The 72,089-nt window shown below is 26.3% G+C and overlaps 2 protein-coding genes across 2 annotated transcripts; one reads left to right on the top strand and one right to left on the bottom strand.

Annotated features, from left to right (window-relative positions):
- Nucleotides 1–23,200: 23,200 nt before the first annotated feature.
- On the top strand, nt 23,201–33,026 carry LOC145836507 (uncharacterized). The gene is made up of 4 exons (XM_082944303.1): nt 23,201–23,693; nt 28,461–28,567; nt 32,343–32,533; nt 32,891–33,026. The coding sequence occupies exons 1-4, from the start codon at nt 23,201–23,203 to the stop codon at nt 33,024–33,026; spliced, it is 927 nt and encodes a 308-aa protein (XP_082800429.1).
- Nucleotides 33,027–39,936: 6,910 nt separating this feature from the next.
- On the bottom strand, nt 39,937–59,420 carry LOC145836506 (ras GTPase-activating protein-binding protein 1-like). The gene is made up of 8 exons (XM_082944302.1): nt 59,293–59,420; nt 44,009–44,125; nt 43,763–43,824; nt 42,965–43,338; nt 42,419–42,799; nt 42,019–42,315; nt 41,706–41,840; nt 39,937–40,080 (listed from the first exon to the last, which is right to left on the bottom strand). The coding sequence occupies exons 1-8, from the start codon at nt 59,418–59,420 to the stop codon at nt 39,937–39,939; spliced, it is 1,638 nt and encodes a 545-aa protein (XP_082800428.1).
- Between the last annotated feature and the right edge of the window lie 12,669 nt (nt 59,421–72,089).

The raw sequence follows: 72,089 nt of genomic DNA, 5'->3' as shown, positions 1-72,089 counted from the left end.
ATTTTATTAGTTTTCTAGTTTTGTACCCAGATTCTTTTACAAATTAGTAAGCCAGTGATTTAGCTTTCATTTTATACACTATAATGATTTTTTCAAGCTACATAAATCAGAGAGGAGTTTAACTTAAGTTTGTTTAATTCAATCTTAAACTTAACTATTTTAAACTGTTACTTATTAAAATACAAGTAAGTTAAAAAAAAAAAATTGAGATTTTTTATTGATTTTTAATACCTTCAAAAATCTATTAATTCCAGCTGATTATAAATAGTAAAGCTTTTTATCTTTGCATTACAAAAAAGTAATTAAACTAACTGTAATCAGATTGCTCGTGACTCGCTTCCCCTCTCACCGTTCCATTTTGCAGCACCGCCAAATGAAAAGAGTTTCCTGATTTGCTGTAAATTCTCCTGATCTTCGTACCGACATCTCCCAAAGATGGCGGCACCTTATTCTGTTTCTTACTTTTCTTCTTCTTCTTCTTATTTTTCCTGCGGCTCTTGCACCTCTTCTTCTTACACCTTTTCCTCTTGTTACCCTTCGTTTTGCGTTTTCGAACCTTCCTTGGCTTCAACGACTTTCTCTTCTTGTGTCTCCTCGGTTGATTTACGGATTTTCTTCTTTTTCTTTTTATTACCCTCGTAACTCGACGTTGCGGCAAAGCTTGTAACCCGAATGGCTTTTTGTTGCTCAAAGAGTGGTTTCCATGGTTACCAGTTGTGAGGGATGAATTAGTAGTTTCTAGGGAACGAAGAGAGGTCTTCGCACCCACAGTCGGTACACAGCAAGAGAATGCGATTAAAAATAACAACCAAATAGTTGCTAACTTAAACAAGTTGTTATTAAATTGGAAAAGTGGTTTATGAGATTTTTGTTTGGGGATAACACCCGAGGAGGTTTTAACACATTTGGGGCATTTTTGATACCTGGAAAAGGCACACGTCAGAAACTTAAGCTTTCCTATCTGCAGCATGGTTGTTGTCAAAATGATTTAAACTTCTCTAGTTTTCAAGCTTCAAACAAAAAGCTTCGTCTTTTACTGAGTGATTTGTTTTTTATATGCTATTAAAATGTAGAAAGTTTTAGTCTTTTTAGTTAGAACAAACCTAAAAAAGAATTAATAACTCTAACAAACTTAGAAAAAACTACTTAGTGTATTTTAGCCGAGGCCACCTCTGACTGCAACATCGAGCTTCTATCTCACTAACAGCTCGCAACTTCCAACTTCATGGTGACCTTTTTCCTCCCCCGGGCTGTTTTCTCGCCTCGGGCATTTTTTTCACCTCTCTCGAAACAAGCCACCGGCGTGTTGCGTGAAAAATTGTAGCCGCAAGTTACAAGTTTAAATAAAGTAGTAAATGCTATAAAACTACATAAAAGTTGTTATAAAAAGTAATGTGATCAAATAGTGTGTCTAAAATTCGATACAAACAATTTTTAAACCGGTTCTGCATACATTACCAAACAAAACTAAACACATATGACTTATTACCGCATCGTATTTAGACAAAAAAAAATTAAAGTTGTACTTCAATTTTTCAAAAACTTTTCACTAAGCTAAAACTTAAACATTAATTTAAATTGTTTTCAAGTTTAGAAACATATATTTTCTAATTGATAATAAAAATACGTGAAAAACTTTAATACTTTACTTTATTAAATTAAGTTAATTTAAGACTAATAAAGTTTTTGCTACGTATAAAAAATCAAAAAAACTGTTCAATACACAAAAATTTAAACATAATAATAATGGAAACTTTTCTTGTGTACTTGAATTAATTGTAGCGTACCTCGGTAAAGTTTAAAACAAAAACTAAAGTTGTTTAGTATCATACATAACAAATTAAAGATAAAGCTCAGTTGATACGTCGAAATTATTAAATACAGTGTATACTTACCCTTTAGTATTATTGTTAAAGAAAATCTGCACAAATAACTACTTATATGCATGCATATTGTCCAGGACAAGACGTTAAAAGGTATCCAAGTGGTGTGAGATTCGATAACCGAAAGGTTTTTTGTACACCAGGTCTTATGACCAAGTATTTTGAGCACTTTTTTTGTCGTTTGATAAACAATATTGTTTATACTATTTTCAGCAAAAATTGAAAATAGTACTTAATTTTCTAAAGCTAAATATACTGCATACTTTATTAACTTTAAAGTATTTTATCAGTATATGAACAAAAAGATGTAAAATCTTTCATGTAAGCATGTTGTTAGTACTCTATTCAGTATAAATAAATAAAAATACTTAATTATCTTTTAAAAAGTTAAAAGTACTGCAATTTTTATTAACTTTGAAATATTTTATTAGTATACAAAAAACATGAACAAAAATATAATAACAGTTTGTCGTCTTAGAAACAATATATTTATAATGATAAGTTAATACTAGCTAAGCTTTTTATTTGAATGGTATAAAAAAAAATTAATACTCATTCTAATTCAAACTAAGACAATTTATGTAAAAATTTTATGGTTACTCTTTTCATTTTACTGCTAATTTTTATCATAAAAAACAACTTGAAGTCTCATTTGAATAAAAACCATCTTATTAAAAAAATACTTCGTCAAAAACAGGAAAAAATTGTTTATAATTAAATGTGATAACAAAAAGAAAATTATTACCACAATCATTTGTAGTTTTTGAAAATCAGAATCCCATTTAAAGCGCTAAACAATACAGAGATCTAACATATGACATCACATAGGGTTAAAAAGTTCTTTGTAATCGATGACAGTTGCAGCTTAAATGGTAGAGGCCACCTTTTCGAAGACAGTTGCTGAGAAAGAGTCACTGTAATACCTAATTGTCAGACGCAGGAAGCAGTTGTCTTGACAACGAGTTGTTTGCCACTTTTTCGTTTTCACCTCAACACTTATACATCATTTTAGTTAGAATTGGTGTTTTATGAAACTGAGTAATAAACGAACAAAATTGAAATATCATTAAAAACTAAGTTTAGATTAACTCAAGTGTTTTGAAAATAAATGTCATTAAGTTTTACAACTAAGGTATAGCTTATTTAATTTATTCAGTTAAAGCTTGCATACGCTGAAAATGAATTGCATGTTTTTTGTTTATAATTTTTTTTTTGTGAATAGAAAGTTTGTAAATCGTTTGTTTAAAAAGACATAGCTTAGAATAGTTACATGTACTTCAAAAATTTAAACAAAAGTCAATGATTTTGTTACACATATTATGATGTAAAAATTATTACTACTATGTTTTCAAGAATCACGATTGTAAACATGTATCAGAAATGGAGAAAAATATAAAAAACGTTAGTTTTATGTATCTAGTAAATAATTAAATTAAAAATTAGTCAAATTAATTGTGTTAAGATTAGAAACTAATGATTAGTTTTCATGCCTACCATAGTCATAAAGTAGTTGTTGTTTGAATTTCGAAGAAAGTTAAGCAACTCTAAAATACGGCTTGTAGTTTTAAAATTGTTATATTTTACATCAACTCGTTGTTTTAAAAATGTATGCAAAGCTTAGGTCTTCTCTTTAAATGTAGTGTTAACGTTTTCAAAATACTTTTACCAAAGTTTATTTAAAATATAAAAATATGAGTTACTCGACCACAAGTGCAGCGTAAGTTTGCTTTAGCAACGTTGAATGTTTATTTGTTTCGTGCAAACATTTGTGTTGCTGGCATATTTTTACGTTAAATACAAACTTAGGTGTTGATCGTCACATATAAGTTAAGCTGGTGATTTCTGTTTGCATTATTCTTTTGTAACTTTAAATCGCACAAAACAGTTTGTAGAAGTATTTGAACAAATAAAAATTTGTTTTATTTTATGCTTATTATTGTTTCGAACTTTAAAATTGCAGTTAGGGAATGCACACTTTAAATGAATTTTTGTTTATTACATTTTATTAAAAAAACAAACCAAAGAAAAGTTTATAAACTTTTAGTTCTTTATAGGTTTTTATTTTATAAAGTTTCCTTTGTTTAGTTAATACGTTTATTATTACCTTTAGAAAAATACTTTCAAGATAAAAACCATAAAAGAAAAAATGTTAACTTAGTAGTTAAATCTATCAACTATCTTACAGAAGTCAGTGGAGTATATGAACCAAAATGTAAAGTGAGTATTTATCGCCATGTAAAGCTGCCTGCATAAATTGAATTTGTCGTTCAGTCATTTTTTTTGCTGCAATAGCCACTTCGGTCGGCAATGTGAATTTGATACTTTATTCAAAATTAAATTTTTATTACAACCCGAATATATTGTATCTATTTCCTCAATAGTTTATAAGTTTAAAACTATAATACTGAGCTTTATATAGAAAAACAGCACAATATCTTTACAACTTCTCAAATTGTTTTAAGATACAACGAAAAACTTCTAAAACATATTTTGTTCAAATAACAAACTTTACTGACAAATAGAATTTAGTACCAAATCAAAGTTAATACTTAAAAAGTAGTTTAAAATATTTGTCTATCCTGTTCAGTTAAAAAAGATATTTTTTACTTAACTCATCATTTAAGCGACCTTGTAAATAATTTGTTAATATAAAATGTTACAATAAACAAACAAAACTTCAGTTTGTATTAATTTTATGGTTTTTTAACAGCATAACAGGTTAAATGTGGTTTATATGAAAATAAACAGGAGAATAGACTATTTACTTTTTGGTTAAATTTCAATATTTTACTCAAACAAATAAAAAAATTAAATATTTTGTGGTAATGTTACCGAAAGTTGGTTTATTATGAACATTTAGTCAAAACTTACGTTTATTTATTAAAAAAAAAAAAAACTGGAACACTGTAAATTAAGTGAACAGCCATCCACAACAGACAACTTTATTTAATTTAAATGTTTGAATTAATTTATACTTAATAAAATCTAAAAAAAATTATTATACACACTTAAAAAATTTATTAAACTAAGGTGTTTTTTTCACTGAAAAAAAAAAAACATATTATTACTGTGTAATTAAAATAAAAAAAACTACTGAAGAACTTCTCAACGCAATTGAATTTTATTAAAATCAAAGTAATAGAAAAAGTTTTACTAACCATATTTTTCTCGTTTTAAAAATATCAAACTGTTATAGAAAAAATACGCTAACGAAGTTGGGAAAAAACTTCTTATTCAATATATTCGCCTGACACTTATTTCTGTGTATTTAGATTCACTCTAACTCTAATGTAATATCATTGCTTTTTTCATTTACTAAATCACATAAAAATCAAAAATTTCTCGTATCAAAAAGTTTTCGTGATAAGCTACTAGAGTAAACATATTATGTAATATTATATGTGTATGCTCAGAAGACTTAATAAACTATTTATTTTTAGTTTTACGTAGTTTAGGATTAGAATTTCGTACATTTTACCAAAGCTGAAAATTATATTTTGAAAAAATGCTTTAGTTTAAAAACGTAAATTTTTAATTTTTATATAACCTTTGAAAAACATCTAGGCTTATTTAAAATTATTACTTGTTTTTTCGTTATTCTATTTATTTACTTCTAATTTAAATCAATCAGGAAATAATATTAACTGTTTTGTTTAAAACACATTATTTTCTTAACGGTAAAACTAAAATTTAGTTGATTTTGTTAAATATTAACGGTAGTATAGTCTTAATTTTCATGTATATATTAGACTTTCATTCAAATGCTTTTTTACCTTTACTACGTATTGTTTACGATTTCCATTAAAACTAAACTTTTTTTTTAATCTCCTAGTTGTTGTAAAACATAAAAGTAGGAACTCTACTTAGTTTTTTTATACTAGAAATAGTAAGAAAACACTGCAAATCACAAAATAAAACCAGAAAAAATAGTATGAACAGTTATTCAAATGATAAGAAAGTTATTATCTTACAGTTTACATTTTAATATCTATTTTCTTTATGAGACCAATAAATTGCCAGAAACAACAAAATAGCTGAAAGAAATAGCAACAAGTTATGGTAACTTTTACGACAGTAAAGAATAGCTGAACATGAAAGATGCTAGTTAATATTGTGTAAACGTTTCTGTGAGCAAATAAAAATTACCATTGCTGCTTTGTTTGTGGCTTATATTTACTAGAAATCACAACTGCCACTCGCAAAATAAATACAGTCTTATTTCACCTTGAAAGTTTGTTAATAACTTTCCATATTCATTCATATTTTGTTAAAAATTTTTTTATTATTAATATGATCTAGTTAGTAGTTGTTAGTATTAAAGTTATCTTAAAAAGTTATTTTTATACATTTTAGTAAACGCCTTTAAAGCATCAATGTGTTGGTTGCGAAGTATGCAGCGTAAAAAGGTCAGTTCGGATTTTTTTATTAATATAAATTAATAAGTAGAACGCTTCGGATTGTTAGCTAGTCCAAAAACACCTATTTTATAGTGTTACCGTTAAGTATTAAAAAAAAATTGTATTATAAAGTAATTAGTAATAATACTTCAGATTAAAACTATTACTAGCTTATGTATCTTCTTGTTTTAAAACTACATTATATGGACCCTAGAAAATATTTGGTATTTTGTGTAAAGAGTGATTATTTTTAATCCATATTAAACTTAATAAATTAAATAATAACTTCAAACATTTATAACTATAAACATAATAATAAAATGAAAATTTATACTCACTTGCTTTTTTTTTTTGTTAAGTTTTGACATATAACGACGTATAAATGTTTTTTATTTTTACAGAAATCAATCCACGATTGAGCTTTTGTATTTCAATATTTCTTCTTTTTACTAATTGCTTTTTAAATTAGAATAAAACGTACAATTCATTTTAGTTATTGATAGTTTGGCTTATAATAATTAGAAGCTGCAGTTTAGTACGAAACTGGCAAATTAAAAGTACAACTTATTTTAAGTTCTTATAAAAAACAAAATTAAAGTGCTCCTATTTACTATAGCTTATTATATTCAGTTCTGTGAAACCATTTATTTAGTTATTTTTTCCAGATATTATTTAATACTAAAAGTTTTATATATTAATTAAAGTTGTCTAAAAGGTTTTACACTAAGTAGTTGAATATAATAAGCTATAGTAAATAGGAACACTTTAATTTTATTAAATAAAAAAACTATCTTATACATCTGTTTACAACACACTAAAATTTTTACTGAATCTTAGTAAATATTCTCTATTTTTTATTTAAAGCTAGTTTTACAACAAACAAAAATAAATATTTAAATACTAGTTTGAGAAGTTATTAAATATTAAACCCTAAATATTCACTGCAAAATATTTTTTATAATTTAATACACTTTTAAATTGTCAAAAAAAAACTTTTCTAATTAAACACAACTACATCTTTTGTAAAAAAAGCCAATATTAAACATTTGCTTGTTTCTATAAAAAAATATTTTACAAAAATTACAAACTAGTATTTAAAAGTTAGTATAATAAAATATAACATCTGCTTTACAACAAAGCGCACACCTCGTTTTGCAGTGAAAAATCCGTATATTCAATAAAAAAATTTAAAAATCATATAAAAACTTACAAACACCTGTATATCTTTTATTGCAAAAACTTTCATTAACTACTTTAATATAAAGGTCTATATGTCAGCAGACGTGATAAACATTTTCTATGGTGTCAATAATTAGACGTTTGCCCTTTAGAGTTCTAAGAAAATCGGAAAGTATGTTTAGCTTAGGATTATATTTTCAAACTTCCCGCAAGTTTTAAAAGCCACAACTTATTGCAAATTATCATTTTTGCTACAAACTAGCTCGTGTGACTTTACTACAAACAACTTTTTTCAATTGTGCACCGTGTCATTTTATTAATAAAGTATGTATAAAAAAAATATTTGAAAATACTTTTTATTTTAAAACAAACTAAATGTCAAATAAATAAAAAATATTTAACTTGTTTAGAAAACTCAACCAGTATTTTTTTGGCCACCGTCAACAGAGTTGAGATGCTCGCGTCATCAATAATAAATAATAAACTTCACCACACGACCAACAACAACAGCATCCGATACAACCTACGACCGGTTTCTTCCTTATTAGAACTCATCAGGCAGGTCTAACCAAGCGGGCTAAAGTACCTACGTACTTGAAAGGTAAAATAACTGCGTTGTGTTAAATAAATGTAAGATATTTTTTTTTTCAAAGCTGTACAACACATGTTTTAAAGACATTTATGGTTTTTATTATTTTTAATAAACGTTTTAAAGTTTGACATACGTAGAGTTCGTAAATAGCTTTGAAACTAATAAATTAATGTTTTAAATTTAAATTTTTATTTATTCAAACAAACAAAACCACCTTTTAGTTATTTTTTGTATTTTTATTTCATTAATCAAATAATTTTAGAAATATTACAGTTAAGGTTACTAAAAAAGAGACAGGGAAAAGTTTTTTATGTTTTTGTGTTTATAAACATAATAAGTTTTATTTTCTACAATGGATAAAATAAAACAAAGTTACAACATCGTTACCATAACAAATATTTAGTGTTTAAAACGCGTTACAATGTTTATCAACTTAAAATGGAAATTTTAACGAGCAATAAATTGGTAATACTTAGTTATACGTATAAAATTTCCAGTTTTTAACAGTAAACATTTGTTTTGCTAAAAATACATTATTAAATAAAAATATAAATAAATGAGTCTCCTGTATTAACCACAGGTAAATCATCATGTTTGTTAATAGTCATAAAATTTACACAAACTAAAATTATGAGAGGTACTAAACATTAACAATATTTACAAGGTTACAAGGTATACGTAAAAAGTTTTAAGAAAAACTTTAAATATAACTAAACATATGAGTAATTTTTATTACAGTTTATAGGCCTCTTGTTTTAGTTCTTACTTAAAATTCATTAAACAAAATTTGAACTAAAACCTCTTTTTTTGTAAGAAAAAAAAAACACATTTTTGTTTACTTTTCCAGCGATAACGTTGCAAATATGCTTAAAAAAACTGAAAGCATTAAATTTTAATTTTATATGTTTTGATAGTTAGTTTTTGACATTAGTTAAAAATAAGCAAATCATGTTTTTTTACCTCCAAAAGTTCTTTTGAATATTAGTGTAAGTAATGTTAATGTTTACAACTATCAGTTACAACGTTCTTCCAGTTAAGTACTTTTGAAAACATTATCATTGTTGAAAAAAGTTAAGTATTTTATGATAAAAAATTGTAAAAAGTTATACATTAGTAGGCAGACGAAACTGAACAATAACATTTATTATTTTGTCTAAAATCCATTTTAACGGTTTATAAGACTTATAGTTTCGTTTTTTCACTACGCTTAATTTTAACAAACAGTTTTTTTACGTTCATTAGATATTTTTTTTAATGATCTAAAGTTCTGGTTTTTAGATATTTTTTCAATAATAAAAAATAATCAGGTCACGCTTGAGAAGTCTGGATTGGCAGGACGGCTTGCAACAACAAAACAGGAGTCTTCAAACCGTAGTCATGACAACGAGACAATACGATGTTTTTATTAACTTGTTGTCACAGCCGCTGTCGAATGTAAACATCATACTTCAAAGTACCAAGATAAACTTGAATTTATTTTTCATTCAAATAGAATAACTTTTAAATTGAAAAATGCCGCTTTTTGAATAGAAACTAAAAACATATTCATTATTAGGCTCATTGTTTTGTTTAAAGTCACCTGGTAGACTTTTTCGATGAATAAATAGATTATTGATTATTATCGTTGGATCGCGTCTATATTTTATTATTATTATCATTATGTTCAGGGTGAGTCGTTTTTTATCTAAACCAGGGCTTCCTAAGTGAGCAACATCGTCCCTTTGGGGCGATTTTAGTAAGTCGAGGGTGATGACTAGTAAAATAAGAACACATAACCCACTCAAGATGTATAGGAGTATTGGATGAAGATAAAAAAGGTCTGAGGTATAACAACCTTGAAATTTTCACTAGAATTAAAGGGGTTTTTAATAAAAAGATAAAATTATATATATACTTTTTTAACGGGGATTTTATGATAATGAGTTTGGGTAACCCTGTTTTAAACAAATCGGCAATAAAGGGTTTATCAAAATGTTACCTGCTGATTTATTTAAACGTTGTTTAATCTTATTATGTTTTAGGTTAGTGAAACAGTAAATACAAAATGCCAAGGCATCCTTATTAAGTTTTTCCAATAAAACAAATAACTAAAATCTTGCACATCAAAGTTTTTGAGATTGCAGAAAAATAATGTTGAAACATAAAGTATGCTTATTTTCTTTAAAACAAAAATTAAATTGTTTTTACACTTCATAATGCATTTACAATAAATTTTCTAATTTCTTTATATGTTTTAACGGTTTTTCTTTACAACACAACAACACCAAAATCAATAACATGAACCAAAAACTACGTGTTAGTTAAGAAATTGCTTTGATTTACGATTACAAAAGGAACGCAAATAACCAAGTCTGTTTTTATTTGCTCTGTGCGACACGCAACGCTAACATGTATATTTCATCAGTTTCATACTCACTAATTCAATTGTGTTCACAGAACGTATAAACATCCAAGTCTTTAAACAAAGTTACGCCCTAGTATTTTATGTTTGTACCTTTTTTGTATGGTTTGGTTTAGTGTTTATAAAGTTTAAATGTGAATTGTTTTTGTCAATAACAATATTTATTTGAAAGATTTAAAAAAATAGTTTTCAGTTAAATTAAGTTAATTGGTGTCAGAACCGTGTCTGAGTTTAAACGTTATCAGTGGAAGTAAAATTTTAACAAAATGCCGTAATATAAGTCAAAACTGACAATCAAAAAAATAATATTAACTTATTTTACTTTATATATAAAAATTTTCAAATATCATATATTTCTAGCTACTAAAAAATTGAATAAAGTAAAAGAAAACCGCTCTATATAACATTAACATAGCCCTTTATTCAAACAAAACGAAATTATGTTGAAAACCTTGTATCATTAAGTACATATTATAACAGTTTACTTTCACATAAAATCAAAGCTAAAACTGTCACAACATTATCAGTAGAATACAAAGAGCGATTGTTAAACTAATAGAAAAAATTATTTGTACGTACCGCTGTATATAAGTGTAGAAAAAATTTAATTTACAGATTGCTTTTATACTTAATAGCCACTTTTTTGAGTGATCTGACCCCATCACGTTTTACCAGCCTGCAAGTTATCTGTTAGCGTGTTTGGACAGTAATAATAACAAAAGACGCGCAAACACTCGATTCATGCCGAACAATTGGACCCATTTGATTGTGTTAGTTTACCGTCAAGTTCTTTCTTAAGCATACGCTTAACACGATTCCGATTCCCATGCGCTGTATGTTTGAACGGAAATAGATTGCATCTGAATATCAGGCGCATTTCAGACAATAGAACTCTGCATTTTTTCCCATGGTCGCTTGTTTTTGATCGATTATTGTTATCTCAGTTGGTAAACATGTTTTAGTTTGTCCAAGATGCAACGAGGGTTTCGTCAACTTTTGTTTCAACTCACACAAAGGTCAACCGCTATTTTATATACTTATTTTAATTATCATTCGTCATTGATTTATCCTTTTATTTTGTTGGATCGTATAAAAAATAGTTATAAAACAAACAAAAGAATTTAAAACTTATATTCAAACTATTCAATTTAAATATTTCTAACTTAAATTCAATTAAATATACATAAATTGAACGATTTTGCAGATTATTGCTCAGATAAATAAATTTAACAACTGCAAAATCAGCCAGTTATTTTACTAAACAAAACAAGACGAATATAAGACTCATTTTCTACAAAAAACAAACGTAAATAATCAGAACTTCAAACTTTACTTTAGCATGCAGTGGAAACAGCACAAATTGTTTTCTGGTGCTTTTTACAAAAAACGCAATTATACTGAAAACGGTGCAAGATTCAATTAAAAATTTACAATAGTTATTTAAATAGATTTCAGATTGAGAGATTGAGAGATTGAGGCATATCGGTGTTTCATGCAAACGCAATGATCACGATAAAAAAAAATCTATAAGGTAAAATAGACAAAGCCATATATACTACTATTAGATGCTACTAATCAACACTAATTATATTCCTATTACAACTGATTAAATTAAATGAGCTTGCTAAATTTACAAAAAGATTCAAAAATGCTTAACGGCCAATTAAGTAAAAATCCTCTTGGATAAGTACAAAATAGATAAATAAATAAATAAGTAACTAGAAACACAAATACAACAATAGTACAATAAAAATAAAAATATTTATAAAAATAAAATAAAACACAAGCATGAATGTAATATACTTATAAAATTTGTAAATACGGACATGGCAATGTTATGATTTTAAATAAAATTTAGCTAAGTGTCTGCATTTGCCAATTAACACAGTTCTGGATTTAAGGAATGATTTTTTTTTTTGGCAAATGCTATTTCCAGTCTTTCTACATTGCACAGGGAGCAAGTTTTGCTCGGTTTGCGTTGATTAATTTTATGCATTATCTTCCACTTGACGTTTTTCTTGGTTATTTCTTTGTTGAACTTGCGGCCTGAATGAAAGAGCTCAGTTTTGTCGATTCTCTCAGACTTTTGTTTCTGAAGCTATGCATATGCCAGTTGTATCTTATTTTAAAGTTTCTTGCGGTTAATCCAATGTAATGGTGTTTCTTTTTATTGTGTGTTACCGTGACTTTGTATATAAAACTTCTGGAAAGGCATTTACATTCCACTGGGCATGATTTTTTAACTCATTAGTTATTTATTAGGACGACATTATTTTATGCTTATTTTATCATAAATTATAATTTTAAAAAATGGTAGTACATGTTCGCTTCTGTAACATAGTTTTTAAGCATAAACAAACTGAAAAATAGTCTTTAAGAATATTAATTTACAGTTATAAAACTCAATGTAGAAAAAAGTAAGTATAGAGCTCCATATTCGAGACAATCTGTCAGTTGATGCTAATTTATTTATGTTACTATCTAAAAAAGTATCTCAAAACTTTCAAGCTCACTCTAAGTTGAAATCTTCAACTGCAGGAAAATAACTACAATAAGCTAACACGAATTTACAACTATTTATGTTTTAGTATTAAAGATAAAACAAAGAGTTTTGTAAGATTATCAATATTAGATCAACTTATTTATCTGAAACACAATAACATACACTTTATAATTTTTAAAAATTTAACAAAAGTAAACTATGTAGCATTAATGGATGTACTCTACACCAGTGGTCTTCACGATAATTAAAACTTGTGTACACTAAGCTGAAATGAAGAACTCTGTGCACCAAAAATTCAAAACGCCCAAAAGATATGCAAAAGTTCTTTTCATCATTTACTCCAGAACCTTATTGTAAATTTTAAAGCTTTCCGGGAATATCTAGTAGTGTACATTTAAAACTTATAATAAATATGCAGATGATCATTTATTTTTGTTTTTCATCGTAAACAGCGGAATGTCTAGTGAAAGTTTCTCAATTAAATTTGTGAATTTAAATTAATTGGTCTATACGATAAAACTATTGCAACATATTGAAATTGTTCGAAAGATTTAACATTTAGAATGTAGCTTTTTTAAAAAACAACTTTCAGTGTGTTTTTAAACATAAATTTCATCAAATTTTACTTTAGCTTCTACCAATTTTTTTTTTCGAACTGCGTTTATAAATTAGATAAAACACTAAATTACAACAACACAAAACGTTAACTTTTAACTTCAAGTTTATTTTTTGGAGCTTAACTTTTAAGCTAAAAAGTTTAATATAACGCAAACAAAATACAAAAGTTTGTTTAAGTAGCTTTAGAAAAGAGAAAATTAAATTTACGAGTTATAAGTAAAACCTAAACTTTTTTTAATCAATTAAACTTTCACCTGAACTAAAAAAAATTGTACATTTTGTAATACTTTTGTTAATAGCAGTATTGTTTGTCAAATAGTTTTACAGAATTACTACAATAACATTTATTTTCTCTAATCTGTCCTTGATTGTAATTTTTAGCATTGTTGCTTTTGTAGTTCTTCTGCGGAGAAACGTTATAAACAAATAAAGTTTTAGTAAAATTGTTTTTAATGCATTTATTTATTTTTTTCACTTAGGAGTGAGTTTAAAGAGAATACTTTTTAAAATACTTTCAAAAAGTTTTCACTTTGAAAAAAAGCTTTTGTTTGTTATGAAAACTATGTTAAAAGCAATGTATTAACTTTTGGTCCAATCTGTACTACATTTAGTTATTCGGTAGAAGAAAGACAATTTAAAGATAATTTTCGAAGTATATCTAACTAATATATTTTTGTATCTAGAACATTAACCTCTTTAAAAATGTTTGCTTCTTTTATTTGCATGAGCACTTTACTTGGTTCAAACTTTTATCAAACATTTTTTGATGTATTTATTAAATAAAGCTGTTCTAGAGATATTATTGAACTAGTTGTTTATATAAAAAAAAAAACACTAAGTAAACTTAGAGAAAATATTTTCCTGGAAAACTGTCCAAAAGCTTAAACTAATCTCTGTTTACTTAAAAAGGAGACAGTAAATTTTGATAGAGGTCTTTGCGCGAAACATAAAACAAAAACGAAACTAGCCAATTCACGCTGCATTTGTTGCGAAAGTAAAGTAGTATTAAAAAAGATGGTTAAAGACGTGGTGAAACTTTTTGTAAAGAAGTGACATTTCAGAGATCAAAACAGGGATTAAAGTTGTGGTAATATATAACTTACATAAATCTGCGTCAATCTTCCAAGTCCGGTAGCAAAGTTTGGTATGTTACTTAATTTACAAGCATTTAGACTTTTCAAAGTCAGTTAAGTACAACTGCGAGTAAAGTTTTTTAATGTGAAGTCAATAATAAATTCGTTTGCAATTCAGTTCTTTTACCTTATTAGACTTCAGCCGTTTGCAAAAGTTTTTTTTTCATTTTTCTAGTTTTCTTTTTCTATTGTATTTTTTTTTTCACCAAAGTAAAAATTAAATTGAAATATATTTTAACTAAATTATGTTTAAATAAATTAATTTTAGCAAGCTTTACTTATTTTATTGTTTTTAATTATTTCTTGTCTTAAAAATACTTTTAGTAATATAAAAAATAGAAAGACTTTTAAAATAAAACAATTAAGATGTTATTATATTTAAGAAATGTTTTAAGTGCTTAAATTAAAGCACTTTTCACAATTAAAGAACTTAAGTTTTTAGAAAAAAAAAGTTAATGTCAAAGAAAATTTATGAAAATACTCTAAAACATAATGCATTTTAAAACTTTTAACACTGACTAAATACATTTTTTATATTCATTATTAAAAAAATATTTAACTATAACTTACAAATAAATCACTCACTTACACTAAAACGGGCAAGCCTTAAAAAATATAAAAACATTAAACACAAGTTTAAAGAAAAACACAGATTTACATACAAAAAGCATGAGAATGTTTGACTTCCGAGGCGTGTGTATTCCATAGTTAATGGAACCTTGTGCAAAAAACAACAATATTTTTTTGACACAAGCTACATACGAGAGGCGAAGCGTTGTAAAGGCAATGTTTTTTATTTAAGATGGATTAGTACCAAATTAGTTTTCGTTAGTGAGATTAATGAACTGATGACATGGTAAAAAACATAAAAAGAATGTTTTGAAACTCGTGCGAATTTTACGACAATAAATAGTGGATGAACACAAACGGTTGTAGCTAACACTTTAATAAGAGTATTTGTATGTAGAAACAATATGACTATTGCTGCAATATAAACTGCTTATGTTTTTATATTTTTTACCAGACACAAACAGTGATTAAACGTAAAAATATTATTATAAAATCCATTTAAAGCTATGTTCTATTAGATCATATGTAATATTTTTTTATAAAGTCTTATTTACGTTGGTTTGATAAGTTTTGAAAACTTATACATACATATTTTTGCTTTATAAAATGAAAATCTTTTTAATATATATGACTTTTTATTGTTATTAAAGACTTGTAACTAATTTCGTGATATGCAATTTTAGCGTTGCTATTAAGTTAATTAGAAAACAGTGGAAATTGTGTAAAAAACATCTATAATTCAACTTCACACGGATTTAAAGTCATGTCACTATATCGAACAAAAAACATACTTTACAGATATTTTTTAAGTGTTTAATACATTAATGTTTTACATTCTCTTTAAAAGCTATTCAATAATTTATTAAGAATATTGTAAATGTAATTATATGATAATTCTAGCGAGCTTATTACACGTGTTTGTTGAAAAATTTTACGATGCTGTAAATTTGCCCGGCTTATACGGTTAAGTTTAAAATACTAATAAATTTTTCAAATCATAGTTTACCAATTTCATAAAAATAAATTACTTAACACTATAAAACAATTCAAAAAGCTTTTATTAATGTTAACTAACTAAATAAATGTGGTCATTTAAGTAGTCTGCTGTTTGTATTTAATTGACTCATATATTCATATTCAGTATTTTGTATTATTTTCTAGTAAAATTAAATGAAGTTTTTAGATATATAAAACTGAACTTAATGTAAGTTGTTAAATCAAATTTACAAATTTTATCAATGCAACAACCGCTGCATACTACAGACTCAAAATACTTTTTAAAGGCTTAAAATATGCTTAACTAATACAACAACTTTTGCAAATTTTAACTGAATTTTAAAGTAACATTTTACAATAATGTTGAACTTACCATGGGCGTAGAATTGGAAGATATACTGGCGTATGCGTGCCCCCTAAACAGAAGTATAGATTGTATTTTCTTTTGCTTTTAAGCATTTAATTTCACTGCTTGATTATTTTAAATTATGCATATGTAGTATTTGAAAAGTTAAACGAATATTTTGAATACCGAATATACATAGCCGGTGCGTAAAAATCTTTGTGTACGGGCTTTGATGTATACCTCCATAAAAAATTTAATTCATAAACTTCATAAAGATTCAAAAGTGCTCAGATATGGTAGTGCATCGTGGTAAAATAACAGTTATAACTTTTTTTTTTGTTTAAAAAGTGTGTATTTAAATAAAGGAAAATTAAAGTTGAGTAATAATTAAATTTTAAACGATTTGTAGGAAACAGATTTTTAATGTTTTATCAAGTAGTCTTTATATCTGCTTTTTTTCAAAAAATTAATGGTTTAGATTTTAGATGATTTATTTCAATTTAAGTCAAAAACTTCAAAAGTGTTATTCATAAAAGCTTACTTTCTAAAAACTGTTGCTTAAAAGTTAAATAGTTTTATTTTAAAATAAAGGAAAAACTAGGTTTTTCTGTACATTTTAAAAAAATTTGAAAAAAAGACCTTTAAAAATTTGCTTTTTTACATTTTTTTTGTATCAGAAACTTTTTTAAAACTGATTATATCTCTGGATTGGCTTTACACTTCAGGACACTCAGGATACATTTAAGTTTTTCGAAAATGTCAGTATGACTCTGTACAGCTCAGGATAACTTAGGATATCTTAAAGTTTTTTTAAACTCAGGCTGACTCAGGATAATTATTTCATAGAAAAAAACTCAGGATATTTTCAAAATGTGTTTTAATTCCTGACAGTTTTTCTTATGGATTTTGAATGAGATTTAGTTGCAATTTCTGTTAATTTATGACCAATTCTGTTAAAGAACTCAGTTTTTTAGTTTTGAAAAATAAAAATGTTTTTTAAGGATTTGTAAAATCTCATGGTGACTTAGGACTGTTTAAGGTCACTTAGGAGTAAGAACAGTTTTATTTTTAATTATTTTATTATTACGTTTTAATTTTTATAGGCTTTTGAGAATTTAGTTTTGTAAGCTTACAAATAGTGAATAATTATACATCTTTTGGTTAACTTGTTTATCCTGTGTATTGAAAGCTAAATCTGACTAATTTTTTTTTGTCATTTTAAAAGTTTATATATATTTTATTATAGATATTTTTTTAGAAAAATAAAAATTAAACTTTTAAAATAACTAAATCTTACTTAAAGTTTTTTCTTTCACTTTTTTTTCTTAGTTTTCAATTAGTAAACTATTAAAATGATTTTGCTATATTTGTTAACTCTGTTATTCGAAGCAAAGTCTGACTAAACTCTGTCTTTTGTTTTTTTTTTGAGAATCGTTTTGATCTCTTGGAAAATATTAAATGTTTTAGATAGATATTTTTTGTTATTAGGTATAATTACATGTAAATTGTTTTATAATTTTTTTGCTAAGCCTGACTACACTTTATTTTTTATTTGCTATTTATCTTTAAAGATTTTGAGCTGTTTTATATAAAAAAATTGTATAAGATTTAAAAACTTTGGTAATCTTTTCCTAGTTACTTGCAAAATATTTTTTCTTATATAAAAGTTTTGTTTATCAATAATTAGTAAAGTGTTAATTTTATGTTAGTTTGCTCATATTTGTACAAGTTAAAAAAAACTATAATTGAATTTTATTTAAAAAAAATTAGCTATAGTTGTTTAAAAAATGCTAATTTTTTAAATAAATAAGTATTTTTTTGAACAGTAATTTAGACTTCTTTATAAGGTAAAAATATTTTAGTTCTAGTATGCACTTAAATTAAGATTTTTATATAGCTTAAAACAAAAGTTTTAAGCTAAGGGATATTTTTGAAATTAGCAAGCTTTGCACACCCTCTAACAAAAATACCACGCTACGCCACTGGTACTTACCACTAAATATTTTTCCTAAAAGTAAACTTAATAGAAACATGTGAGAAGCGAATGTAAAATATTCAAAACTAATCGCAAATATTGAACGAGTTGCAAAATCTGCATGCTTTTTTGACAACGTATATTGTGTACATATATTTATATTTATACGTCACACAAGAGAAATCTGTAAAAACAACAAAACAATTTTTATTGTTTGCTATTTACATTAAAAAAATATTAATTTCCAAAGTAAACATTTTTCATTACAAATAGGCAGACTTTATGTATGATTCTATTCAGTTAGTTTGAACTGTTTGATAATTTAACAAAAAATTCTCAAACTAGAAGCAAGTATCTAACAATTTGTTAGCACTAGAACAGTTTACTAGATATATCAACTCAAAAGAATTTAACTCTTTTAAAACATCAACTTGAAAATTTTTAATTCAAGTATTGTTTTTTAGGTCCCTATAATTTGTTTAAGACTATTTTTTTCCAGTTTAACTCCATCATTGGTTTGAAAATTTTAGTTTAGAAAATTACAAATTACCAAGTTAGTTTTTATTTTTTCGACCAAAACAGTAGCATGCTTTCATTATTGAGAATTTTTATTTATTTTATAAAAACATATATGACTTCTACTTTTCAGCCATCCATTAGAATACAGTTAGTTATTAATTATAATTGACTATTTGTAAAGGCTATTAAATATGTTTTTTTATCCAGCTAAGTAGAAAAAATTAAAATTTAAATAGTTATAATGTATTACTATTGATATAAAAATACTCTTGGTTTTGAAAAACTATTTGGTTGTAAAAACAATAAAACCTTAAGTTTGATGACAATAAAAATTGGTAGAGTTAGTTTAGAAACTTTTTTAGCAGTTGTTCGTATCAATTTAGTTTTTACAAGACAGCTTAGTTAGGTAATATACTTTTGTGAAATTTTGTAAAGGTTGATAAAACTTCGACTTCATAGTAAAATTTAGGTAACATAAGCGACAAGTTTTTTTTTATTTTTAAACTTATGCAGTAACCACAAAATAAAATTACAGCTAAAATTGTTGAGTCGATTGCAAGTTAAATGTTTTTAAACTGTTAAAAAGTTTATAGAATAAACTTTTTTTAGAAGTTTTCATTTGTTTGATTATACAAACAGTATATTATTTATAGTTATTACACAATGTTAGTTTTTCTTTTGATTTTTTTAGATTAATTTTAAAATATACTAACTAATATAAACTACTTTTTGTTCGAAAATTATTTATCAAAATTAAAAACAAAAAAAAACTCTATAGTTTCTAGTTTTTATTTACACAACTTTCATAATACATTTGAAACTAAAAAGTAAACATACACTTGTAGTTTGATCCTAAATTGTTCAAATACTTTAACTAAAACTGTACTAGCTTTTTTTAGCTAATTTATGCTGTGCAAAAAAATAAAGCGTTTTATAGTTTACTTTTATAAAGTTTTATAAAGTATAGCTTTGCTAAACCTAAAATAAAAGTAATGCAAACTTTAAACATATTTTATTTACGGTAAGTTTACTATATTTAAAGACAACAAACATGTTTATTACAAAAATAACGTTCAATATACCAGTAGTCTTCACTGTGTGCACCTGTGCACATTAGGTTGCATAGAAGATATTTCATGTGCACAGGAAGTTTAGGAAGGGGGAACAACTTAATGACGTTTATTATGTTTTTTTCTTATATAAAAACTAAACTTAACATAAAATAACGGATTTTAACTTGTTATTAAGACATTGGAACACGTTTTATTAGTAATAACTTATACTTTTAATAGTCTAGTGTGAAAAAAAATTTCTACTAATTTACGGTGCATAGATTTTTAAAAGTGGTTGAAGACAAAAATACATTATATTAATTATTTAAGAGCTGATTCATACATATACTTTTTTATTATATTTAAAAACTATGCTTTACAACTTGTTTGTTCATTATAAAAAAATCAAGCTAAAAAGTATTTAGTGGTTTGATATATAAAATAACTAAAAAACTTGTAAATTGGCTAATTCTAAAAATTAACCGAATTTTAGTACTAACGACACAAGTATTATCTACTAAGCCAAGTAACTTGACTAGCTGAAAAAAAAACCTTTTGTAATTTCAAAAGAGAAATGCGAAATGCAAAAGTAAACTTGTTTTCTATTTGCTTTGTGAGACGGGCACAAGCACGGTATTTGCACAACACCAAAAATACCTTTAATTCCATTGTGACAAAAATAATAAACATTTAAGGTTGCTAAAACAAAGTTACGCCCTCTGTGTGCCCTGGTGGTTGCTGTTTGCACGCTTTTTTGCCTTCTTTTGAAAATGGCCCGACTATTTGTATTTGCAATGTTTAAGTTAACAATTGCAAATTCTGCCTTACATAAGTGAGTTCGTTGACCCTGAATGAAGCTTTGTTTATTTTGTGTGACCAGCTAAAAATACTTGTGTTTCGAAATCACAAATATTTGAAATATTTTGATTTTCATTATCTTTAATTTTTTTTAAACTACCTCACAGTTCTTAAACAGTTAGTACATCTGATAATTTTTAGTTAAGAAAAATATCGGAAAAAGTCTGCATTGCAGGAGGACTTACATATGCCGTGAGACAAGTTTAACAAAAGGGTTGATCATACCTATTCGATCCTCAGACGACAAGCCTTCGGTAGACAGTGATTTATTTTTTGATGATCGAATTGTTATGATCAACCATTTTGATAGTTTTTAAAGCATTAAAATAGTTTATTTCAGATAATTACAAAAATTAGTATTTGCTAATCTGAAAAATAAAACTAGCATAAAGAATAATGTATATTTATTAAAAATACCAATTTAAATTGAAATATTTACAATTAAACAATATAAATTACGTTTGAACCAAGCCAATGAAAAGTAAACAAAGTGTTCGATCGTAACTGGAAGTTTTTTTATTGTTAAAGAAACAAACATATAAGTTTTTTAACTAAAGTTTTGATTGCAATACTCATCAAACACATTTAAAAAATTATTAGGACTTTAAAAAGTAATATAATGATCATGTATAAAAATCATAACTCAGCTAAATTAAAGTGTATGTTAAATAAATAAAAAATATTAAACTAATTTTATTGAAAAATACTAATTATTCATTACACAATTTTAAATTTCATTTTTTTAAATAAAAATACCCAAAAATATATGTGATACACAACATTTCATAAAGCAAGGGTACATACTTCACTGTTTATAATTTTGAAATTCGCTTCAACTAACAAACTTTGAAAAAACTTTAAAAACTGACTCAGCTAGTTTTATTCGTTTTTGTCATAACCTTTTGCTGTTTTTTTAATGTATACTTTCTTTTTTGCATGTAAAAGTTTTTGACTTTTTTAGTATTTTAAGAGTTTGTAATATGCAAGGTAAATTTTTTTTTAACAAAATAAACTGTAATGTTTTAAAAGTTGTATTTTAGCTTGGCCCCTGTCATGAATGATTTTATTTCTTTCAATGCGTATTGCTTAAAGTAGTTAAATGCTCAATTGATGTCAGATGTAAAAAGTCTCTACATGAAAGCGAGTTAAAAATAAATATAAAATAGAACTAGTAGCTTGGTTGAATTATTCTAATAAGACAAGCATTTCTCTTGACAAACTGTAATGGCTATTGTATGTTTGATTTTGAGCATTTATCAATATCAATATGAAAATTTGCTTTCTTAACAAATTAGTAACTATTCAAGTAGATTAAATGGCCTTAAATTTAAAAGTTTCAAGCAATTTTTTTTATGATATGAAATCTATAATCACATGCTGATGCTATTTCTCAAATAAAAAATTAAAGTTTTAAAGTGACATCAACTTTTCTAAAACTCTTTATATTATTTTTAAACAAATTTCAAAATTATTTGAAAGGTGATTTATCGAATATTCATGAAGTTGTGAAACCTTAAAAACATTTTTAGAACAACTTTATTAACCAAAATTTTGGAACTTTCTGGGCTACCTAAATATTTAATGAATAGTTTTTTTTAAATGAAACTTCAGTTTTTAAATGAGAATTAATAGCAAATTGCTAAGAGCATGACAGTTTTAGTAAAAAAAGTAAATGCCGTAGGCGAGAGAATAGCCTTAGGAAAAAAAGTACAAAAAGGGTAAAATTGTAAATTTTATAAAAAAAACTATTAGACTACTGGTAGCTTAATGTAAATTAAAGCATTTATTGGTTTTTATTAATTAGTGTGTTTAATTACAGTAAATAAATAGTTAAGTAAAAAAGAATGTTTTAATTATATATTGCAGTCATTCTAGATCTTATTAATCTATACAACTTTAGAACTACTGCAGTTTGTATTTTATGGATCTACATTTACTCAACCAGAGACGAAGCTTTTTATTTTAAGCTTGAAAAATATAATTTATTTGACGACATTCATGTTGCAGCAACAAAAATTAAAAGTCCTGACTTGCGCTAATTTCAGGTGTCGAACTAAAAACAACCAATTAAAATGTTTTCTAACTGCCACATCCCCTAAATATGCTGTTCAATTAGAACTTCGACATTTGGAAATTTATATTTGTCTGTTGTTCTTTTTAATTGTCTTTTCCTGCTGTATGTCGACTGCGAGTGCGAAGAGTATCGCTTCTACTAAATTCCTTACAACAACTAACTCCACCCTAACAGCTGGTCTCCGTGAAAACGACTCATTGCTTATTGAAAAGCTTTCTGAATTAAAATCTATTCAACCCCGACAACGTGTCCCTAGGGCACTGCAAAACAAGGACAAAAAGGCTGGACGTCCTGCCAAAAAGAAAAATAAAACCAAGTCGACGAAGCCGAGTAAATCTAAAAAACGTAAACCAAAAGGAAAAGGTAAGAAGCGGAAAAGGTGTAAGAAGAAAAATAAAAGTTGCAAAAAACACAAGAAAAAGAAAAACAAGAAGAAGAATCGTAAAAAGAAGGACAAGAAGAAGGATTCATCATCTTTTAAAGATCTTGGTTCGACGACTAACAGAATTTACAGTAAATCGGGCAACTCTTTTCATTTGGCAGTGCTTCAGAACGGAACTGTTAAAGGTGAACCAAGTAACAAGGAATCTGATTCCAGTAAGTTAAACGTTTTGATTTAAACTTAAGATTTTAATAAAATAAGTATTCATAAACAAGTTTTATCGAAATTAAAACTTAATTCCATTTTTGTTATCAGATTCAAAACTTAATCTTTACTTAACATTTTACTATAAAAGTTATTCAGTTCATTTTATTTTAGTTATTGTAAAAACTAAATTATGCTATATAAAGTACAATAACTGTTAGCGAACAAAATTACAATTTAACATAGTAGTTGAAATAATACAATTTGTTTAGAGTTAGATTAAAATACTTTTTAGAAATTTTTATACTAATTAAATATTTAAGCTTAAAAGATATATTTAAAAAAAACCGTACAGGTTTATTGTATATCTATTAGTATATTTTATATTTGACAAAAGTAAACTCTGTACATTTAGAATATATACCTTTTCAACAATTTAAAAATTGCATTGAACTGTGCATCGACATAGAATATCACAGTTAACAGAACAAATTAAAATGTAACTAATGATGCTTGTATCTTTAGTATTTAAAACAAAAGTTGTTTTAAAACAGTTTTGCAAAGGCCGTAAAATATAAATATAGAACATTTACAATAGTTTTTGCTTTAAGTTTTATATCACTATGATTATACAAAATTATTCATTTTTAATATTTTTTGATGAATTTATTAATATAAATTTAAATGAACATAGTATACAACTATTTTTTTTTGACTTTAACTAAAAATTTAAAAACGCATTTGTTGTATAATTTAAAACTCAAAATAAAGTTAAAGAAAACTTTTTTATGTTATTAGACAAATCATTTTGATATTTCAAATAAGCATTAGTGACATGTAGCATGTAGCATGAACAAACAAGGTGTTTAACCAGTCATTGAAAGTTGTTACCTAAGATAAGCTTTCAAACAAAGCAACATTTTACACTTTTATCATAATGTACACAAATGACAGAAAACAGTTTACTTTCTCACTAAATCACACCTAAAATTACACGTTTAAATAAGTAAAAATAGAAACTGGCATTTACACCGGCAGTAGGTTTTGATGAGTGAATACAGCTATCTTTATTTAATTTGTAAAACCCATCAGTTTGTGTGCCCAAAAGTTATATTTCTCAATCACTGCTAAAAAAAATGTTGTAAAGTTGTGTTGTGTCAGCAAAACACAAAAGATGGTTATTTGTTTATGTTTTGTTTTGAAGTTAGGAAAAAAGGTGCGCAAACATTCGCACCTTAATTGTTTGATAGGTACCTTTCTCGATTGGAATTTCAACTTTCACATAAATTATCGACAAAATTCCAATCCAAATGCACGAAGTATTTGCACAAAAAAAAGGACACTCTTTTTGTTGCAGCACAAACGTAGTACTTATTTATTCTCCATTGGTTGATTTTCCTTTCAAGTACTTTAAAATTTTCATTTCTTAAAAAGTTACATTTTTTCGTTGCCTGTTAACAGGTTTCTATTTTACTTAATCGCTTTACTTACCTCAATTATGTAGGAAATGTTTTTTACGTCTAAATTTCTTACTTAAGTAACATAACAGCGGCACAACAAAGTAGTTTGAATTACAGTAAAAAATAACAGGGCTTCGCGCGGGGTGGAGAGTTAAAGCTATTGCTCGATCAAAAAGAAAATAATAAGTTATTATAAAATTATAAAAGTATAAAAGTTATATATTTTTAAATTTTTGTTTACAAACGACTTGTTTTAACTGCGGGAGTTTTATCTTAATAAAGTGTTATTAATAAATACTAAATTAAGGGGTTTTTTAAATACTTGTAAACTTTTTGCACCCCCTATCAAACATACTACGCGTCGCTACTGGTACAGTATATTGTTTGAAATAAAAGCTATACTTATCAAAAAACCATAATAATAAAATAAAATTATAGCATATATTAAAAGAACTTTAATTTAATTAAAAAATAATTATAAATAAGTAGTATCTTTCACTACACAAAACTTATTTAGAGAAACTGAGAAACAAGATCTCCTTTAAGTCATGACACAATAATAACTGCGGATAACATCAAATAAATAACCTTGCTAAACAGCTTTTATGACGTCACAGTCAACGTTCTATTATGACAGCATGAATATCGGCTGTCGACCGTGAAAAGCACGTGTTCGCGACTAAAAAATGTATATCACTTGAACATCGTTTAATTAAAATGTTTTTACGTAGGAGTGTCGTTTACTTGCACAACTTTTAATTACAACCGATATTAAAATCATTTTTGTATTACTCAGTCAATTTTTTAGACCTAAAGTGAATGAATGCTATTTCCAGATTATTATCTTTATTAAAGGTGGAACTACAGTAGCAATTAAGTGGTGTGAGGGTAGTTAAAAATTTAACCAGACAAATAGTCGTATCTATTTAGGTACCATTAAAATAAGTTGTTACACGCAACTGACAAATGTCATTTTTTAGCAACAAGAGTAGCAAGATAATCAGAAAGTTTTTTATTTCTAGGCACGACCCTGCTCAATTTTTTAGCGACAAACTGAATATCGAACATGTGAAGATTTTGCAAACAATTTACTAAAAAAATTTTCATAAGCACGCAATACTTTTGTATATTTTATGTCTCATTTTGTATGTATATAGTAAGCTTATTTACGGATTTCACTTAACTTGTTCTGTTTTCAATTAACATAAGTTAATTTCAGGTACTAAACATTGTATTTAAAACTTAGAAAAATTTAAATAAAAGTCACCCATAGTTAGTTTTTTTTTCATTATTGGCTTAGCTTTTAATTACTAAAAACTGTATTCATTTAAGGGCCTGTTGTATGAAGAAATTGAAGTTTAATTTTTACATTTAAGTTAGGATGTCTACAACAATTATCAGTTGTATTTGAATAATTAGAAGCCTAAAATTTACAAAAAAAAAAGACTGTTCATGGTATAATTCACCATTATAAATGTATACTTTTATTAAACTAAAACAAGAAGTTTTAAAGTTTTACAAGTAAAACACTTAAACTTTTGTTTTCAAATCATGTCACATTAACTATATTTACTTTAACGTAGCTTGTACCTTTAAATCATTGTTTTTTTGTTTTACGTTTTTGATTTTGAAAGTAGAAAAACTTGGGAATTGAATGATGCTTAAATATTTAAAAGTTAAATAACCTAGTAGTTTAGGTAGCTTAAAAACTTAGTAAACTAAGCTTAAACTTTGAGTACTCTATGAAGCCATTTATTTTCAAACTTTACTCTTAACTTAGTAAAAAGAATACAAGGAAAGAAAAGACAGTAATTTAAAATTTATTTATCTTATATTTTGACAAACAAAAAAAATTACTAGTTTGTATATTAAATGCACTATAATGTAGCAGACAGTTTGTTTTATTCTTCAAAAAATCGTAGCAATGTCGCAGTTTGTGCGATTGTGAAACACATAACAATGGCCAAATAAATGTTTATTTTTCCTATGTCATCGCACATTCTCCTGCTTGCTAAACTGTTGTTAGTTGAATCTAATGCAATGTTGATTTAGCTAATAAATACGTCGAATTCCAGCGATAAAAATTATATCCTAATATTAAACAAATAAAAAACTGTATTACGTTGTGGTAACACTATTTACAATGACTGTAACGTTGATCAGTTTACATCAAATAAAGCTTTTTTGGTTGTTAGTTTACTATCAAATCGTAAGTAAATTTTTTATAGTTAAAAACTAAACTTTATTCTATCACACCTACTTTAAACTTGTTTACTATAAGCTTTAAGTTTTACTTCAGATATTGCAGTATGAAACTTTTAACTTCTTGTTTTAAATTATTTAAAAGATATTTTTTGGCTACAACGGCTTGACTTCAAACGGAACATTATAAAATATATAGAAGCGGACATGAGCTAGTTATTTTATTTGATTATTTCAAGTTATTGCGAGCTTTGCATAAAAATTTGAGAAAGTCAAATGACCAACATGCTTTACAGATTATTTATCTAGACAAAAGGCAAAATAAAAACTAAATGAAAAATATATAAATGCAGGTGCTGAAAAAATCTATTTTAAAATCTGTTTAAAAAACAGGTTAATTTTGTTGTAATAATATTTTATTTATTAAAGGACTAATTTGCGACCAACATTTTTTTTCTTAATAAAACCAACAAAGCAACAAAAAAATGCTGAATGATTAGTATAATGTGAAATTTATAAACTAAAACGCAACATATCAAATAAAATGTACCTGCTGAAGAAGAAAAAACATTTAAACAGCTTCAGAACTTTTTCTTTTATAGTGCAAAATATTTTTAAGTACAAGTAATTATTTGATTTTTATTTTTTTGTAGGGTTAGTTACTTTAACTTTTTTGTCAACGTGTCATTTTTTTTGACGAAAAGTACTTGATTTTCTTTTATTAACAAATTTTTACTTAATAACATGTCGTAATATCTTTTACTATTCTTAAACTAATATCTGATGAAATATACAAGGATAGATTGTTATATCATACGTTTTTGTACTTGTTGCTTACATAAGTTAGTCTTTTTTACCAGTGATTATAAATAATCGATGGGATTTAAAAACTTATAGTTTAAATGGCTAAAACGTCTTCAGTTTTTTAGGCTTGCAACAATTTAATTTTATAGCGTTTTTTACTACTTTATGGCATTTAATAACTACATTATTTAAAATTCAAAACAAATTATTTTTCAAATAAACACTTAAACCTTTTTTTATTAACTTACTTTCTTAACTTTATTAATTAAATACCTTTTGCTGGTATGACTTATATACAAAAAATTTTTACAGCTATAATCGAAGTAAAGAGTATAGACAACAATGGAATTGTCACTTTACGAGGACTGCATGCTAAATTATATGTTTGTGTTGGAGAAAAAGGAAAAGTTAAAGCTCAGGTATTTATTTAAATAAATAAATAAATACTAAAGTAAAAAGAAATATTTTTAAATTTGTTGTTAACATAAACGGAATCCTAATTGGCTATTTAAGTTCTTTTTAGGTTTAATTTTCAGTTTGTATTAGAAAAACAACTTTTTAAATAAATTAAAACCTTTAATTATAGTCATTGTAAGATGTACCAAACATTTTATTTCAAAAAATTGAAAACACGAGGTAAAATTTTATATATGACTTTAAAAAATTTCTACCTCTTGTTTTTTTTACGTAAACATCAAGTTTAGAGTGATTTCATTGGACCGAGAACCTATAATAAATTTACGCTACCTTATAATTTGTTATTCTATACGACTATATGAAACATTATTTTTCAAGTTTCTGATCAGTTTGTTGTTAAGCAATAACTAATTTGTGTTCATTAGTGTGCAGTCAAAAATATAAAGTTAATTAAAAGGTAAAAATTAACTATATTTAAATGTTTTGGACGTGGAATAAACTGTCGATTTTTAATTTTCTTCTTTTAAAGTTGATCATTTTATAAAAGTTTGTCTTCTGTGAACCTAAAAGTATACTTAGTATAAAAAACTGTATACATTTTTTTGAAAACTTATATGAAAAACGTTTATTAGCACTTTTACTATCATTTAATTAATTTTTTCCCATTATAAAAGTAACTTGTATTTTTCGGCACACTGGATAGGTATAAAAAGCATGCGATGTATACAAAGAACTTCAAACACGGAACATAAACATAGGTTATTATAAATACACATAAAAATAAAGATGCCAAAAATTTATTAAAAAACAACTGTTTTTTTTTCAGAATTTATATATACTTTTATATATTAAACTTATAATTGCTTATTCTTTTAACAAACAGTAATCAGCTTTCTTCATCTATTTTTTTCAGCTTATTTCAAACTAAGCAATAATTCCAAGCGTCGGCAAAATGCTCAAAGTCAAAATAAGCGGTCCAAAGTAAACTTTTTACTTTAAATGGTACTTTTCAGCCAAAAATTTATCGTTCTATAATAATAATAAAATGAACGTTTTGTAGTAAAAACTTGCAATTATGTTCTTTGTTTAATGACTATTCTGTATTTGCTACTTTATTACTTATTCTATCAAATGTTTGGTTCAAACATTGATTTTATTTTACTTGCTACAATCATTCAAGCCCGCGACTTAAAAAGGCTGTCAACCCCTGCAAAAGACGAAAGAAAAAGGACATCAATTAGTCAAATGTATATACAAAATCTATTTTCAACTAATCTTATTAAGGTTTACTTATCACTTCATGTCTTAAAAAGATATAGACTAAATACCTTTTTTTCAAACCAAGCAGCCTCTGGTAACACCCTCTCTATTAACTCTTTTATTTCTACTAACCATTGTCATGAGAGCAGGGTGCTATTCCCAATCAGAGTTTAATATCTTTTAAAGGCAACAACCGGCTTTTTTTTTTGCCTTACATTTTTTTTATGTATATTTTTACCATCAGCCGGCTTTTAGAGTGTGGGTTACATAAATGAAATAACAGTTACTTGTAAAATACATTAAGTTCATAACAGTTTTCCGACAAAATTCTACTTTTAATCTAAAAATACATCTGGCGTTAGTTTTGTTTACATTTGGTTCGAACCAGCATTTAATGTGATTATAGCGCGTAGAAAGAAATCAAAGAGCGAGCGAAACGCTAAAACAATAATAAAAACATCAATCACAACATGCGACAAGTGTTACGTCACATAGAATATTATCGCTTGACTAACATTTAACTTTAAGGCAAAAATTTGGCAAGTGCTCGATCATTTTCTTCAAAACAGAATGACAACGCAGTTATTATTTTTGTGGTTTCCAAATTTAGTAAAAATATTTACATAACGTTTTTCAGACTTGCTTTTTCTTCTTTTTTGGGTGTTAGATTGCAACTAGTTGTTGATTTCTTAATAGTTTTTTTATATATCGTATGAAATATTTTAAAAATTGAATTTTAGTATAACTGCAAAGTAAGAAATTGAAATTTAAAAAAATTTGGTTTGATTTAATTTTTTTATACCATCCTATATTCAATTTAATTAAAGTTTTAAGAAAAGTACTTTTGTTGAACATAAGTAATGACCATTTCTCATAAAAAATAAGTAAAATTTGTTATAAACAACCGGAAAAATAAAATCTCCCCACTACGCGTATTCATTTAATTGAGTAAACATACGTTCCTTTATAAAAATTAGTTTTCTATTTACGAAAGTCCTTTAGCTGTGCAGTTTACGGAACAGGATTTTAATAGTTTTTTTTTTTGTAAAGTTTTATTTGATATATTTAAGATTTTGATTTGCACTGCTTTTCTATTACCATTTTAATAATTTATCTTCACTAATTTATTTGATAGTTTCTATAACCTCGGAGCATCAGTTAAAATAAAATACCAAGTATTAATTTATTTAGAGGTTATATTAAACAATAATGTTACCATTTCGATCGTAAATAAACTGCATTAACAGAATCATATATGTTCTATTCATAAGGATTATAAGGTCAACTTAAGGTTGGTTATTACAATACCTAATTGTTGACGATATCTGTCAAAATCAGTGCCAATATTTTCAACAAAGTAGTTGTTTTTAAATTTCTAGAAAAATATTTTTAAGATCATCAATTAAGTTGTTTTAAATTGCTGAGGATAAAAATACAAGTATCTAGCTTGCAAACAGATGTGTTAGCAAAATTTGTTAACTAGTTATGTAAAGTCTTTTATGTTAGAAAGGGTTGTCGAACAGTTTTTTTTTACTTTTGATATAACAAATGCTTTTAAAATTTAATTAAGTTTAAAAAGTTTTTTTACAAATGATAAACTAAATTAATATTTTACTGTTTATAAACATCGATTTTCACTTTAGTAAAATTGAATGAACTGTTAATTTATTTTGTTATGTTTTTTTTTACTTTTGTACTACTAAAGATAAATAGTTAGCGTAGCTTGTAAACTTTTTCTTTAGTTTACTTTGACTTTTTTAATTAATTTAACGTCAAAATTTACATATTTAAGATTTTTAACATAAATAAAATTTTATGTCTGTAAAAAGTTTCAAACAAATTGACTGAAAAAGGATGTTATTGATAATTTAGCAAACTTATCCCAGTAAACATACTTTTTTTAGTTTTCAAAATATGTGTAAAATATTTTAGAACCTGCTAAGCTTTTTATTGACGATTAAACGTTTGATTGGTTCAATGAAATCGGACAAACAGAAAATACATTGTTCTTAGGTCACGAACTTAAGTAGCTCAGCTGTAAGTCTAATCACTTCCGAACTCTTAAAAGTCCTTTAATCTCGTCACCTCTAGTTTGGATCGAATCCAGTTAGTAAGCATTAATGACTACAAGCGTAAACAAATCAGACAAATGTTTTCGACGGATTGACTTGACACTGACACCAATTACAGTATTGTGTTGAGGCAACAACCGTTAATTTCGCGTTTCGAGAACAATTAGTGGCAGTTTTAAAAAAATCCTAAAACTTTTGCGGTTTTCTTTAATACGCGTTGTTTGCTTGGTAGCTTTAGTGCTTTTTAATATTGTTATGATTTTGATGGTTTGAAATTGGAATTAAAGAAATTGATTGGACTTTAAATAAAAATTTTCAAGTGTTAGAAATTATATGTTTTTTGTGCTTTTAAAAGTTCTAAAGCTTTTTTAAAGAAAAAATCTTAAGCAAAATGCAATAAAAGCGAACCAATTTTTATTTTGTAACAAAATAATCACTTTAACAGGAGAAATATATCAAGGCAAAGTGCACTTTTCAATCAACAGTGAGAGATAACAAACAAACTACCTACAAAGCACTAGCAAAATGCGGCAAGCGCAGATGCAGGGGATACTTGAACCTCAACAAACAGGGTCAAGTCAGGAATGTGATGAGGTATAAAAGTTACTTGGACCAACAAACACACTTCCTTCCAAGGTATAAACAGTTGATTTATTTGATTAACGTTTTAGAAATTACATTTAAAGATAAAAAAACATTAAAAACAATAAAAAAAATTATAAATCACGTTTTAATAGAACTTTGTAAGTTTAGTATAGCAAATAATAAAAAAAATAATTTAACTGTGTTTGAGAAAAGCCTTTTTTTCAAGTTAAGTGAAAACAGTATTAAAATTATTTCTCTGAAAACCGATTAGAGTTGCAGGCCGACGCATAAAACAATTGACTACAGTACACAAGTAGAACAGAACATCGTAAACTTTTTTAAAAACAGTTTATTTTTTATATAAAGAGAATATAAGGTAATTTATTTAGTTTATCATTTTAATCGCAGAAATATAGAAAACAGAACCAAACGATATCTCAAAGCGCAAAGACAAAACTTCTCACTGGTTGGAGTAACAACGCAGGACGTAAAATCTGCAATCAGAGAACAAAGAGCCCTGATTTTTACGCTAAAATCTTTATGAAGAGTATTTACCTGTTAAAAAGTCCTTTATAATTAATACTCAATACTTTAATGCGCAGAGATTGAAACGTATAAAAAAATAATGTAGGTAAACCAATTTAATTGATTAGTTTTATTTTTTTATAACAATTTTGTTTTGACTACTTTCTTTTCTCATATAGTTCAATTCAGGTTTTACTACAAACTGCTTTGGTAATTACTTTACATATTCAAAATTCCTTAAAATAAAGTGCTAACTATCTGTTATTTCAATTTCGTTTTTAAATTTTAAACAATTGGCAAAAAATTAAAAGAAAAAAAAATTATAGAACACTAAGTTGCATATATTTTTACCTTATTTTATAATTGTATAAGCTGTCTTTTCTAACTATTTATTGTGTGCTGGTCGCAACTTTTGATTTTTTAATGCTTATTATTATTTGACAGAGAGTATTTTTGACTACTTTTTACAGAAATGCAAAGACATTTGTACGTTTTTAAACAACTTATAGCGTCTAAATAATGTTTTTTTGTGAACTTTTACGGTTTATTTATCACTTACAAAATTTGTTAGTAGTTTTTTCTTTAATTATAATTATTTTTAATCTACAGGTAGATTTTTTAGTATTTTCGGTTATCATTTTCTAAAAACTAATTTAAAAACTAATTTTGACGTTGCAATTCGACTTTACAAGTCTTGTCTAGTTGAGAATTGGCATAAACAAATTTATGACTTTCACCATTAATAATTGTTAGCAAAGTACTAAAAAACTAACTTACAGAGCTCATTCCAAAAATGTTTTAAACAGAGTTGTTTTTATAAAAGTATGTTTGATTCTGTTGGTTCTTTCAATAAGTTCTTATTTGAAACAGAAAAAGTCGAAAAGCTTTTGGTTGTTATACTTTTTTTTAAATCGTTTTTAAAACAAAATATGTAAGTTTTTTTTATATATAAATAAATAACTGTACAAAACCTAATTGCATTTTTTGTTTAAAGTGTTAAAAATATAAATGTTTTACATTTAAATTTGTTTTTAATAAAAACAGTTATATCGTTTTAACAAAAATCAAGACTATTTTAATATATTAATACTTTTGAAAAATTTATATAGACTTTTACTTTTAAAAGACAAGCGTTTAGTTTGTTGAGGGAAAATATACTTGTTTAAGTTTAATACGTTGTTATTTTATTAAAAGTTCTGTTTTTTAGGTTATATTTAATTTAATTATTTCAAATGTTTTTTTGCTCATTTATTTTATTTATTTAACTTTAATTTATCTAAATATAATTGTTACATATTAAAAAATTTTTAAATTAAAACAAAGAAACTTTTATCTAGTATGTTTTGGGTTACTTTATAGTTCATATTTTAGTGAAAATGAATTAAGTTTATTAACTACTAAATTTTACAATATATAACTAATAAATTCCAGTACAAAACTTTCGAAATATCAAGTTATTATGAATTTAGATAAAATATTTAACAGCATAAACTCAATACATTTTATAGAATATATTAAATTTTAAATGGTTAGTCAATGTTTAATTTGTTTAATTAAGAAAATTCTACAACAAAGAAAATCATACATTAGTAGCATAAATTTCGTACTATTTATTTTTAAAGCTGTAGAAAAACACAAACTTCTTTAAATAAATTGATCAAATACTTGTTTGTTGAAAAACTAAGCTTATATACTAGTGAAGCTCCTAAAAAAGTTTTCAGTTAAAAAAATGTTTGCTTTGTAAATTTTTCTTTCCAAAGTAGAATATTCTATGAACTTTATATATTAATCTTAGAACCAAAAAAAGTTATTAAGAAACTTAAGTACTAATATTTAAGAAATACTTTAAAACACGTAAGAATTTAATTATAATAAAATTATCTATAATTGTAATTATATAGTATTAAATTCTATATTAACTTTAATTATATCTGAAAATTGCTGACAAATAAGGTTTATTTCTCCTAACCTTGACAATACATTAAAAAGTATCCGAGGTGTACGACTCGATAAACGAAAGGTTTTTTTCGCGGACTTGGTCTCAGAACTAAATATTTTGAGAATTTTTTTTATTTTTAATAAAAATTATTCATAAACGTTTATAAAAGTTTATAAATAATGTATATCAAATTACAGATGCATCTATTTCGCAGCTAGTTTGATTTTTTTTAAACAATAACACATATTTTAAGCAACTAATTAAAAGGAAGGGAAAATTAGTACTGATTTTGTGAAATTAGTTTAAATAATACTTATTTTAACCTACAGTTTATTTTTAAAATGCTGTATAACAGCAGTAGACATGTACTTCACTTTCATAAAAATATTTATTAAAAGTTACCACAGAAAAAAAAAAGTACTACTTACATACACCACTCAAAACATCTTTAGGTGCGGTTTATGTAAATTTAAAAGTGTCCTAAATATTTTCAAAAGTGAATGTTTTTTTAAAACTTAACCAAATAACGTACTTTGTAAGTAAATATTGGTAGTGAAATCTCTATCATAGTTTTTATGTTAACTATACAGATTTATTTTTGTTGTATATGTCTACATAATTATAAAAAAGTGTGTATCTAAAAAAAAATCATACTAATATAGTACTTTACAAACTGCACTTGCCTTCAAGAAGATCTGTGCTTAACTAAAAAAATAAACAGGTGCTAACGGTAAGCGTTTTTTTTTACTTTTCACTACGAACCCAGAAAATTTAGTGAAGTTTTCAACAACTTTTTCTTTAGGGTGTCAGATTTACATACTCGCAGGCCACAGTCTGCCGTGTTCCATGTAAAAAAATCATTCGAGAGTGAACAAAATCGTCAGTAATTAAAACATACTTATAAATAACAAAGGCTAAACTAACATTTAACTACGTCGTTTGAAACAAATAAGCAAAAAAAAACTTTCACACTCTTTTTCGTGCACCTTAAAAACTTTTAAGTAAGTTTGGTTCAATTCAAAGATTACTATCTTAGTTTATTAAAAAAATGCCGTTTTTTTTTTCAATTGTAAGTTTCTTGTAATTAAAAGCCCTTTTCTAGTGTAACATAAAATTTGGAATTTTTATACCTAATTACTTAATTATACGTTCTAAATTTTCTGTTACTGGCTTTATATATATATAATTGAGTGAGATAGTACAGATAAAGATTTTAAAGAGAAAACTTATAAAATCTAAATAAGTTAACATAAATTTATTGATATGATACGTATCATAGATATCACTTATTTTTTTATTCAATCTAAGTTTTACATCCTTGTTTAAATTAAGTGATTTTAGTTTTATTTAATATAGTGTCTTTTTATCTCTGCACATAATTTACACATATGTTTTATATGACGCACTTAATGTAAATTTTTAGACTAAATCTGTTGTTAGACTAGCTTATTATCTTTAAAATTTAAAAATCTTTTTTATTTATTATAAAGAGTCCATTTTATTATATTTTGTTTAAAAGTTTCTATTTTCATATCAATGTTTTACTTTTATAAGGTATTTTAATGTTGTTAGTTAGGTTTTAACATTATAACTAAATTTGTAAAATCTTTTAAGTAATTTCTAAATATTTGTTATTATTGTAAAGTTAGTGTTTTTAATTAAATTTTTTTGAACACTCATAAGTCAAATTCATATAAAATGAAATAGAGTCTTAACATTCATGACTTTATTTCAAAATAACTTTACATTAAAAAGTTTTTAGCATAAAGTTATCACAGAGTTTGAAACAAAATGAAAATTAATTTTATTGACATACATACTGTTTTAAAGTATTTTATATATTCAAGAAAAAATAAATCTGCTTCGCTTTACAAATATATTAGTGCTTCTCATAGAATAACTTAAAACTTTATCTTAAGAATCATACTGAGAGATTAAGTAAATAAAAAGTTTTAATTAATTTTATGACAACGTATGACTTAGTGTCATGTAGAAATAAATTGTAAAATCTTTTATTAGGATTTACATGACATGCTTATTTCTTTGTGCAAAGTATTTACGATTGCCTGACTAGTACACTGTTTAAGTTAATATATGAATGGCATGTTTATAATTTTAACATTGCTATTATTTCATGATATTTTCCGAACTATTTTCACACTCAGTTAAAAGAAGTATGTATCACTAAACCAAATATTAATTGCTTTGTTACTACCATAAAAATAAGATTTTTTTTTAAGTTGGTACATATTTTCTATAAGTTAGCATATCTAATTGTCTAACGTATTTTATAAATGTCTAGAAGCTTTTAGTAATTTTTAAAGTAAATATAACTAAAATTAAAACTTTGATCAATTTTTACTACAAGACTTACTATTTCAATGAATAACTTAATATTTTCTTTTACTATCTACCTAAATTGTTTAGTGAGGTTAAAAAAATTTGATTTCAGTAACTTTTTTTTATATTTTTTGAAATTAGTTGTTGATTTTTTTTCTCAAATGCTAGATAACCTTTTGTCTATTTTTTAAATATCAATAAAAAATTAAATGAACATAGATAAGACTGGGCGGTTTAGATAGGTTTCCTTGAGCCTGTGCTATCCGTGAACTGAAAAAATAGACTGCAAGGTCTTTAGAAAGTACTTTTATTTGCAAAAAAAAGTAAAACAATTTTCAAATAAACTTAACTAACAAGTTTATGAACGTAATGAAATAAAAAGTATAAAATAAAGTTTATAAAAAGAAAGTACTTATCATTAATATAACTATCCCTATTTTAGCTGCAACTTATAAAAGAGTCTAACTGTGACCAAAAAAAAAATGTTTATGAAGGTCCAATTAATAAGTTTGCATGGGTAAATTAAGGTTTTAAAAATGTTAAAAAATATAATACTCAACAACTAAGAAATACTTTTAAAAACTAAATTTTAAAATTCTTAAAGTTTGATAAGTAAGTATTATAAAAATTTTAATTTTTTATCAACAAAACTACACCAAACAAAAAAAAATTAACGCAATTATACAAAAAATTTGTTTAGAAAATATATAAGTTAGTAATTCAATGAACAAATGATTAATTTTCACTTGTTTTCTTAAAAAACTGTTAAATACTGTAAAAAAGTACTTTATGAATAATCAATACAGTCTTATACATGATTGCCATTAAAAATGCCTGAGTTACATCAAACAATCCTAAGTTTATTAAAATTTGAAAAATCTAAAGACTGAAAGACTTGCTTAAATACCTAAAACACGATTGTCATAAATTAGAAAATAATTACAATTTATAAACTATAGTTTTCAAAGTGTATTCTGGATGTAAAAATTTTACCTTATGTTATTTGCATACTTTTAAAAAATATTATGTGCTCACTTAAATATAATAAGCATCTGTGTACATTAGTGTGCGTAAAAATTAGTTTTGTGTGCACAGAAAGTTTAAAAGAAAAATTGAAAAAACAGTCTTTGTAAAAGAAAACTTTGCTATTTAACCATACATTTAATCTAAATTAAGTAAAAGTTAAAGACGTAAAAGTGAGCATCTGTGCACATTGGTGTGCATAGAATTTATTTTAAAGTTTCCAGTAAATTTACTTTAAACGTGGAAGTGTGTTCTAAACAAAAACTGTTTTGTTTTATATCTTATTCTTATTTTGTTTGAAATGTGTCCGTACACACGAAAGTATGACTAAACTGAAAAATCAATTTCATTAGAAATAAATTATGCTTAGATTACACTTTATTAAAACTAAGTATTAGTAAAAAAGAAGGTTTAGTACATTGGAGTGCATATGTTGCCCCGACAATAGCACAATAAAAATTAGCTTCCTATCTTTTGCCACCGCCAAACTGTTTACATTTTTCTGAACAAGTCAAATTCGAGAACCGCTTACCGATTGAGATTAAGGGTTAGGGGTAACTATGGTAGTGTAAAGTAAATAAAACATAAATTAAAAAAATTAAAAAATGTATAAAACAAATTAATAAATAAAGAAAATACAAAGAAAATCGGTCGGATTTTGAACGCGGGTGGATTTTGATAGTATACCCTGAAAACAACTTCTTTATAAATTTTATATGACCTTAAAATTTCGACCTTTGAGTTTTTCGCTAAAACTTTCATCCCAAAAACAAAAAATCATCACAAAAGCACATTCTACGCGTTTTCAGATTATATGAAGAAAGTTTCATTGTTCAAGTTGTCTGAAAAGAAGTTGATGATTGCTACATGTAAAAAAATTACAGCCAAAAATTTGAAAGTCGAAATTTAAAGGTCCCATACAATTTACATAGGGGTTGTTTTCAAAAAATGTAAAAAGCGTGACAATGGTAAAAGGGAGGAAGTTAGTTTTTTTGTGCTGTCTATTTATGCGATTTGCCACACACCAAAAGTTAAATTTTGGTCTGCTACAAAATTTTCATTTTTGAGGGGCAACAGATGCATTCTAGTGTCACTAGGACTGAATTCAAAGTGCACAAAGAACTTCTGAAAATGTGTCAAATTAAAGTTAAATAAATTAATATACTTTGTCTGGTTATTATGTTATTTCAAATGTTATTGTTCTCACTTAAATAAAATATGTAGTTATAAAACTTTTATAAGAGAATGTAACTTAGGAATAAACTGCATTTTTAACAAAATAGTTAGATTGTAATATATGAAATATTAGTTAATTTTTGTGCATGACTTTTTTACATAGTGGAAGACATTTGCGCTTAGTTTATCTACTTAACAAGTATGTATCACATAACTAACTTTTTCTAAGTTCTTTTAAAACTTTGTTTTAGTCAACCAGTTGCTATTATAAGAAGGAAATTATTATGTTAACAGATAAAGAATATTTCTTAAAAAGCTAATCTCTCTTTTCACGGTTTCAAGCCTAAGCAGTAAGATTTTTGACGGTGTCAAAGTTTTATACAGGTACGTAAAACTAAGTTAATCAAGTTACATAAAATAACCAAAATAATTTTTGTTCAGAAGGCCAAATTTACATGCTCGCGAGCCACAAATTTATCCTTTGCGGGCTGCAGTTTGCCGACCCTTGGTATACTTGGTTAAAAAACAAGAAGATGGAGGATCTGTAGCAGGTGGGAGCAGATAAGAAGGTGCTCAAGGTGAGAAATTGAGGTACCTTTGTAATATTTTCATATTACACTATGAATTATTGTTAGTGATTAAAAGTAGCATCGTGTTTGTTTTATAAGATTGGTTAAAAAATTTTCTGGCAGGCCTTTAAGATTTAATAATGCACTGATGTAATAAGTATTTGACTAATTATTGTAATAATAACATTTTACAAAATTTTTTTGTAAGTTTTGATAGCTTTTCACGTGTAAATTTAAACTAAAACAATGTTATATTATTATATATTTTTATTGTATAATTGACAACTGCTTAAGGTTTTATAGGGACATGCGGACGGTTGCAGGGATTTGCTCGCCCGCTAGCCATTCTGCAAGCTGCAAGCTGCGATTGACGTCGACTGTGGAAGCGTCGATTACAAATGCTTAGTTGACTTTCTTCACGTTGCCAGTTTAGAGGGCGACGATGCATCATCAGTTTGATTTCAAAAGATCAATGAGAGTTTGCACAGAAGAACGAATGAAATAAAACTTTTAAAAGGTGTTATCGGCTGGTAATGAAACTAGTAAAGGTGTTATCGGCTGGTAATGAAACTAGTAAAGGTGTTATCGGCTGGTAATGAAACTAGTAAAGGTGTTGTCGGCTGGTAATGAAGCTAGTAAAGGTGTTATCGGCTGGTGAGTTCAAGCGAACTTAAAAGAAATGTGCCATACAGAAAGGTTGACTTTTTTAAAATAAATGTTGCAAAAGTGCATTTTATTTTATTAACAGTAGAAACAAGAGCCAAAATGATAATTTCTTTCTAAATTTTATTTTTGGGAGGTTTTTAATACCTCTAAACTTTAATGTACCATTTTAAAACTACGCAGCAGACTACGCATCCAAAAATAAGCTACCAAAATTAAGGAAGTACATTCTTCATTTCGTAAATTAAAACTGTAAGAGAATTAACTTTCTTTTTCTCGTAGAGAATGTTTCCTATAGATAAGTACAAACACGTGGATAAAATCCTAAGTATTTACGAGAAAATCGTTACTTTACTACGCGAAAACAAAAGAAAATGAAGTTTATTTTTTTGCATTTAATGTCCATGATTTTAAAATCATTGCGATATAGCCTTTCTGATTTGTTATCTAGTGTTAAAATTGTTTAAAAACTTTTTGGGGTTTAGAATTTTAACATGAATTAATAAGGGCATAGCTTACTTCTTTTAAACTCTTTTTATGTTTTCAAAATTGAAAGTTTCAAAAATGTTTAAACAAAAGGAATTCCAACAACTTTATTTATTTGTACGTGAGTTTTTATATTTAACGAAAATTTAAACTTTTTATTAGTAATGTTATATGGAATTATCTAAGTTAAAATTTTACATAGGTTTTATTATTTGATTAAGAGCAAGAAAGTATTAAGTAATTTAAAAATAAAACATTTAAAACTACAATGATTGAATTTATAATTAAAGGCCAAAATGTAAATTTACACGTATCCATCAAACTTTCTAGACTTCATTAACAAACATAACTATACAAAAAAGACAAACTATCTATTATCAAAATTATTCATTTTATTATAGAAAACAACTATAAAAATTAAATAATAGATATCATATAAAAGAAAACTGTTTTTTTACAATATGTTAAAGCATATTCCGATTTACTTCCGTCTGTTTACTACTTGGAATCCGTCTGGGCTTGTTATAGGCTCCTTCTGGTATTTACTCTTAGGCTTTTTAATCCCCTTTGCTTCCCTGCTTCTTTTTTTCTTTTCCATGATGTTTATTCTACAAAATTCCATCTGTCTTGCTTCACACTAAAATAATAAAGTAAGTTGTTTTTGATACTTAGAAAATAGTAATCTTTAGTTTATTCATGTGCAATGCCTTATTGTATATGTTTAATATCAAAATTTATTAAATAAAATGTTTTTTCTTTTTATTTTAGTTTACAAGAAGAACAAACTAAAAGTAGTGATTACACAAAATACTTACTAAATCATCAAAAACACAATCAACAGCTTCCGCGTCCTCGAAAATCACAAAACCGTAATTTGGCTTGTTACTGCCATGACGCGCAACAACTATGTTGACTTTAGCGACAGCTCCATAATATTCGAAGTGAGCCTTCAGGTTATCTTCTGTCACAGAATACTTCAGGTTGCCGACAAACAGTTGTTGTTCATCAGGGTATTCAACGTTTTTGTTGTTTTTATTGTTTGCACTTTCGCTTAGCTTGCTTTTTTCACTTTGGTTGTCAGGTAATGGTTGAGTTTCTACTGACTTAGAAGGCTGTAGCAAAATTAAAATAACGTTACAAAACTATTCAAGTTGAAAAAAACTTAAGTAATAAAATTAAATATCAAACAGCTATCTTAACCAACAATTAACTTACCTTAAGTTTAGTTTTAGGTTTTTCTTCAGGGAATTTAGAAACTTCCTTCTTAACAACATTAGCCCAAGACATCTTAACTGGTTGAGCTTCGAAGTGAGCTTCATCTTGTTGTGCAGCTGGAACGTTATCATTTGCTTGCTTTTCTATGACCTTTGCTGGTTTTGCTCTACGAGCATTTTTGGCACTATTGTTAGCGTGATCTTTATCAGCTAGTTTTGGTTTTTCAACCTTTTGGTTCGGTTTTAAAGCATGTTTGTGAACGTTTTCTCCTGCAATTTTATGTTTGTTTTCAATCTCAGGACTTTGTTCATTCTTTCTCGGGTCTGTTTGTTTTTTCGCTTCAATGTTGATCACATTGTTCCCAATCTTTTGAGCTTCACTCTGTTGATAATCATTGAAACTATTTATATTATAGTTTGCGTTTATGTTTAAAATAGTGTTTTTATTGAACAGGTTTAAATTTTTTTTAATTACAGATGCTCAAACATTAGAACGCAAAGCTATTTAAAAATGAAGTAAAAATATTTTAAGATTTTAAAGACTTACCAATTTTTCAATTACATTTTTAACTGATTCAGCATCCTGAAAGCCCACATAGCCATAATTAGGTTTTTTATAACCACGAATCAATTTCACGAACTTGACTTCTCCATACTTACCGAAGTGCTCCTTTAGCTGTTCTTTCTTGACGGAGTATGCGATCCTACCGATAAAAACCTCGTGAGCTGGTTTATCTTCAGCTTCGTCGACGAATTCGAACTCATCCTTGTAAGCGTAACACTCCCCCGTGGTTTTATCTGGTCTTATAATGAAAAACTGAGTGAACTTCCTGAATGGTCCGTTGTTGTTGGACATCTCGCCATCTACTTTGACAGTGATGCGTCCGTGATTAGCTCTTGGGCTAAAGTTTGCGATGTTTCCTTGAACGTTGCAGTAGTTTTGTTTTTCAATTTCTTTTTTGATAGCCTAAAGTTTTAAATACAATGACATATAATTAAAAAGTCTTCACTTATTAAAGAGTGTTAGTTGTTTTCAATTAATGTGAAAATTATTTATGTTAGGCACTTTTGATTGTTCACTTGATTTTACTAAGTTTACTAGTTTGTATTCTAAATAACTTTTGATTGAATACAAAATAACAAAGATTATTGTATTTAATAAATGCAAAAATTGATCATTATCATAAGAGATTCAGTTAAAATTATAGATGTATAAATTATTGACATCTTTTTATTGATATTAGAATAATTTTTATTAGCTTTTTAAATCAGTTATATAATGGACTTTGAAACTATATATACAATAACTTGTGTACTAATTTTGCTTAAAATATTTGGAAATAACTTACATCTATTCCTCTGACTGTACTCGGTCCGTGTTTGTATGTTGAGTCGTCACCGTAGAAACTGTTATAAAACTTATTTTTAAATTATTTTCTTTCCTTTAGAAAATAGTGTTAGCAGTTTTTTTTTCACAAAACCAAACTAACTAAAAAATTACACATAGAAATTTAAAAAAACAGAATCATCTTAGTACACTCTATCAGGTAGCCTAGTTTAACTATAAAATTGTTTAAAAAAGTGAACTAACCCGATCAAAGAAGTAGGATCATGACACCAATCATGATAAAACTTGTTTACAAATTCCTCACCAGCTTTTTTGAGGTCATCGATATATTGAGAATCCATTACTTTAGTTTTAATTAGTCTGTAAAATATATAAAAAAAATAATTTATGGCTACTACGCATGTTCTATTTCTCAATTTATGTAAGTGAATTTTTTTCTAAGATATATATACTTACAGTAATAACATCATGGTAGTTTTTAGAAAAGACTCAGTGTTTATTATATATTTTACACGGCGGCTTTCATTTATACAGAAATAAAATCTTTAAAACAATCTCTAAGTATAAAACTTAAAACAGTTAAAGTTTTTTTTATTTCAACACTAGGTTTTACTTACATATAGAATAAATTAATGTTTTGTAAGCATTATCTTTTGGAAATTATTATCTCATATTTCAAAAAAACAAAGCATCCTTTTGCATTTAAAGCATTACTAATTTTCTTAACTATTATTTCAAGTGATATACTAATAACTAATCAAAAATATTATAACTTTAAAAACTTTTAAATATATATAAAACCGTCATTCAAAAAATTGTAATATAAACTTTACAAAGTAAGGTAGTATGATACTTTGTATACTATTTAATTGATCACATGTTTAAATAATGTAATTGTAACTTGACGCAACATAGTTGTTGTAGACTGGAATACAAAGGAATACAATTATAAATTAAATTTAACTACCTATTGATACACAACTATAAGTTTAAACAATTAACATTAAGTTTGTTAGTTAGAATGCATAGCTAAAATGTTGTTTGACAATGGAAATTTTTACAAAATTTCACTAAAACCACTTGATTTTACTTTTTCTGTGAAAATAATTTAATTAAACTAAGAAGCCCTTTTAGTAAGCTAAAATTCCTTTTCTGAAAATAAATACAATACTTAAAAAATGAGCTTTAAAAGGTAATTCAATTACTTGTGTTTAAAATGAGATAAAGCATAAAACAGAATTAGATAACTTAATTTTAGTGTTTATTTTTCCATAAATTATCACTTAATGAGTTTATCAAACACAACTAAATTATATTTAAGACACAATTTGTTAGATGGATAAATTTCACATCACAAAAAACTAGCTTACAACTGCGTCATCTGAAACTAAATATAAGCAATTGAATTTCTTTCAATAAGCTTAACATATCATTTATACATAATGAATCTTAAGAACGAAACATTTAAGTAGCTTATCATCAATTGAGTTAACAAGTTATTAAATTTTGAAAACACAAGACTTCAATACGACAAAGCAGCTGATAACTTTAGAATCTGATACTGAATTACACTTTAAAATAAGCTAACTTTTCATCCTTGAACATAATTTAGAAAAATCTATTAAACCATTAAATCTCCTAAGGAGAAAAAATTTGATACTTAAAACATAAGTTTTTGGTTTTATTAAATATCTAATAGCACTTTTTATAAGACTTGCATTTTTATTTAAGCAAAAAGATGTTTAAAAAATGCAACTGAAAGTAAAAAGGTTGCTTCAGTAACAATCTTATTTTTACCTTTGTATAAACAAAGCCTTAATCCTTTACATGTATTTCAGATAAGCTGCCTTGAGGAAATTAGTTAGAGCTTAAAAATTTTTACATGTATAACAATTACAACAAGTATAGTTCGCTTTTAGCTTGGAGCCATAATGGCGAAAAATGTCTTGAAGCACTAATACAAAAAAATAATTAGAATTAAAAAAAAATATTTAAGCATTGTAATTAAGTAAGTTTCATGTATTTATTAAAATTTAAAAGTAATAACTTAAAAAACTACTTAAATATAGAATAAATTAATGTTTTGTAAGCATTATCATTAAAAAGAAGTATCTCATATTTCCAAAACAAAACACCATATTGCGTTTAAAGTATTTCTACTTGTCTAAAGTATTTTTTTAGAAGTGTTATGCTAATAGTTAAGCAAAAATAGTATAACTTTAAAAACTTTTGAATATATATAAAACCACCTTTCTAAAAATTGTAATATAAATTATGCTAGCTAAGGTAGTTTATTACTTTGTTTACTAATTAGATAATCACATGTTTAAATTATGTAAATGTAACTTGACGCAACATAGTTGTTGTAGACTAGAATACAAGAGATATTATTTTAAATTGAATTAAATTTTCTTGAAGCACTAACCCAGTAAAAATAATTAGAGTTTAAATAAAAATATACAAGAATTGTTCTGAAAAAGATTTATATATTTTGTTAAGACTACAAAGTAAACTTTATTTAAGAATTTTTAAGGATTTGAATGATAAAAGAGAAATTTAAGAAATTATTTGGATAAAGTTATTATAAACTTGTCTTAAAAAGAAGAATAGTTGAAAACCTTGTAGTAGGATACTAGATTAATGACAGTTAACCCAAAATTTAAAATTAAATCTAATAGTAGAAAAAGCAAAACCAATTTACTTAAATTTCAATGAAAAACTGTATAGATATTTTATTTAATTAAGTTTTTAGAAAAGCGTAATTGTTATAACACTGAAACTTAAGTAATAAAAAAAAAAACATTATGAGAAGCTTATAAAAAGGTTTCAGTTTATAGGAATTACAAAGACTTTTTCATTTACACACAATAAGTAAACTTTAAAGTTACTAAATAGTAATATTTTTTATGGTATGTGAGTTTTGTTTTTATTTTTAGTTAAAACTAATTTTATTTACTATCTAGCTTGTAAGCAACAAAGTGTTTTGTTATTATAAATATGAATAAACCTTCAGCTGAAAAAATTAACAACAGTTATGTATAAAAACTGTTCTTAATGTTTTAACTATATTGCTGGTGAGAAAATAAATTATATTTATTAAATTACTTTAAGACATTTTATCATAAAACTAAATAAAAAACAGTTATAATTTAATAAATTTTTAAAATTAAAATTGATTGGCTCGTAATCAACTAATCGTGTAATACATTATTAAATACTCTCTAAAAACTAACATATTGTACATAAGTTTTAATATTATAAAAATAAAGTCAATATTTAAACTTAATGACATTATATAATTCTAATTAGATTTATTATTATATGCTAATTAGTTTTAAACTCATTTATATACTTTAAACTCAAAAAATTGTTAATAATTTTATGAGTGTAAACTAAGTTGTTCTACTTGGGTCTATCAGACAAAATAAAATGACGACTTAACTTTAAAAAACAAAAAGGTTATTTGAATTTTTGCACCTAAAGTATGACTTTCTGACTTAATTTTTTGTAATACCAATCTTAATGTATGATAAAAGTACATATACATTAGTTCAAATTTTTAATTTAAATTTTACCTGAGCTAGGCTCTATCATAAAACATTAAACTTCGAACGGGTAGGTGTCAGAAAAGCAAAGCGTCACTTTAGCACGGGGTAACACTTTAGCACGGAGTGACACTTTGGCACGGCGTCACTTTAGCACATAATGATATTTTTGCACGTAATAATTTTAAATCTTTAAAAATAATGGTTTAAATAGTGTTTAACTATTTAAAACAATTAACTTATCAAACAAATAAATGTGGAAATTAGTTCTAACACTTTACAAAATATCGTCTTAAAAAAGTTATTAATAAAGTTTTTACTATGGGCTTGAAATGAAATAAGAAAGTTTTTAATCTTTATATATCTCACTTTTTATTTAAAACTTACGCTTAAAAATTAGCCTTATTAAAACTGTTTAAAACATTAAAAAAAAAGTTTTAATAATCCTACTGCTTGTATTTTTTGCTAGACATATTAAAATAGTTTTATGTCGTTAATTTTAAAGTAAAAGTATCAAAATATTTTCTTCTTGAATTGAATACTAAAACAAACTAATAAAGTTTTAAATTTACTTTTGGTTTAGTTTTAACTAAAGCTTAAATTTGTAACTCATTTAAAGCTTGTTAACTTTTAGTTTACATGTTGCATAGTTCGTTTTTAGATTTTAAAAAAATACAGTACCTAACGTGATTTAAGCAAAGAAAAGAAAAATCTGTTTCAAAATGTCACTCCATGCTTAAGTGACACTCGGTGCTAAAGGGTCATTCCGTGCTAAAGTGTTACATCGTGCTAAATTGTAACACCGTGCCAAAGTGTCACTCAGTACTAAAGTTTCACCCGTGATTTTCTGACGCGTGCCCCTTCAACAGTGCTGGATATATTTAGAATATTTTACAACGCTTGTCATTTATCATTTTTACTCAAAAGTATAATATACTTGCTTATTAATAATTTTTACACTTTTACCCTACATCTGGAATATTTTTTACCCTACTTAAGTTTTAAGGAATATATCTAACAATAGGAGAGTATTAGAAACTAAATAAGCTAAAAATATGTCAGGGTAAAATATGTGTAAAACTATTTAACATACTTTTTTTTTAGATATCAAGGTCCTTTATAAGCCTTAAAACCAAGAAAGATAGTAAAATGCTAGATATACATTAAATGAGTGAAAATATCTCCATTTCTGACAATTTAATTTTCAAATATTATAAACTATAAGTTTTAAAGTTATTGTTAATTATCTTTTTTAATAAAAATTAAAATAGTATTACACTAAAAAATCATATTTTATTAATTAGATATGGATGAACATTTAGAAAAAACTTTTAGAAATATAGTTGTAAAAAGATTTTGAGATTATTATAGTTTAGAAATCAATACTAATTATTAATTTTCTACTTTTAAAAACAATGTTTTAGATTTTTTACTATCATAGTCTCAACATAAATTTAATCTTTTAAGAATTTATTTTAGAAACTAATTAAAACTTGAAATAATTACATTATTTAAACCTAACGTGAGTTTTTTATTCTAAAATTCTATTTGAAAAATGTTTTAGAATTTCAATTGTTAGAACTTTAACTTTAATGTTTGCTCATTATAAGTTTTGAAAAACTAATAATTTTAGTTTAGTTAAGACTAGATAAGTTCTAAAAGGCAAATATTTAGACAATAAATGGAAAAACCAAAGTGTTTATAAAAATATATAATGATGTTATAAAACAGATAGATGTTATAAATAAAAAGATGTTTGATAGTATTTGCCATATTTTCGAAAAATTACATATTTTATTAGATTTTTCCATATTGTTGATACCTTATCATATTTTCCACGTTTTGCCATGTTTCCAAAATCATAATTTTAGCATTATCTATTGCTATATTTCATAATATTTATAACATCTACATTCGAAGTAATTGTCATTGATAACATAGCTTAAATTTACCAAGTTTATAATTATAGATTTCTCATTTATAGAATAGTTTAAATTGATTAGTTATATGAAGGGTTAAAGAAATGGTTGAGTTTCAACGGGAACTGTCCGCAAAAACTTAAATCTAGCGCTCAAGCATGTAAATCTGGCGGACTAAACCAAAAATTGTTAAAAATTACAATAAATATTTTTGGGTTTGCAATAAAGAGATATAAAGTTTCCGATTGTCTAAAAATATTGTATATAACTAATAATTTTATATACAATATTCGAAACTTGAATACACGAATAGAATAATTTATTACTAATACAAGCTTAGTTTGAAACTGGTAAAAACTTTATTAAATAGTAGTTTTAAAAAATATAATGTATAAAGTATAACTGTAATTTTGAGTAGTTTAAAGAGAAAATATATTTTTTTAGTAACTAAATGTAAATTGTTTAAATAGTGTGTGATCTCAAGTATTTGAAGTTTGTTTTATGTAATATTTTCAAATTAAGTATTAAGATTAGTATAGACAGTTTAGAATTTAAGTTTTTTTAGTATTGATTTTAATTCTTAAATTTGTACAGTCCTGGATAAAACATTAAAAGGTATCCCTGGTGCACGACTTGATAACAGAAAGATTATTCGTGCACCAGGTAGTAAGACCAAAAATTTTGAGCGATTTCTTTATTGGTCAATAAACAATAGTAATACAAAAAATAACTTAAACAAGTTTTCTTAGTTTTTCAAAATGATATGGTATTAAATATTTATTCATAATAGCTAAAGTTTGATAGTTTTATCTTAGTGTCTTATAATTAGAGTCTAACGTTGTATATCTGTTCTACAACTTTTTTAATTGTTAAAGTTTAAGCTGTAATTATATTTATAAATATAGTTATTTTAAATTTTCAAACAAATAAACTGAAGAATCATTAACAATTTAGCAATTTCTAAAAGTAACTTATGCTTAGCAAAAACACTTATTGCTCTACGTAAAAAATGTAAAACTAAGTACTATTAAGAAGAAATACACCAGGGTTTCCCAAAGTGGTAGATAACTAGTAAGGGGGCGAACGGGGGGTCATTTAAAAATTTTGGGCACTCAAAAAAACTCAACTTTTTATCTTGCTTATTTACTAATTTTAGCTTGCCATTAAAAATTTGACCCTGAGGTAAAACTTAAACAAAAATTCCATTTTGTTTACGTAAATATTGAAAAAAGTGCTTATGACTCCTATTTTCATGTAAATTACATATTTGTATTTATATATTTTTTTATTTAACAATTACATAGGTCATAGACGATCAGAATCCCTCTCATCATTTCATAACCTGACATATATGCTATTTGGGATCATAAATGTTTTAAAAAAATCTATGTTATCTATTATTAACTATCACCTCACAATATTTCCAATTGTATTTTGAAAAATAAATTAGTTAGACTAAAAAATAAAACTATATTAAAGTCAATTTTTCAATAGAATAAAGAAGTTGTTTTAACTAATTAAGATATGCTTAGTAAGTTATGCTTTGAAACCAATATTTAGTTTTTGAGGTTGTACTACTAAATTAAAAAAAGTACCTTTTGATTATCGTGTACTCACATGGTAATAAAATATTTTAAGTTTATGTAGTGTGAGTAGTTGTCAAATTTGCACAAACGTACAAAATTGCACGAGGGGACAACATTGCACAAAGATACTTTTGTACGAGGGTATAAAATTGAACCAAGACACTTTTGTACGAGCAGAGAATTGTACACTGGTTGAATTTTATATTATTTTTTTTAGTTTATTTTTGTTTAGGTTATTATTTATTTATTACTTTTACTGCTGCCCCTAAAACCGTAACCCTTACCCTCGATCGGTATTTTTTTTTCTATCACTATTACCCTTAACCCTCGGTTTTTTGGTTTTTTTTTAAATTTATCTTATAGTTTTTTTTTTCAGTCATTTTTTCGTTATTTTTTTACTCACGTGCAAAAATGTAACTTGTGCAAAATTGACCTTTGTGCAAAATTTTCTTCGTGTAAAGATATCCTTGTTCTCTCGTGCAATTTTGTTTTCGTGCAGTTTAGTTACCTCGTGCAACTTTGGCCTGTACCCAGATAGTGTATACGCAAATTAGTTATTATTACAAGTATCTTAAAATTACAAAGTATATTGTGCGGCTTGAATAAGCTACTTAGAGTTAACTACTAAACATCTGAAGTTCGTTATTTCAGAGATGGGTACGGTCCAGATCTAGTCAAATTTCGGCCAACTAGGTAACTTGAAAACTACTTGTGCAAAACAAAAAAAAAAGTTTTTTGATACTTAATATTTTGAAATACGCTTTCAATTTTATTTCCAGTTCACAATAGTACTTCCTAGATCACAGTAATAATAAATCATTTTATTACAATTTTGCTCGATTTTTTTTAATTTCTTTATGTCAGTTTTTTAAATAACGCAGCCCGCAAGTACATATTTTTAAGAAGTCGAAACGATAAAGGAGTTTTTAGTATATATGACCTGCTGACTAAAAAAGTTGTCCACCACGAATCTAAAAGGTTCATTAGTTTCAAAACAATTTATATTTGAACATAATTGATTACAGATTACATAAGGCTTTTCAATAATTAAGTATTTGAAAACACTTAGTAAGGCTTATAATAAAATAACTGCAAACTATTTTCTAAAACCCTGTAAACTACTTTTAATACTGTTCAAAAGTGCGTGCCTAAGAAGTACAAGTCTAATTTACATTTCAAACACAACTTTTTTGGCTAAAAATTGCGTTCTCAAGAGGAAAAATACCGTAAAAAAATATGGGAAGGGGGGGAGCGATTTTTTTCAAATGTCTGAAAAGGGGCAATTTAGTAAATGATTTTGGGAAACCCTGGTCTAGTAGTTTATTATTAAAAAAAAAAACATCACTTTTATTTTTATTTAGTTATTATTTTATTTTTTTAATACTTCTTTGTAACTTTGTCGCAAAAAATAGAATAGTTTAATATAACTTTTAAGATAAACTTGTATAGTTATTATATTGATGCTATACATAAAAGTTATGTGTTGATAATGGTATAATCCTCTGCTGTTACAGTTTCGTCTGATAACACATTGTGTTGGTCAGGAACTGCATCAAGCTCGGAATTACCTTTTTGAGTTCGCCTACTAGTATTTAATGTCTTCTCAGCCGGTTGGGCACGCGTAGCGTGCTTAGCAACTAGCTTCGTAAGGCTATTGGCCAAGACCGCCTTGGGATTTTTACTGGTAGTACTCATAGCTTACCCTATTTAGAATATTTTATTTGTTACTAACTAGATCGTATATAAGTTTAAGTAGTTGTCTTGAGATACTCTTAATAAAACGTTTTATACAATTTTTAATATTAAATATCGTACTTATTTAACTTAGTCTACAAAGATTCTAATATTTACTTAATATATAATCTTAAAATAGACTAGAAAGTAAATTCTTAATTTAATCTTAGTGATTTCAACGTATACTTCACTATATAGTTTTAATAGAGAACAAAATACGATACACTAATTAGATTAATATTACACTTACTTAATTACCTTCTACTGTTAATACTAAAAGTATAGGTTCGGCACTTTAAATTTATTTTACAATGTTAAACAACAAGCGATAAAAAATAACACTCACACGCATGCAAGTCAGAGCTCGATGGTTTGTTTGCAAGGCAACTTTTATTAAATGTATTAGCATTTGTTTAGTCCTCAGCTATACTTACTGAAGTCAGAGTCAAGCTAGGAGTTGAAGCGTATGAAACGTCTAAAAGTCCGCTTTGGTTGAACTACAATAGAAGTTTCTACTAGAGAAACGGTTGTTAAAAAACAACGAGCTTGAAATTATTACAAGTCGAAATATACGCTTGCTTCCGTTTTTCGGCGATTTTTACAGGAATATAATTCACTGTAGAAGTGTAGAGGTCAAAAACGGTTGTAGCGAACTACGTAAGCTGGAAAGTGTAATGAACTACGTTTGCTTTAGTTTTTCGGCGATTCTTACAGGAAAATAATTAACGTAAAAGTTACATAAGGTTTTAGTTTAAGTCTTAAATATTTTTTTTTATTAGTTAATTAAAAGATTCAGTGACCATGCAAAACTAGATTAGTATTTCTAAGCGAACAATTTAGTTAAAAAAAAACCAATGACAAATTAATCACGTTTACTTTGAGATGATATTTTTTGAAATATGAACAAAATCAAAAAAATTTTACACTGCTTGTTCAACAAAGTTGTTATAGAGTTTTAATTTTAACCAATATTACATAGTTTTTTTATTCTTTTATTCTTTTTAAATGGTAATAAGGAGTTGGAAGCTAAACAATGTAAATTAAGCAACAAGGTAGTTTAAATAAATAAAATTTCACAAAACTCAAAAAATTATAAATTTTTCTATTAGGTATAATATTTTGCATAATGTATATTGTACAACTTAAACTATATAATTTTTTTGAACAAATCTTAAAAGTAGCTATTATAGAGTTCTTTTTAAAAATAATTTATCTTGCCGGGACAAAGTTATTATACTTTACAAACCTTAATGACGTTTTATCTTATTTATTCGTTTTTATTTTAATTGACTTATTGTTACTTTAAAACAAACTTAGTTTAAACTGTTTAATAAGTAAGTGTTTTCTTTTGTTTTTACTGACGGCAATCTATTAAGAACAATGCACAAAATCGAATCGTATATTTTTATGAATTCACAAAAGCTCTACTAACTAAAAACTTTTTCTAGCTTATTATTAGATGGTTAAAAACAGATAATATTAACGATATTTCATCGTTCTTTAACTCTTTTAACTTGTTGGCTATGAATTTCATAGTAAGTGATGCAGAGTCTATTTTTTGTTTTTTTTTATATAAATTATTTTAGATTACCATTTGTAGGACGCGTTTCTGATGTCATGAAAGTGAACCGACATTCATTCATGTGTCTAAATGATTTTAAACTGAGTATTAATTTTATTTAACATGTTAGAAATTGTTAGTTTTTAGGACTTCCTTTAAATCAAATAAAAGTACAAAAAAATTAATCAAAAAGTTTATTTATGTTTTACAGCTTACAGAAGACTCCAAAAAACTGTTTTAATGATTTAGTTTCATTGTTGTACAAACTTGTTTTTAAATTAATATAAACTTAACATTTGCAAGACTGAATTAACTTGGTTTTTAAAAACTTAGTATTGAAATAACTAAGACAACTGGTTTTAAAATTATTTTTAGTAAAATATTTTTTATTCATTTATTTTTCAATTACTTAAGTTGATTACCAATTTTAAGTATCTTTATTAATTGAAATAATTTTGTTACTTTTTTATTATATTAAACAAATGTATATTTAGGAACAAACTAATTTAATCTGAAGGGATGTTTCTATGTTTCTTTTAACCTTTTTTATTTTCTTTAATGCATAATCTGCATTTATTTTGCAAAGTGCTCAAAATATCAAAACAAAAAAAAAGTTAAAACTTTGAAAACATGATTAAACCATGTTTTAAACATAACTACTTAGTGTTATACAAAAAATGAGTTGGAATTAAGTATTGGTCAGTAAATAACAATTATGGAAAATATTGACAAAGTTATAAATCCGTTTAAAAACTAGAACATTAACTAGTATCTTGTCCTAGAAAACACACTAAAAGGTATCCAAGTGGTGTGCGACTCGAAAACCGAAAGGATTTTTTCGTGCACAAGTTTTTACACCAATCATTTTGGGCGGTTTTATCTGTCGTTCAATAAACAATATAGTAAGTGAAACTTCAAATAAAGTTTATAAAATGAGTCTACGACCGTTTGAAAAAATCTGGTGAAATGATTAGATCGTTGTTGTTTAATTAGTTAGTTTAAATGAAACACATATTTAACAAAAGTAAAACTAATTTTATATACGAAATATACAGTTTGTATAAATAAAACAATATAAATTACAAAAGGTTTAGTTAGAGTTAATACTTTAGAAAATAAGAAAAAAATGACTAATGCCAAGTTTAACTGTATATTTAACAAAAATGTGATGGATTTGACATTTTTTCACTTAACTATAGTTGCTCCTAGTTCAATCAAAAAAAAATTAGACTTACATAGTTTTAAAGTGAATTTAATAAGAACCAACATTAATTATAGAAGTTAAACTCAAGTCTTTTTTTATAGAATACACAAAATATTTTCTTAAACTACTATAAACTAAAAACTAAAAAAAATAATTTGTCTAAACCTAAAGGCTTTCAAGAAAAATAATAAAATTCACTTTCTGTTAAAAAATATAACAATTTTGAAAGTTTTTTTAAAACTAACTGTGGCATTATTTCGTTAGTTTTTAAGTTAACAATTTCAATTACTGTTTTAAAAGAACAAAATACTTATACTTATTTACCTTACATGTCTCATTTTGTATTTTCAATAAATAATAAATTATTAGTTTATCAAATGTTTAAATACTTTTTGCATATATATAGTAATATTGTTTTAACTTATTTTTATAAAATAAAGTCTTGTAGTTAAATTCAAATAGATAAAATTGGGATATTTTTTTAATTTTATTAATTAAATTTATTGAAAAACTGTCTCGTAATGTTATGTTATTCTATAGGTTACATGACAATTCAGTTTCGAACAAATAAAATTCCGATAATTCTGATTTTAAAACATTTTTTAAGAGACCATAACTCAAAAAATTAAATATATTTTAAAAAATATACAAATAAGTATTTAGATCTTATTAATATCTACAAGCCATTTTTTATTACTTGCAGAGTTACGAACATTTAAAAAATTATTAAAAACAATTACACTTTAAAACTTGTTTCAGGCATATCACAAAAAATACTTAAAAGTTTGCAAAATAAAATGGCTTGTAGATATTAATAAAATCTAAATGCTTATTCATCTTTATTTTTAAATATTTTTGTCTTTAAAAAAGTTTTTAGAATCTGGATTGTCGGAATTTAATTTGTCCGAATTTTAACAAATTTTAAAAAATCAAATTAGTTTCATTAAAAAATTTCCCAATTTTATTTATTTGAATTTAACTACAAAACTTTATTTTATAAAAATAAGTTAACAAAATATTATTACATATATGCAAAAAGTATTTAAACATTTGATAAACTATTAATTTATTATTTTAGTGAAAATACAAAATGGGGCATGTAAGGTAAATAAGTATAAGTACTTTTTAACTTAAGACCCTTAAAATTTTTAAAAGAATGTGAGTTGTTCGAGTTTAAATAGTCGTGCACCCTATCCTATTATTTATGTAATCATTTTCGTTAAGCTTGTGAATGCTAATTTAAATCTGTATAAGACAGCATTGTTGATAATATTGGTTCTTATTATGGCTTTAACGAGAAAAATTGGTGTTTAGTTTATATATTGCTTAGACACTAAGTATTTTATAAGGATAAATATTTTGCTGCAATAGTACCGAATTATTGTACCGAAGTGAACTGCTTTTATATCTTTTACTTTGTAAATTTATATACTTAAAGCGGGAATGGGTCTAATTTGCACGAGGTTACTAAATTGCACGAAGGGACTAAATTGCACAGGAACAAAATTGCACGAGTGCACAAATAGCACAAAGCAAACTTGCACGGGGGGCACAAAAATTTACTTGGGAGCAAAATTGCAAGAAGACGATTTTGCACCAAGGGTCAATTTTGCATGAGTTACATTTTTGCACGAAAGTAAAAATAAATAGAAAAAAATAAACAGAAAAAAAACAAAAAGATAATTTAGTAAAAAATAAATAAAAGTTACTGACCGAGGGTAAAGGTTAGGAATAACAGTGATAAAATAGAAAAAAAAATCTATGCAAAACTGTTTACTCGTGCAAAATTATCTTCGTGGAACTTTATCTCCTCGTGCAAAAGTGTCTTCGTGCAATATTGTACACTCGTGCAATTTTGTACGCTCGTTCAAATTTGACAGGTACCCGCTTAAAGCATTGATTCATTATTAAATATTTTTATATATATATTTTTTTATAAAACTTGTTTGTTTCCTTAAAACATTTTGAGTTTATACACATGTTAGATAAAAAATCTTTTGATATTGTTTTAAAACTTTTCTTCATTTATACCCAGAATGTTGAGTTATAATGTTTTAGCCAGTATTAATTCGGCCATCATAATCAAGTTGAGATAATTTTCGCCATCTATAATAAAAATGAACTTAACCGCACGACCAACAACAACAACAGCATCCGAGACAACCTACGACCGGTTTCGTCCTTTTTAGGACTAAGCCTTTTTTAGGAATTTTTTAGTCCTAAAATGGACGAAACCGGTCGTAGGTTGTCTCGGATGCTGTTGTTGTTGGTCGTGCGGTGAAGTTCATTGTATGTTTTTTATAAGTTATCATGTTATCATTTGTTTTATATTTAACAATATATATATAGATACAATGTCCTTATTATAGTAAAAATTATTATTTTTTTATAGTCTCTAGTTAATAATATAATAATTGTGAGTTGACATGTTTTCACAGATATAACCATGTCATGGTTAGACAAAATACATTCTATTATTTATATAATAAAATATCTTAGCTAGTCAAACAAATTATCCGTTAATTATTAATACAAGTTTGATTTCTATTCATTTATCCTTTAGTTGATATTTATGAAAGTATTACTAAATGAAATAAATCTTGATTCGGGCAGGCAACTATTCTAGTCAACCGATAAAATTTAGTAGTAAAAAAGTCTTTTAATAACCATATTTGTTGTAATAAGTATTTGGTGGCCAGGTAGTTTTGAAAAGCTGTACTTTATGATTAAAAAATCTTTTGAAAGTAAAAGTTATAGTAAAAAGTTTATTAAAAAAGCACTATAGTGTACTGAAAACCTAATTAAATTTACACTTTAGAAAAAACTAGTTCAAAAGTTAGATATTATTTGTTCTTAAAAGCTGTTTGCAAGATAAAAGTACGGAGCCGGATAAATATTTCTCCTTGGCCGGCAGGTTTCGGTTAGCGGATCGTACGTTGCCCATCCCCAAACTTAATGTAAATCGGTTTTCTATTTTACAAAATTTTTTAGATTCAAAATGAAAAATTTCTTTTTATATATTGTAGACTAGTTTATATTACTTCTAAAGTTTTTGTAATCAGAAATTTTATATTACATTATTTTCTTTCATTTTGTTTTATTTAAATTTTTAGTGGCGCGATAACTTATATTTTTTATTTTATTTTCAAATTATTTGTAATTTACAAATGATTTAAATTAGTTGGTACATTTAATTTAACTTTGTTAATGTTTGAAAAACATTGGATTAAGAGAAACTAAGTGTAAATTGATCTACTCATATGTTTATCAAATTAAGTTTTTAATTTTTTATTGAGTGTGGCAACAAACTTAAAGTTTGTTTTATTGCACTAAACACAACTCAGCAATAAAAATGTACAATTTGTTTTGTTTTTTCTTATAATTTTTGTTTATAGATGACAAGATTTTTAAAACACTACAACTATATATTTCAATACTGGGCAACCTTCTAAGCAAAATTTTTTTTAATCCGCCTTTTAACTTTTGTTCCTTTTTTCATTAAGCTACTGAGTGTTTTTTACTCATTTTGATGAGTTTCGGGAGCTTCAGTTTTTGGTTTTGATTTTTATCTCCTCTTCTTCTTAAAATATAGTTGGGAGAGTGTTAAAAATTACTCTTTCGTTTCTTTTGTACACTATGTTACGTACTAATTTTTCTTCTGTTCGTTTTTGTTTCTGTTCTTGTTCTTTTTGTTTGTTAGAATTCATCAATATAAGTTGATGTTGTTGTGTCTGTTGTTGTAGGTTTTGTTTCTGTATCTCAATGTGACTTCGAACTTTTTAGCCTCTGCACTATTTTTAGTCTTTTCTGGGCTAAACTTTTCTAAATTTTGTTGTTCAGCAACATTCATAAAAGGTGCTTCGTTCTGTTTAATAATTTTTACAATGTTTTAATGCTTTCAAAACCTCAAAAGTTTGACCTTTAATTTGTGTTATAGTAAATATAAAAATTAAAAATCTAAATTATTATAATACTTACCTCTGATGTAAGCACAAAACTTCTTGTGAAATAAATGACAGCTCGTAGACTAGCATCAGGAACATGAGAATTCGGTATGTGTTTACCAAGATGTACCTGGCATTTCTACGAGCAGCTTTTGATGTCATTATTGTCTTTGCATTGGTCATAGCATTGACAAGCAAAAAAGTATTTTTTATCAACATTCTAAAAGCTATCTCATTTTTTGCATACAAAATAAACCTAGGTAACGAAAATTAAGTACTTTATTTAAGCTTATAGTCAAAAATATAGTATTTAAGTGTTTAATCATGTACGATACCGTTAAAAATAGCATTAATATTGTTACTATTGCTCACTATATGTAAGAGCACTTTTAATTTTTCCAATTATTAATTTAGTCTAATATTAAAGATAGGTTATTATTGTTGTTAATTTTTTATTTTGAAGTTAAGATGTTACAAAAATTTAGATAAAATATTTATGTTTTTAAGGGAATTTAGATGCATTTTATTTTGTTATTATTATTGGAGTTTATTGTGCGAAGATGAACCCGGGCATTAAAACCTGAGCCGCTTAAACAGTATACACGAAAAAAGAAATTACAAACAAACAAATTACAGTCAATGAAAATAAAAAAACTAAACATAATATAATACAAAAACAAAAAATATATAAACAAATAGTCCTGTATAGTCAAATATAACTTTCTATGGACAAAAAACAAAACAAAATAAGTTTCCATATATAAACTTATGTATTGACTATAAAAGATTACACTTTTACAAAAATTATATATAACAATTTAGAATATGTAGGGGGAAGACGTAGGGAAGAAAAATTATTCTTAGTGATACTAATACTTTAAAATAAGTAAATAAAAATTATTTCAAACCATCATTATAATGTATTTTTAATCGATTTTTAATATACTTTACTGTTGTTTATGTTATTTAGATCTTTTATTTTTTTAGTTTTAATCGAAAATTTTCAACCCTCCCACACAAAACCACATTCTGCGGTAACTTATTCCACATATTTAATGTTCTGCAGAAAAAAAAGTTATTAAAATTGTATTTACATTTTATTTTTTATCATTTCCTCTCAAATTATAATTGGTCTGAAAAAAAAACAAAAAACTGAATAAAAAATACTTTATATTTACAATTTTAATAATTTTAAAAAGTGTTATCAAATCAAACTGCTATTATCTATATTCTAGAGACTTTAATCCGAGCTAACCAATCTATCTTTGTATGAGGTGAAAAATAACTCCTTATCAATTTAGTTTAATAATTTATTAACAATGTAAAATCTGAAATGAAAACAAGTATAAACATAAACACTAAAATGAGCTATAGTCTAATTATTCTACATCCCCTCCAGCTCATTTAAGATGATAACAAGATAAAGGCAATGACGTAGCTCGTCGACAGGGGATTTTGATAAGTAACAAAAATATTTTACTAAAATAAAACTAAATTTTATGCATAAACAAAGCTCAACAATTAACTTAAACAAGGGATTTATTTGAGGAAAAATAAATTAATAAAAACTGCAATACAAAGCACTAAATAAATACAAAACAATTCAAATTCATGCAATTCCACGCTGAATCCTTCCTGGCTCAGCAATCATCACTATCAGCAGCAATTGAACATTAAGCACCAACTTTTGTATAAACAGCAACAAACAGACTTCACTTACGATGATTTCTACTTTGGAGTACTCCACTCTCAAGCTTCCCTGGCGCATTGAAGTCTTTCAACCTACGCAAAGCAAGCGACACCTTATTTTTTTTTTTGGGAACCATAGGAGCAGGAATGTACTCTTCTTCAATCTCATCATGATCCGCTTCAACCTCACTGGTTTTACCAGTATTGGCACCGTTTTACCAGTATTGGCACAATATTTACAGAAGAATCAGGACATTGATGACCAACATTGCACTCATGTGAGCTTGGTAGATTACTACTCCAACCATTGGAAGTTTTTGCTTCAATGCTTGTTGAGGCTGGGTTATACATCTTTAAAAACTTTCTGTTCCTCCGAGTAAGCCTCCGTGAACCATCAACTCTGACTACATACTGATCATGTGGAAGCACTTCCATTACCACTCTGCTTCTGTCCCTTTTACGTGGATTACTGCCGCTCTGGCTTTGCAATAGACACTTACTGCCAACGTACAAAGGTCGCAACTTCCTAGCTTTGTGGTTGATAGCTCCACTAAAGTCTTGAAATCTATAATTATCTAGGCTGCCTGATTCATAAAAACTCCAAAAGCAATATCTATCTGGACCGTAATCTTCTATCAGATTTCTAACGGATCCCGTGCCACCGTTTCTTCGAACTGAGATCTGTGAATTCCCCAAACCGAAACGTGAAGTAAACTTGGAACGTTGGAAGTCGACACTTTCGAGTTGATTTAGACGGCTGTCAGAGAGTGAAGAGTTGTGAAACTCAACCGAACGGACTGGAATTTCTGATGAAGAACTTGTTGCGATTACATAAGTTTCATCTTCATTAGTTTTCTCAGCTGCATATTCTGAATTTTTAGCCTTAAACGGATACTTGCATGGTTCATCATGGACTTTGCTTCCGGTTGGGTAACTTTAGTTATCATTTTCACTCAAACTTGCAACAACTTTAGAATGCTTATAAGGCAGCTGCGATCCAACACTGGGAAAATCTCTATTTATAATTAGAAGATCAACCATCGTTTCATACGAGAGAAAAAAAATCCAGTCACTGAGTTACTGACATAAATAATACTGTTGCAGCTAATCACCTCATCTTTTGGAGACATTCCACTGATAGTAGCTCTAAAAGCGCCTATAATGTTTATTAGAATTTTGTTAGCAGCCCGAACTTTGACTGATACGGGAAGTAAGTCATTCTTTCCAAAACCAGCATTGTGAAAGTCTTTCCAGCCCCAAAGGTTTGATTGTGCACCAGTATCAGCTAAAGCATTTACCCATGCAAACTTGTTTGTGCTATGTCTAGCAATCTTGACTGATGCACGAGGATGGTCAGTCGTTGCCTTGGCTTTACGCAAGGAGTTCTTGCTGAATATGGTGTTATTCAACATGATTCTTTTACTTGCGTGTAGTGACATTATTTGGGTATCTTGTTGCAAAAAATCAGAATGATCAGCTTGGATTTGAACAGCGTTAACCTTTTTTGATTGACTACGCCAACAAGATAAACAATATCTGAAAGGCTTTTTATTTTAGTTACTATTTTCGTTGAAAGGATAGAAAAGCTTTTTACAGTTCTGGCAAGGAACATGCTAGGACTTATCTTCTATGTTGACACGTCCCTTCTTCTGACATTGAAAGGAAGAGACTGCAGATATAATCCGCGAATTCTCAGTTGCATGGCGTCCCATTTCTTTACTTTCGATAAAAGAAATTATATCAAATGATGACCTGGATAAGATATCTTCAGTACTGAGAACTTCTCTTCTTATGTCATCGTCCCCAACGCCAGCGAGCATCACGTCTTTTATTGCTTCTTCTGTGTAGCTTGTCACATTGCTTTTCCTACAGTCACACTCACTGACTGTAGTGAAATTGCAGGTTTCTGCTTTGCTTCGTACACGTGTGGCAAACGTTCTAAACGGTTCATCATGGTCCTGATGTAGGTTCATAAGTTCTGCTCTTTTTACACCAATAGCAATTTTTATGACTGCAATCGATTTCATCAGTTTAGCAACGTAACTTTCTGATTTGGCCATCAGTCGAGGATCACTTGCTAACATAAGATCGCCAAGCTTGTCCTGCGCACACTGAAAAAGCTGTATGCTTGCATTTTGGTTGCTTATATTCGAACCAATCTTGAATGACTCCCACCTCCGAATGAAAGCAAGCCATGTCTCTTGGCTGATTCCCCGGTCAACCCTTGGTAAAATCAATTGAGGTGCATTTGGCATTACTCCATTATTGGATAACCCAGAATCTTGCTGATGCTCCACTTTGTGGAGGTTGAGAAGGCTACTCACTACATCACTGGATAGATCTGGCGTCTGGAACTCGCATCCACGGATTGGGCACTTTACTACAACCATTTTAATTTTCTCAGATTGTTGATAAGATTTTACATGAAGAATAACTCCTTGTCAATTTAGTTTAATAATTTATTAACAATGTAAATTCTGAAATGAAAACAAGTATAAACATAAACACTAAAATGAGCTATAGTCTAATTATTCTACATGAGGTATTGTAAATGTTGCATCTATTACAAACAAAATGAGTAAATTTCTCTAATCAGAATCAATTTTAATAATTTTTTTTTTTAATAGGTGGACCATATTGGGATATTGTATTCGAGTTTAGGGCGAACGTAGATTTTAAATAATTTAGTAAAATTACTAGCAGAATTGGTCTTAAAACTTTTAAGTATTTGATAAGATGAATTTTGAGCATTTTTATATAAATAATCTACATGTTCGTTTCACTTTAGATTTTCAGATACATATTCCAAAGTCTTTAAAATCTTTACTGCTGGTATTTATTTTTATTAATTAAAAAGTTACGGTTTATTTTTATTGATGGTTAGATCTTGGCATTTTTTGGATTTAAATCAAGTTTTCTTGTTTTTAGCCATTCGTGAATATTATCTAGTATTAATTGTGAAGAAGTTTCTGACATGCTAAATACTTTTGCGTCATCTGCAAATAGACTTATTTCGCTTTGAATGTGAGTATTTAAAGTAATATTGTGATGTAAACTAAAAAAAGAAGAGGACCAATGATTCCACCTTGTGGCACTACACTGTGAAATTTCAGAGGATCTGATAATGTGTTGTTAATGAGTACACTTTGTGACCTATTATTTAAAAATTTAACCAATTCACTTAGTTTTCATCAAAACCATATTGAGTCAAAAATTTTGATAATCTATTGTGTGACACAGAGTCAAAAGCTTTTTTGATGTCAGTATAGACCATTGTGACTGATTCATTGTTCAAGTAAGTTAATAACCAAGTATGTAAACATGTCAATAGTTGAATTCCTGATGATCGGTGGGGAACAAAGCCAAATTGTTTTGGTGTTAATAAATCTTAAAGTCGAAATGGTGATTAAATATTTTTTGAGAAACAATGTGTTCAAAAATTCGGGAAAACGTACTGGTTAGGGATATTGGCCTATAATTTAATGGGTCGTGTTTGTTACCTTTTTTATATACTGGAATTACATAAAATGTTTTCCAACGTTTTGGTACTTCTGATAATGCTAGGGAGCAATTAGAAATTGAAATAAAGGAAAAACTAATGATGAAATAGCATGTTTACTAAAATAGGGTAGAGGTTTTTTTGGCGTTCTGATGATTTTATCTTAAAGGTGCTTAGTCGATATGTTAATGTCCTTATAATTTTTTTTTTAAATCATTTTACTGCATTTTTTATGGGGTTGTTAAAAACTTTGATGATTTTGATCTTGTGTGGCTCTTTCAAAATCTAAAGTTACTGTTTAGCTGTTAGGGTGATCAAATAATGGAGGCAATGAAGTATTTAATTTAATTTTAGATTTAAGGTAGCTCTAAAACTTTTTAAAATTTGGGTTAGTGCATAAGTATTTTTCATGTTCTATTTTATAACAGCTAACTCATATTCTTTTGATTTATTTTTATAATCTTTGGAGAATGATTTATTTTTCAACGTTTTTTGTAAAAAATAAGTTTTTCTTTTAATAATTTTTTAGTATTAGATGGATATTTTTTGCATTTGTTGTTTTTAGGATGAAGTGGAATAAAGAGTTTAATTGAAGTTTGAATTAAGCCAATAAATTGGTCATAAAAGTGTTTGAGACTTTTTGATTTATTAAATAATGAAGTCCAATCAACGTTTTACAAGTATTTTTTAATATTTTTAATATCAGTCTTTTTAAAATTATATGAAAGTAATCTATAATCAGGTATTTTTTGACTTTCAGTTTTAATGCTTAATGAGATCAAGTTGTGGTCAAACGTGGTTGTAAATGGGAAATTAGTTAATAGAGATGTTATTTTTTCTAAACCATAATGGTTGCAAATTAATAGATCGAGTATGTTTCCATTTTCATGAGTTGGTTTTTCAATAACTTGAGTTAGAAAATTATCTGTGCAGAAATAAATAAAAATATCATGAGACTTATTAAAGTTTGTACTAGGAATTTTCTAATTTATGTTCGTCAGATTAAAATCTCTAAAAACAAAAAAAGAATAGCTATCTGGTAAAAATAACTTAACCAGTTTAATTATCTTTTCAACAGTTAGAGCGCATTTTGCAGCCAGTGGAGGAAGGTACACAAAAATCTTAGTTTAGTCTTTTTAAAAATAACATCTATACATAAATATTCAAAACTAAGGATATTAATCAAGTTTAAATCTTTTTTAACACTAAATCTTTAAGAGAATTTTTGCAAAGAACTTCAACACATCAACCCCAACTTATCCTATCGTTTCGGACAATATTATAATTACGAGGACAAACAACGTCATCTTTAACTTTAAGAGTCAACCATGTTTCAATTAAAAAAAATAAATCAATATCTTTCATATATGAATAATTTTCTAAAATATCAACTTTATTTAAAACAAATCGTATGTTAGTGAAAAAAATCTTTAAATTACTATCAATATAACTATTTAAAGAAGACTGATTAATCTTACTCAAACTAGTAGGTAGATTAACACTTTTATAAAAATTTAAAAGGTCTGACTTACAGTCTGTCCTACTAATCCCAGAGTTTCTGGGCATCATATCAAAAAATGTGATTTGTTGCTTCTATGATTTTTTTGTTCTTTATCACGTATTTTATATTGAGATTATTTATTCTGCCATAGCTTGTTTTCTTTTTAATTATTCTTGTAGTTTCTTAAAATTTTTAAGTTGTTCAATGGTTCAATCCGGATTTATGTATGTTTTAACTTCAAATTCATATGTCACATATTCGAGATTTCTCAGCTTAATCAGTTCTTCTTAAGCTTTTGCGTCATTGAGTTTTAAAATTATAAGTCTAGCTTTTCCAACTTCAAATTTACCTATACGGTATAAAGATTTTAGTTCATGTTTTTCGATTATGTTTTCACCTAATACTTCTTGTAGGACTTTGAAATCTTTCTTACAGCGATCAAATTTACTTTGTAAAGGAACACTTTTATTTTCAGGAATATTAAATACGATGATATTCCCTCTTTTCTTTTCAATCTGTTTCTGTTCGGTATCAGCTTTTATTTTATCGTTAACAACATCAAGTTTACTGCTTACGACGGTAAGAACTTCAACTGGCTTGTTTTTGGAAATATCAAAATATTTTAAATTAAATAAAAATAAGTGTTAAATTTTGCTTCAAAACTGTTGAATCTGTTTACGATTTCTGTCTTAAAGTCCGTTATGCTTTTTTGCAGAAGGTTTGTTTTCATTTCAAAAGAAGTAACTTCTATGTGATCATTTTTGAGTTCATCATTTTACTAAGTTCTTAGGATATTTTCTTCTAACCTTTTACTTTTTTCTGCATAGTCAGCTTTTAAATCATGTATGTCAGTTTTTAGCAAATTTAGCTCCACATACTTTGATTTAGCAAAATTGTTAAGCTTTTCCTTTACTTTGCCAATTTTTGCTGACTCGACTAAGCAGCGGATTTGAGATTCACTTGTTTCCATTGTTTATTTTACAAAATTTACAACAAAAACCTTTCTTTTTTTGAGAATAGCTTATTTTGTAGTAACAATTTTAAGACTACACTACTACAGATTTAAAAGGCATGTTATTTTAATATTATTTCATGGTTTTAAAAAATCTTTAAAATAAGGCATTTAAGTTACTAATTAAAATTGTTTTATTACACAATAATGTCCTTTTAAGCAAACTTTCGTTTTTCTTATCGTCGTATAAAATTAAGAATAAATTTTAAGAAAGAAAACAAAAACTAAATTTTGATAGATACACAAATGTTATAGTATTAATTAGTTTTTACCAACAAAAAAAGTAATAACACTAGACATAAAGCTTTTAAAACAGCAAATAAAAATAAAAATAACCTCGAGTTCGTACAAATCGTCGAAATACTGCTAACGACCATAACAACTATTTTGTATTCTTTCAACTTACTACCAAGACCTGCAGCAAAATCTCCACTACAAGTCAAAAGAATACAAAGTTTTGTTTTTGCTACTTCTACTAGTAGGCATAAGATCTGATCGTTGCAGATGTTTATCTTCTTCACTGGCTGCCACGGATTAACTTCTTTTATAAGTTCCACCCAGCTCATCTTGTAGTAAGGCTTGGGAGCATTATCTTTGATCCCAGCATGGACCTTTAAAAAGGCTCTGAAGCTGTCTCCGCTACTTTTTTGAGTTTTTACTTCCGGCAAGTTTTGCTCTTTATTATTGCCTGAAACGTACCAAAAGACTAAACTAACTGCCCCAAAGCACAAAGCAATCACTAAAAATTGATTGTCTTTCATCTTGTTTTCATAAATGTATAGAGTTTGAAAAAATAAAAATTCTAATACAACTTCATTTTGTTCAAATTATGACGTTTTTGTTGCTTGGAGAATTCATCTATTAAATACGATATAAAAATTTTGTTGAAAAAATGTGTGCTCATAATTTGCACAAATTTATAAACATTGGCAAACATTTTTTCTTCTTATTTTATAGTTGAGAGGGGGTAGAAGACTAATCAAATTCTAATGGTTTTAGTTATTTGAAATTATCTCTTTACTAAACTTATTTTAATCTTGTTAAACTGACCTAAATGAACTCAAAATACTTTTTCAGATATTCAATTTTTATCCATTAATACTTATCAAATATATATTTTATAAGAAGTTATAAAACTTTTTTAATAGCTATTTTTAGTATTTATTAGTTTTCTTTTTAATTTCTTTTACTATTATAGTTTTTGTAATGCTGTTTAGATCTGTTTTTTTTTTTTTTAATAATTTTTTGAGATGAGACCCTCTATTAGAACTTAAATTGTCAAAATATAAACTGTCGTAATTTGAATAGTCATGTATCCAGTTTAGTATTGAGCATCCTTTCATAGGCGCGTACTAATTTTTTAAGTAAAAATTGTGGTTATTTCTATATTTTGGTTATCAATGAAACTTTAAATTGGGCTAATTTGTGTTTTTTTCCGCATATGTCCATCATTACGAATAATTTACACGAATATTTTGAACACAAAACATACTAAATTGGACAAAAATGACAGGGAATTCAAAGCTTAAGTAAAGATAAAATAGATACTTTTTATAATTTTTTATTGATATTAAAAGTAACTGCTTCGATGGTCCTTACCACGCGTCGCCCTTGCTGATACATTTAAAAACTAAGAAAAGTTTTATGTTACTGAAATATCAAAGTTAGTAGAATTTTAAATCTACTACCCCTTGCATAAAAAAAAAGAAATATTTTAAAACTGGTAAACTTTAAAACTTTTTTTTTTACGATTTTCCAGTCTAAATAAGCTGAAAGTTTTTACTTAAAGCTTAGGTTATCTATAAATGATTTTTTTAATAGTTATGAAGTTTTAGATATTTTTAAATATGTTGTAACTACTTTAAAAGCAAAAAATATAGTTTTAAACTGCTAGAAACTTGATTGAAAATTAGACTAGTATTTATTATTATTAATGAAAGAAGCAACTTTTTTTGTTGTAATGATTTTTTTTTACTCTGTTTATGTACTTTGTTTAAGATAAGTTTTAAGAGAAAATTTGTTTAGTTTAAAAAGTTAACTGTTACGAAACTAACCGAAACTAGTTTTCCAATAAACTTAAAATTTTTCAAAAAAATTCTGGCTGCATAAAAATAAATCTATTTTAAATTAAGTAAATTTGTAACTTTTTGTTAAAATCTCATATTGATAATTGTTAAAACTGTTTTATTTAATAGTAATAGTTTGTTAGCTTCTAAAATTTTGACCACCATATTTTAACAGTTCTTAGTTATTACGAACTATCTTTATTAATTAATTTTTTTTCAACTTATGTTTGAATATCTTAGGCTGATTAAATTGACCTTCATAAACTTTTTTTTAATTTTAAATGCATTTTAGATATTTTTGAAACAAATAACCAAATTTTTTGAAATATTAATTTTGTTAGTGATTTAAAAATGTTAAAGTTAGTTATTCTTTTAATAATATTTTTTTTACCATTTTAGTTAATGCATTTAAGATCAGTTTTTGTTTTAGTTTAAAAAGTTTATTGAGATATAACCCTTTAATTTGTTTGATAAGAGTTCAAAATTTGAGTTGTTGTAATTTGAATAGCCATGTACTTAGTTCAGGGTGGGCAACCTTTAGTATGTAATGGAACAATTTTCTTAGAAAAAACTGCTCGCGGGCATAACTTTACAGCAAAAAGTCTTCAGTTATTTAAAATAGTAATTGGAGGGCGACGCGTGGTTTGAACTCTGGAACTTTTGTTCCACCTAAAAAAAGTACTAAAGTATCCTGTTTTAGATTTAAGCTTTTAAAGACGCTGCTTCAACTGCACCAGTCCAAACTGAATTAAAATATCTTTTTTTTATAACTAATGAATAGAGCTTTAAAATTTTTTTTTATATTGGCTTAAAAATTTAGAAAGTAATACAGTCATGAAGTTATACAAAAATGCTGCCAAACTATAACTGACCGTCGTTAATTTTCCAGCATAATTATTTATTTTTTTCAGTGTCTTATATTTGATAATCAAACTTTTTGTTAATACTGCGAGCTCAATCTGTGTCAGCTGAATCTTTAATCTTTTTATAAGGAATTTTTAAATAGCTTAAAGCTGGAGCTGCATAAGTAAAGGCATGATGTGAATAAAAAAAATGTTTACGAATCTAAAATTGTTCTGATTGTAAAAAAACTATTAAAAAAAAGATAAAATCGAAATGTTTAAGAAAGCGCGCAGGCCACGCGAGAGTGTGAAGCCAGCAAGCGAAGCAACAGGAGCAGGCCAAGTAGCAGCAAAACGAAAACTAAAGCATGCCAGCTTAGTGAAGGTGAAGATATAATGTTAGCGACACGAGCTAGCACGCGCACGCGTAGAGAAGCAACTAAATCAGCAGAATAAGCTAGCGGGTGAAGCTACAAGCGAAGTTTACCAAAAACGAGCAAGGAAGTTAAGAAGGTGGAATTTTCATAGCTATAAATAAAAATTTAAAGTTAGAGGGTTTTTTAAAAGATTATACTTTTCGCACCCCGTAACAAAAAAAAAACCACGCGTCGCCACTGCTAACAAGTAAAAAGTTCTACTGTACTGAGATAGTTGCTTTTGCGAGAAATAAGTAAAATCGAGAATATTTATAAACTAAGTGTTAATATATTATGTACACGATCCATTAATTTTTGTAGTGTAGAATTTTATATTATAAAAAAAAAAAGAAGCTCTAAAAAAACTTGAATAAATTAGAACTTTTTTTACAGTTTATGTATCGAAAAGTTGTATACTTTGCTAGTAAGAAAATTATGGTTGAACAGTTGCTTGTTTTATTAATGTATCTAACTTAAGAAACTGATAAAGTAAGTTGTCTCTGGGATAACAAAAAGAAACAATTTAAACTTGAAAAATAGGTAACTACAAAAAGGTTTAATTAAATTTTTAAAATAATTAGTCTAACAGTGCTTATTGTTTTTGTTTTATAACGCCTATACATTCTTTATCGTAAAATAATACATACAGTTTTTATAAATATATTCAAAGTACAGTTTGTTTTCACGATATCGAAACACCTTCAATCTTTTTTTACCTAACAAAAAAATTACAGTTTATAATGACAAAAATGTTTAAATATTTTTTTCTTTGTTAAGCACTAAAAATCTAAAAATTGTATTTTTAGAATATATTTAGCCAAATAGATACTAAACTCTACTGATTGTTAAGTTTATAGTATTAATAAGTTTTAGTCTATAAACACGATTAAAATATTATTAACACCCATATATAAAAAAATGTTCAAAATAAAGTTTTAATAAACAAACTTTATTGTTTTAGATATAAGATTTTAGGTATAAAAAAAAGCATTAACATCAAGTTAATATTTAGTTAAAAATCATTCAGTAAAATTTAAAGTTTTGGGTTTAAAGAAAAAAAAAACTGTATGTTAAATGGTTAGATGTGAACTTCTCAAATAAGTATGTATATACAAATTTTGAGACTTATGTTACACATTACTGAAGACTGATGCACTAATGCTGCAAACTACTACTACATAATAAGTTCACTATTGTCTTCTGATTATTTTTTATTCGAGTATTTTCTACGTGCTTCTGATTTAGAGCTGAAATTGTTAAAAAGCTAAAAATCTATTAAAACAATCAACTAATTAGAATTTTACATCAATTAAATACAACAATTAATTTACTATAGTTTAAAAGCTCATTTAAATATATGATTAAATCATGTGTTTTTGTAGAGAGACTTAAAACTGAGAATAGAATAAATATAACCTAAATACTTTGTTGTTGGTAGTCTTTCTTACTCATTTTTTTAAATTTGTTGACTATAACTCGATTTAAATCGTATATAATTTAAGTTCAACTTTTAGTTATGAGCATCTTATTTAGTTTTATTCTACCCTGAAAATTAATACCTTATTAACAATATCTATCTTTTTTTAATGTTTAGGTTAGCTGGTGTACCTAGCATAAACTTACAAAGATAAACTGTAAATTAAGCATAAAGTTTTTTAGTAAATAAGTAATAAACTTTAATGTTAAATAACTTTAATAAATTCTTTTATAACCGATCAATTTGAAACTCTGTCTTGTAAAACAAAGAGAAAAGAGATAGATACTCGTATCAGTAAAGGTGTAAAACAGTACCATGTTAAATGGACA

This window comes from Thalia democratica, chromosome 5 (assembly GCF_965202585.1).
Source record: "Thalia democratica chromosome 5, ktThaDemo2.hap1.1, whole genome shotgun sequence".
NCBI classification, from domain to species: Eukaryota; Metazoa; Chordata; class Thaliacea; order Salpida; family Salpidae; genus Thalia; species Thalia democratica.
The sequence above is the reverse complement of the archived record's forward strand: the minus strand, read 5'-3'. Positions and strand labels throughout refer to the sequence as shown.

What these genes read in the sequence shown, in the direction of transcription:
- LOC145836506 (XM_082944302.1), bottom strand. Translation starts at nt 59,420, where the DNA reads ATGACATCAAAAGCTGCTCGTAGAAATGCCAGGTACATCTTGGTAAAC. An exon ending in AAAATGTAATTGAAAAATTG is followed by an intron (nt 42,800 to 42,964) that starts GTAAGTCTTTAA and finishes GATTATCAACAG; the next exon opens with AGTGAAGCTCAAAAGATTGG. An exon ending in AACCTAAAACTAAACTTAAG is followed by an intron (nt 42,316 to 42,418) that starts GTAAGTTAATTG and finishes ATTTTGCTACAG; the next exon opens with CCTTCTAAGTCAGTAGAAAC.
- LOC145836507 (XM_082944303.1), top strand. Translation starts at nt 23,201, where the DNA reads ATGTCGACTGCGAGTGCGAAGAGTATCGCTTCTACTAAATTCCTTACA. An exon ending in TAACAAGGAATCTGATTCCA is followed by an intron (nt 23,694 to 28,460) that starts GTAAGTTAAACG and finishes AAATTTTTACAG; the next exon opens with CTATAATCGAAGTAAAGAGT. An exon ending in CAAACACACTTCCTTCCAAG is followed by an intron (nt 32,534 to 32,890) that starts GTATAAACAGTT and finishes TTTTAATCGCAG; the next exon opens with AAATATAGAAAACAGAACCA.